This window comes from Vitis riparia, chromosome 14, assembly GCF_004353265.1.
Source record: "Vitis riparia cultivar Riparia Gloire de Montpellier isolate 1030 chromosome 14, EGFV_Vit.rip_1.0, whole genome shotgun sequence".
Taxonomy (NCBI): Eukaryota; Viridiplantae; Streptophyta; class Magnoliopsida; order Vitales; family Vitaceae; genus Vitis; species Vitis riparia.
In genome coordinates, this window is record NC_048444.1 from 12,433,686 (window position 1) to 12,505,774 (window position 72,089).

The 72,089-nt window shown below is 35.2% G+C and overlaps 1 protein-coding gene across 1 annotated transcript; it reads right to left on the reverse strand.

Moving 5' to 3' along the window:
* Window positions 1–25,016: 25,016 nt before the first annotated feature.
* LOC117930681 (probable fructokinase-6, chloroplastic) lies at window positions 25,017–54,740 on the reverse strand. Its single transcript, XM_034851318.1, has 7 exons — window positions 54,380–54,740; window positions 52,595–52,806; window positions 40,221–40,433; window positions 39,623–39,820; window positions 39,343–39,480; window positions 38,316–38,432; window positions 25,017–25,513 (listed from the first exon to the last, which is right to left on the reverse strand). Exons 1-7 carry the CDS (start codon window positions 54,519–54,521, stop codon window positions 25,379–25,381), a joined length of 1,155 nt encoding a protein of 384 aa, XP_034707209.1. The 5' UTR covers window positions 54,522–54,740; the 3' UTR covers window positions 25,017–25,378.
* Window positions 54,741–72,089: the final 17,349 nt, after the last annotated feature.

The window sequence follows — 72,089 nt, forward strand, 5'->3', positions numbered from 1 at the left end:
TCGGGGTCCCACCTTTGCATGGCTATGCATGACCATTTGGGTACACATCATCTTCTCCATATGCATGCAATCAACTAGGCATGAGCACCAGAATTAGAAAGGTGATGAAAGAGAAAGAAAAATAGAGAATTGGAAAAGGGATATGTTGGGACTTGAGGAAATGAAATGAGATTTGAATTGCATAGGAAAAGAGGGGAAGCTAGGTTTCCAAAGGGTTTCAGCATGGGGAAAAGATGGGATTTTGGGAAAAAACAATAGATGGGCTATTTTTAGAGAAGGAAGTATTCAGATTCAAGGAGGAGGGAGAGCGGCTATTTGGAGAAAAAAGGAAGATCTGGAAAATGGATATGTTGGGACTTGGGGAAATGAAATGAGATTTGAATTGCATAGGAAAAGAGGGGAAACTAGGTTTCCAAAGGGTTTCGGCATGGGGAAAAGATGAGATTTTGGGAAAAAAATAGTAGAGGGGCTATTTTTAGAGAATGGAGTATTCAAATTCAAGGAGAGGGGGAGGGGGCTGTTTGGAAATAAGAGAAAGATCTGCGGATATTCTGGAAGGGCAAGAAACGAGATGGGGAGGAACAAAGAAGAGGTGAACCAGAGCGAGTGGAGTTCCAAAGCTTTCCTTACTCGCTTCCGGGAGTAGAGATATCTAACTCAAAACCAAACAAACATTGGTTTGAAAGGGGAATCAAAACATAAGTGTGATCTCTACGTCTCTGTTTTCTTCATTACTTTACCTTGCTCTTCACTGGTTCCTTTGAGCTGGTTGATCTTTAAGATTATTGTAGGCTGCTTGTTATTATTTCATATATGTTATTCCTTTTGATTTTGCTAAAAGGTGATTTCACTCTGTTTTGTATTTACTGCTAAGTGCTCGAAAATCATGTTCTGTTCATATTCGATCTGGTCTCCCCCACTCAAGCAACCAACTCGTTGATAATCCATGTAGTGGAACTTCGATTGATGTCCTGTGTTATCTATTGTCATACTCTTTTTTTTTGAGACATTTCTTTGCCATGTTTTCCTCTGGTTCAGGTTTTTATCTAAATGTGTGATTCATAAGGAAAGAGATTGTGGGTATTGTTGAACCCATGCATCAGATAGTGGACCATTGTCAGTGAGAGTTCTTCTATAAGAAGCATCTAAAATCCGATTATGAAAAGATGATGATCATATAAAGGTTCCAGAGTCACTAGATCTTTGTTTCTCATAATGTACCCGGCGAAGTAGATTGATGAGGCTTAGATGAGATTCCCTGGAAGATGTTGGTCTAAGATTTTTCTTGAATCCTATTAAGATATTTGGTGGCAGCTTTGGAAGCACTAGCACTATAGATACATCAACAAGGTTCGCTTTTCTGGGACTCTTGCAAAGCAGAGATGGATCGATCAAGATTCCCTATTTCTATTAATTGCAATGAAGAAGTCCACCAAATTCCAATCATTGTGCATCTTGATTTCTGAATAACAGCTATTGTTATTCAAGTCCTATTCGAAAAGAGAGAAAGTTGGAAATACAAAGAAAGGGTGCGCTGATCACTTTACTGGGAAATGGTTAATTGTTGAACCATCAATGGTAGTTACAATGTAAGATCAAGATGAGCAATGAAGAAACTTGAGAAAAGATTTAACCTAGATTAGATAGAAGTTTTTCTAGGTGCCGAAGTGGACATGGAGGACAAAGTTGTCAGTTTGCAAGTTCCTACCCTTGGTAGGGTATTAGAGCCTCAATTGGGCACTTTGAATGTAATGGGAACTCTTCTTTTTGAAGAAAGAGAGATAAAAGGTTTGGGGATGAATGATAGTGATGAGTTCACCATCTCAAGGTCGTCGTGGACGCCGGAGAGGAAATATTTTGTATAAAACTTGATTCCGACTGATAAATCGCTTGTTTCTATGAGGTTCAGTCATCAGAGAGCCATCAAATCTGATCTTGAAGCTGGAAAGGTACCAGGAGTATCCAAGCCAAAGCAGCGTAACATGTTAGAAAGCATATGGGGAACTCGACTTGTTTTTGGAGCTTGTTGGTGCATTTCTAGGCAGAATCTACCCTCTTATGTCGGTCACCTTATGATGCAATTGAGAAATGCTCAATGGACCGACAAAATGCTTCACACTCCAACTATTAATCCTAGTGTCAACCTGCCTTTTAGCTATGACTGGTAAACAGGGTACATTTGGGCTCGTTCTTCCCAACAACTCCACCATTCACTCTCCATCAAACTTCTTCTCAATCATCCTAAGCATGCATGAACTATGCATGCATGTTCACCTCTCATACCCACCAATTCCTATTCTTCACATTCACCAAATTCAAACCATTTCCACCACTTACAGCTCCACTCATCATCTAACCTACCAAACCCACTTTTCTCACTACTTTTTCCACTCATTCCACCACTCAAACATCACCCGACTTTAGTCCCAAAGCTACCAATTTTCACCAACCAATCCCCATTTGCATCACCATCAATCCCTAATCATCCTATTACAACTCACACAACCCACACAACCCACACAACCACCACACAACCACATAACCCACACGATCATCACCCGCTCCCAAAAAAAAAAAACCATACCCACCTCTTTCAACTTATCTCCAACATCAGAACCCTCATTGTCGGCTTATCCCATGTCACAATGCCCACATAATCACCACATGCTCTTCCTGGAACTATAGTAGCGAAAGATTGGCAACGGGCTCAGTTGGTGTGACACTGGACATCTTTGATCCAATCGATCCAACATCTTCATCCTTTACTTACACCTCCAAATCTAGGGTGCAAGAGGATAGCATAGTGAAAGTGGCTTGAGTCCTTCCAAAATATGGCGTTGCAGTTGGGAACATTTGTGTTGATGGAACTTTGTCGTTGTGGAAGGAGATTGTAGAAGATGCACAACCCCTTCAATGGAAACTATGCAAAAGTTTTTGGTAGTAGTTCAAACAAAGTGCTAGATGTCTAATTTGGAGCCTCGTCAACAAGTTTGAAAATGGTTAATGCATATTCAGATGGCCACGTGAAAGTCTATGAGCTCCTAGATCCATTAGAACTGTTGAGTTGGCTTTGCATGGGGATAAAAGTGATCAGGTCTTCACCGATGCATGGCTACCTTCCAGTATAACTCCCCAAGCCACGTGCCATTCTCTTAATTCATCTTTTGATATTAAAAAAAATTCATCTTTTAAAAATTTAATTTTTAAGCAATCCCATTCTCAAATAATTCTTAAATAATTTTTAAAAATTCCATTCTCAAACAAATTTTCAAAATTCCAATTTTCAAAACTTCCATGTTCAAATAATTTTCCAAAATTCTCATTTTCAAAACTTTCATTCTCAAACAATTTTTTCAAAATTCCAATTTTCAAATAATTTTCCAAAATTGTAATTTTCAAATTTATTTTTTAAAAAATAATTCTCAAATAATTTTAAAAAATTTCATTCTCAAACAATTTTTCAAAATTCCAATTTTCCAAAATTCCCATTTTCAAGTTTAATTTTCAAAACTCTCATTCTCAAATTTAATTTTCAAAACTTCCATTCTCAAACAATTTTTTCAAAATTCCAATTTTCAAAATTCTCATTTTCAATTATTTTTTTAAATTCCATTTTTTAAATTTAATTTTTAAGATTTCAATTTTCAAATAATTTTGATTCCACTTTAGATTTCAAATATATATATATATATATATATATATATATATATATATATATATATATATATATATATATATATATATTAATTCTACCACTTTTCATCATTCATTAGGGTTTTGAGTCACTAAAAATCTCGTTTTTTTTAATAAACTTGTTATATTTCCTTTCAGGTAAACACTTTCACAAATTTTCTTTGATTTTAAAATAATTTTCTGCTTTCCTTAATTTTTAATAAGCATGAAGACAATTTTCATAATTCCAAAATATTGGAATTTGTGGGATTAATTCATACAAAATAAATTGGGCTTTGGTGGGGACCCTAAATATGAGTTTTCTTTTTTGATTGTCAACTGTTATGTTTAATGAATATTGCTTGATCTTTGTCTTGCTATTTGATATGCATGTGATAATTTTATACTTGAGCTAACTTTGTCTTCATGATAACGCACTATTACTCGATACTAAGGTATTCATTTTATTATTCGATCATTTCATTAGTATCCATCGATTTCCTTATTAATTGCTACACTTACTTCACCTTATTTAGTAGAGACTCATTTTTAAAGACTTAGAGGGGTGCTATGGTATTTATCGTACCTTCTCAATAAGTAACCTGACCCCCGAACCTAGGTTTGGTTTTTCACAGACCGTATTTTCCAAATAAGGAGTCACACTTAGGGTTTTCTTTCTTATTTTGTTTTCCCCTAAAAAATAAAACAAAAATAAGTGGCAACTCTAGGTTCTTTCTAAAAATCAATTTTTTTTTTTACCAAATAAATAAAAAGTGAGTCATGCCATCGAGTGGGAATGCATCGAGCGAAATACGGGGTCCACATATAGATTTGCATGGACCATACGTGATTCAAGGCATGAGGATGGAGTAATCCGAGATTCCCAACAATTGGTATCAGAGTCAAGTTAGGTTCTAGCATGCTAGATATGTTCTAGGGTGTGCTAACTTTGTTTTGCAAAGTTGTTTTATTCATTCCATGGCCCTAAGGGATGAATGAATGAAATATTTTTATTCATTCAATTAAATATATCAATATATTTGGATTGATTTATTATAATTATGAAATTATCTATGCCTTTTCATTCTCTAGATTGGGTTGTACACCCCATAAGGGGTATAAGATTTTTATTTGGTTGTAAAAGTCTTTTTGTTTTTTTAATAGGTGAGTTTTAAGCTCCATTATAGGAGCATAGGAATTTTTATTATTATAAAAATTTTAGTTTTTTGTATCCATCTATGGTGATCAAAGAGAAAAGAAAGAATCTTAATTTTTATTTTTATTTTTAGATTCAATAGTGGTTAAAAAATAAATAAGGATTCTTAGAAGTTCTTATTTTAAAATCCATGGTTACACAGTGATGTCAAATTAAAAACAAAATTGGGACTACCTCCCAATATTTTCTTGGGTTAAGCCATTTATGGTTTTGAAGTTTAGGAATTCAGGAATCCAATGCCTCAAACATATTGTAGTTTAGAGTTAAGCAAGGGAGATATGACCAATTGAAGCAAGGCTGCACAAAGTGCATGGCGACCATTGATGAAAATATTAGTAATCACATATATATATCGGTACTTCGATTTGATGGATATATTGAAGATATTTCAGTGGATATTTTGGAAAAAAAATTCAGTAGGTCAAAAATTGGTTAAAACTCATGAAAATGTAAGAAAAACCTCCTAGCAATGTAATTAGAAGTATAATAGATATTTTAAAGTTGTTTTGTTGAAGAATTTGATATATGTATGATATGATTTACGATATTAGATGTAATTATATCATGTTGGTTGATAAGAAATGTGAATTTTGTAATTGTACACTCATTATGAAGCTACATGAAAGACTTGATTTCATTAAACATTGATAATTTGTACATATTACATTGCAATGACCCTTTAGTACCAAAATAGAGACCGATGTGGTTCAATGGAATTGGTAGATAAAGGAACTCCGTCTTGCTGTTGGAGACAATATTGGTACCAACTCATTGAGCCTCGATAATATTGGTTAAAAATTCTAACATGCCATGCATATATCTCTTAAGTCCTGCCCATTGCCTTTACATGGATACGATACTCGAGGTTTACCCATGTGTTCACGTTAAATCCTCCTTACATCTGATATAGAACTTGGTATGACATTTGTGCAGTATGGGAGAAACTCGATATACCATACTCTTCATCAGTTGAACTTGAAAGTTGACCATAACTCATCACATAATGAGGGTAGACGTTAGCCTCATTCGAGGAGCCACTAAATTGAGTCCTTATACTCATAGATTCAAAACTTATTGAAAGTAACTCCTTATTATATAGATCCATCGTCCATTCTTTTCCTTTGTATGGCTTCCCAATAGCTCCTATGCCTCGACCAACTCTTCTATAGCCATGGTCTTCATTATGTATGCAGTGCATGAAATCATTTTCAAATGTAAATTGGCTCATTAGATATTAACTTTGTTTGTGTTCCCTAATATCTCCTCCCACATTATCACCTCCATCACCAGTTCCACTTCTTGAACCATCATAACCACAAGCAAAAGTACCAGTAGTGCTAGGTTTACTACTTTGGCCAACACTTGTTGAGTCAACCTCTTGGTAGGAATTTAATGCCCCTTGAAATGAATCATTAGTATCTTTGCTAAAACTTTCACTGTGAATTTCTTCAGACAACACACATTCAACATTAACTCCAAATTCTCGAGTAGAAGCGATAATTTGTGGATCAGGATTACCAATTTCATTATCTAAGTATATAGGCTTAACCCATTGGAACAACTAATTATCTTCTTTTTCACCTATCTCGGCTGAAATGTCAAGAAGATCAGGGTAATCCTTCTCAGCTACTCGATCATTTTCTGCCTCCATATTGCGTAACCTTAGCTTCATATTATAGTAACAAAAAACTAATTGCTCTAGTCGAGAGTAAGCCAAACGATTTCATTGCTTTGTGTGGATGAGAGTAAATGTACTTCAATTTCTCTCACAAGTCGAAAATGATGCAGTTTGTGAGAGAACTTTAATGGCTAACTTCCTCAATGTAGGTGTTTGATTCTTGTACATGGACCACCATTTAGCTGCAACCAAATTCATAATTATATAAATACTTATGTGATGAATTTACAGTAATGATAACCAATATTTTCTTTTTCTATTAAGAAAGAGAACTAACCGGGCACCATGGTTAACCTTGATGCAACCACTAATCGATCACCGAATCCTCTCTTTGCATCTCGAAAAAACATAAGTTATGTATTCAACATTTAATTTGTTAATATCATATTTGTTTGTAAATATTCAAATAAAATGATGAATGAAATTATTGTTTAATTAGATTGAGTAAAATAAGAGTTTCTTATTTACCTCATTTCCAAAATTGACCAATCGATTCAACATTTGGATCTAATTTAGCAAATACGGCATGAACTGCTTGAATTAAATTTGGATCACTACCAACTCCATGCTTATTTTGAAACCTTGGATTCAAGAAGTATGCTTCAATAAAATTATGTAGATGTAGTATTTGTAAGAGAAAATTAAATAAAATCAAAGTAAAAACTTTTGAAAATTAAGTACCTATTGCATGAAGTGGATGTCACAGTAGTATTTTCTCTCAATGATCTTTGATTATTTTGAAGATCTAATCTCCAACCTGTTGACAAGGATAAAAATATCGGTAATCACAGATACATCGGTACTTTGATGTTGTGGATATATTGGAAAAAAAAATTCGGTAGGCCTAAAATTGTTAAAAACTCATGGAAATGTAAGAAAAACCTCATAATAATATAATTAGAAGTAGAATAGAAATTTTAAAGTTGTTTTATTGAAGAATTTGATATATATATAAAATATAATTTACAATATTAGATGTAATTATATCATGTCGATATATAAGAAATGTTAATTTTGTAATTGTACACTCATTATGAAGTCACATAAAATACTTCATTTCATTAAATATTAAAAATTTGTACACATTACATTGCAATGTCCTTTTAGTACCAAAATGAGAATCGATGTGGTTCAATAGGATTGGTAGATGAAGGAACCTAGTCTTACTGTTGGAGACAATATTGGTACCAACTCAATGAGCCTCGATAATATTAGTTAAAAATTTTAACATGCCATGCATATATCTCTTGAGTCCTGCTGCGTTTACATGGATAGGATACTCAAAGTTCAACCATGTGTTAATGTCAAATTCTCCTTCCATCTGATATGGAACTTGGTATGACATTTGTGTGGAAGGGGAGCAACGGGACATACCATACTCTTCATTGGTTGAACTTTAAGGTTGACCATAACTCATCACATGAGGAGGGTAGACGTTAGCCTCATTCAAGGAGTCACTAAATTGAGTCCCTATACTCATAGATTCAAAACTTCCTGAAAGTAACTCCTTGTTATATGGTTCCATTGTTCGTTCTCTTCCTTTATAGGGCTTCCCAATAGCTCATATGCTTGGACTAATTCTTCTAGAGCCATGATCTTTATCCTGTGTGCAATGTGTGAAATCATTTTCACAGGTAAATTAGCTTATTGGATATTGACTTTGTTGATGTTCACAAATATCTCTTGATTTGGGTTCATCACCACCCTATCGATAGGTTCGACCCTAGGAATCAAGGGATATGAACTCTCCATTAGGATGAGACTAGACATGTCTGTAATGGGAGTAGCCATCCCACTTGTGGGGTTTGTTACTTGGTGACATTGATAGTTCAAGGATAATAGTTATACACTTATCATTGGTTATGAAATGGTCAAATCGTCCACCACAGTCCCACTTGCATAATCCATGAGCCAAATAAAAGGTATGTTGATCTTGCCTTTAGATACCTTCATGGCTAAGGCAGTGAGATCAATCTAAGGGGGTCTCTAACTAATAATAAGGTCATGACCTGCCCACCATAGGCTTGATTCTTATGATACTAGGATACCTTGCAAAAGGATATGTAGTTTGAAAGCATTACATTTTTGCTAAATTAACTACCAAATGCCTTGAACAGTTAATTATGTCATATGCTTAATTATATTCTTTTTTACAAATATCATGTTGATTTTATTATCACTCTCTTTCTTACAATAGACCAAGCCCAACTAATCAATTGGACTAATTTTATTATGGATATAGTAATTAATTGCATAGAAGCTAGTTTAGGAAGAAATTTTATTGCTTATAAACTAAACTAGCAAAAGAAAATAGTGGTATTTCAAGGTGGCATTAGATAGATCAGAAGACCAAGTGTCTAATACTTAGATCTTTGGATAAAGTGTTGCAATAGCAACACATGTCTATTACTAGAGAATTTGATATTCACTTTCTAGTTTGCATTTGTTATTTGGTGATAAAGATAGGTTGACTTTGACAAGCTACTTTTAAGATTATTATGAACACTAGTATTCATATAATCTCAGAGACCTTGTCATTTTCCTTCGAGTTGGCTAAGGGGATTCTCAAAGATTATAGGGTGTTCATATGGAAGTCAAAGGTTCTTTAGGTTCTTTTTACAAGAAGAAAAAGAAAAATGCTAAATAAGGAAAGTTCAAGAAAATGAATAAGAGAGCAAACTCAGAGGCAAATGATTCCTTTGTGATCTTTTCAAACACTAAGGAATGCCCAGTTTACCTAAAAGAAAAAGGTAAGTGTACAACATTTTCTCATTGTTTAATATTTAGTGGTGGATTTCACCATTTATGGTGGGTAGATTTAAAGCTCACTATCTATAAATCCTCATAGGATATTCAACAAGTAAGAAGGTTAAATGATGGGATTATACTTACCTTAGATTCAAATGCAAGGTTAGTTATGCAAGTTAGTGGGAGGTAATATCTTCTTATTTTATATGTATTCCATTATCACTTTGCCAAGTGATGAGAATAGACAAATCTCAAGATTGAACCTAGCACTAATTAAACATGTGGTATCTAAATCTAAGTCATATTAATCTAAAAAAGATTCAAAGACTGGTAAAGTTTAGACTCTTTGATTCCAAAAAATCTTCTAGTATATGAATCATGTATAGGTGGTAAAATGACTAAGAGGACTAGAGCCAAGGAATGTTTGGAGTTACTGCATACTAACATGTATGGAACTTTTAGTGTCCATGTATAGGGGGGGGGGGGGGGGTATAGGTATTTCATCACTTTTAGTGATGATTACTCTATGTTTGGATATGTACATAGAAAATCTGATGCCTTGGATACATTCTTTGAATTTAAGGGGGGATCTAATAACCTATTGGGTATACATACCAAGTCACTTTGATTAGATCAAGGTGATATGTCTAGTAAGCTTGATTGTTTTTATTGGAGCACATGATTATTTCCTAGTTATGAGCACCAAGGTCTCTATAACAAAATGGAGACGTGGAAAGAAGATATCAAACTTGGATAGACATAGTGATATCGTGGATATATTTCTCATCTTCTTACAAGTTCTTTGGAAGATATGCCTTATAGACTGTGTAATACCTCTCCTTCTTAAGAGATATATCAGTTTATAAGATATCCAAGAGTATTCTTGGGTTATCACCTTTATAGTCAGGATCATCAAAAGACATTTGTTGACACAAATGTCAATTTTTTTATGAAAGTTATATGATAAAGAATAAGGCAAAGAGTGATATAAATTGAATGATATATTAGAAGATAGTCCTACATTAGGATACTATGGATTAAGAGAGTTAAAGGCATACTAATCCTATGATTGCTAGTACACCAATGCCTTATTGTAGTAGGAGGATTATATCCTACAACTTATGATAAAGCAGTGAGTAGTGTTTGTGCTCACTTAAGGCAAGGAGCTATGAAGAGGTATTTAGAATCTTTCTATTCTAACATCGCTTAGACTCTTATAGAAGCACCTAAAGGGATAAGACTCGAAAGTGTAAGTTGGTTTACAAGAGGAACATAGGAGTAGATGGAAAGCTTGAGTTTTATGTAGCTAAGGCTATAACTAAAGGTTATAGTTTGAAACTTTGTTTCAACTATGGAAAACCTTTTCAACAATGGTCATACTCAAATTCATCAAATTACTCCTATCTATTGCTATGTGTCTCATTTATAAGATACAACAACCAAACATTTTCATTTCAAAGAGCCTTGTGTGTACAAGAAGCCACTGGGAAGCGTGGTTTCGCTCTAAGATATTGCAAGTAGTTGATAATTTACTCGTTGGATATGATGCAAGGATATTGTTATTAGTTAAGATCTGGTAGTCTACTCAGTTCTAGATGAAAATCTAAAGGAAGACACAATATATCCCTTGGGTTTAGGGTTATCTTTTTAAGGATCAATGTCCTTAGACATCTATGGAGAGAGATCACATTAAGCTGGTATACTATGACGCTACCATGGATAGTCTTAAGTATGCAATAGTATGAGCTAGACCGGATATTTGCTTTATTATAGGAATAATGAGTAGAAATTAGTTCATTTCCATATTAGAGCTTTGAGTAGATGTCAAGCATATACTCAAGTATCTTTGGAAAATGAGGAATTATATGTTTTTGAATCTTTGTGATGAGTTGGTACTATTTTTCGTACTAGGAATTGGACTTTCAGTCTAATGAGGACTCTCCCAAGTCTAGTGGTTTTTGTTGCTTCTATAGCAACAAAGGAAGCCTTTTTTCTTATGGGCAGTTTTCTCATCTAGATCGTCTAAGATACTATTATACGATAACAATGGGACGATGGCATATTCTAAAGAACTAAAGTACCACTAGAAGAGGAAACACATAAAGAGTAAGTGATACCTAATTGTGAGATAGTATAGAGAGTTGATATGACTGTGAAGTAGATTCTTTCTATGGTACTTAATCTACTTCTAGGGTTAGTGGGAGTTTGTTGGGATTAAGCCCTTAAAAGTAAGACATGATGTAACAAAGTTAGACTTAACTATCCCCTTGCTATCTCTTTGGTGTATTGACATTGATTAGAGCATTCAACCTATATCTCTTATATTGTACACGACTTGAATGCATTAGGAGTTGTGCAAAAGATACAAGTCATGGGTTCCTTGTAAGTAGATATATTGTCCACAATCGATCGATTCATGGATTTGGGAAATCCTGTAGAGATTATAGTGTACCACCTCCTAATAGGAGGAATGACTTCTCTTGGCTATCAGGATGAGTTTCCCATGGTGACTGCACTAGTGTATGTGATGCATATTAGATAGGATCTACGATGAATCATGATGCAAAGCTAGCAATTTTCATGATTCACGAAACTACTATACTACATGGACTCTTCACCTTGAGAGCATATTTAGCTTGTGCCAAAATCAACATGAGGCTTTGACCTGTTGGTGAAACCCTAAAGTAGTCATATATCCCTATGGATTGGGTCACTACTGATGGAGGTTGGTGGTAATAGGTATTCTCAATAGAGGCATCATGATATCTCATGGGATTGAGACAGTGTGTCCCCTTGGGTGATCCAAAGGACATTTGATCATGAAATCTGTGACCATAGTAATTTCTCTAGTGGAATTTGGCATATGCTCCTTAGAGTTAGAGTATGTCATTTGATCACATAATAAGGGGGATATGTTAATCAAGGATTTAAGAGGTAATCTTGGTAAGTTATAACATTACCTTATTAGATTACATACACTAGTTCATGGGAAGTCTGCGTGTAGTGGATAGTAGGTCACATACCCAAGCTTCGTCTTGTTGTTATCTACATAGGTTACTGGAGTACAATTGTTTCTCTTTAGTGGAATGTTGAATCAACTTCAGAATTGGATTTTGAGGAAGCCAATACTTCTATGGATCCTAGTAGTCCCCGCTCTAAGCTCATATACCATGATGACATGGTTTATGAGAAGTGGATTGGCTTTAGGTCCATTCTTGTGCATAAAGACATTTTGGTAATTACGCAATATTGCATGGGAGATAATGAACAAGGTCACTAGATTGAGCTAATTGATTAATTAAATGACCTTATGTGGTTAATTAATCAATTAAGACCTGTTTTAGGCTAGATTAGGTGACCCAAGGTTTGATAGGCTTAAGTCACTTAAGCCTAGTGTGCAACCCTATAAATACCCCTTAGGGTTTCCTAATGACTTTTGGTGAGAGTTGTCTTCCACCTCCAAAGAGAGAGAGAGACTCATAGTCTTCTTCCTCCCAAATCACACACTTTGGAGTGCCAAGATCATGGTTCGATCATTGGGTGGAATATCTTGGGTGTACGAGAGCTCCTTGGATGAAAGGCTACAACACTTGGATGTGCACAAGTTGCATGCATGAGAAGTGCACGAGACACCTACACAGAAATCGTATGGGACTCGCACATGGGCAGTTGCATGAGAAGAGACTCTAGTTTTTCCAAGCATGTTCTTCATCGAATGGATTTTGATCTGGGAATATCCAAATCACATGTATGAATTTCAAATCTCTAGATCTATAGTTATTACTAGTTTTTATTACCATTTTATTTTGTTGCATTAGATCTAGAGATCCCTAGGGATAGATGGATGCACCCTATGAGATTCAAGGTAAGGAAATGAAGTAATCCAAGGTTTCCTACATCAACCTCTTAAGATTACCTACTATCCTTGAATCTTAGATCATCTTATTTTGTAATCTACTGATTTACTTTAGTCCATAAAGGATATATGTTAAATTATATTTAAGGAATTATTGCAACCACGGTTTATATAATCACAAGTCCTTTAGATCACCTAAGACAACACATTATCTCAATTCTATGAGATATCATGGTACCTCTATTAAGAATATCTATTAGTATATGCCTTCATCAACAATTCCCAATCAATTGGGAATATATGACTACCTTGAGGTTTCGTCCATAAGTTAAACCCTTGAAGACCTTAACATTAGCTCAATATTTTCTTAAGATTGAGAGTCTATGCATCATAGTAGCTTGTAATATTATGAGTATCTAATAGCAATGTCATGATTTACCATAGATCCAGATTAATGTGTAACCAAACACACTAGTACATTCATCATGGAAAACTCATCCTAACAACTAAGATAAGTGTTAGACCAAGGTTTGGTTAATCTCGGTTTTGATGATAACAAAACAAGGTTTGGAACTAATGATTATATTTCAAGTGTGACTAGGCAAGATGATTTCCAAAGTGGCAATCACAAAGACAAAATCAAGTCAAAGGAAAATCATAAGAAGAAGAAGACCTAAAAGATAAGTGTTTTTCAAGACCTAAGCTTCATAGGATATCTTTAACGGTTGTTGGTGCACTAGGTTTTTCATGCATTGCATTCTTTACTTATGCACCAAAATCATCCAAGATTTATTTTGTTTTAAATATTTAAAAATTGGATGATTTCATATTTTCAACTAAACCTTGAAACCTTGTGTCAAATGTTTTTCCAAACTTATTTAAAGGGTTTTAAGTTGAAAAAGATGGTCGTTGAGCCAAAAGAAACTTAAATGGTTGAACTGAATAAGGAACCAATCGACTTGTTTAACTCAACCCGTCAAATGATGCAAAAATCTTCTCTCTATTCCAAAATGCTTGTTTGATCGATTGAGGTTATACCTCATCCGGTTGAGTACCAATCAAGGGATGGTCAAGGGGTAGCCGAGGTCCAATGATCACCTACCATGTATTAAATGTCAACAGCTAGTGAACCGGTCGAACCAGAGCTTGACCGAATGAACCCCCAACAACTAGTTTGGGTTTTCTCCTTTATAAAAAAGCATAAATCTTCATTGTTTCAAGAGTTTAACCTTCCAAAACCCTTCTTGAATATATTTGAGCATTGGGAGAGTGTTTTTTATGGCACCATTGTTCTAAAACTTGCATATCATTGGTGCACCATGCAATCCTAGTTTATCTTGTATCATTTGAGCTTAAGTTTTGTACTAGGATTTTTTGAGATTATTTCTTATCTTCATTTGTAAATCTTTGAGAAGAAAAGTCTAAGTGTGAGGTATCACTTAAGGATTCTCAAGTGTGGGGTATCAGTTGAGGGTTGGTCAAGAGTGAGGTATTTCTTAAGGATTGTAAAGGGTGTTTGGAGCCAAAAGTCCAAGAGGGTTGATTGGAACCATAATCCAATTGCATTGCTTGAAGGCTTAGGTTGGAAACCTCGAATTAGTGGAACCTCAAGCTTAGGATTGAAGTTAGAGGAGAGTGGACATAAGTCGGGTTGCACTAAACCACTATAAAAATCTTGTATTTGCATTCTTTCCTCCTTAATATTTTACTTTATATGCAATTGTTTTTATATTGTTTTCTTATATATTTGCATATAATTGTCTCTTGCATTCACATAATTGAAATTTGAAAAAAAAAAAAAAAAAAACCATCACCCATTTCACCCTCCTCCCTCTAAGGTGATTTTACCTAAGGTTGAATTAGACAATTTTTTCTAACAATAAGCTATTCCTCAAATTATGAGGTAATGCAGTATAGCCTTAGATGGATTGTCTAAGTCCATGCATCAATCATGAATAAGTTATCAACTTATAAGGAACCTTTAACTTGTATCTTTTGTGTAACTCCTAAAGCACTTAAGACATATACAATACAAGTGATGGATACCTAAATCCTCGAATAAATAATTAATGCAATTGAGGATGGAATGGTAGAAACTAAAAACATAATAGATCTATTAGTTAAATCTCATTTTGTTACATCATGTCATACTTAAAGGATTTTATCCTAACATCTTTCCTTTTTCTTATTTCCATGATATCAAAAGGAATTAAAATGAAAATAATAATAATAATAATAATAATAATAATAATAATAATAATAGTAACAACAAATAAACGATTGCATGTTATTAGAATAAGTGAAAAATATGAATATAGTACAAATAATATAAGCAAGTCTACACGTTTACATGTGGCAATCCTACGAAACTCACTAGTACTAACCCCATTAAATATGTTGTAGGGAGCCCGAGCATTAGCCTCACTACCCTCATTGTCAAGTTTACCCTACTCTTATTTAGGCTTTAATTCACCGATTGATTTTTTAGTGACATCTAATTTCAATGGGAGTCCTCATCCAAATTCCTTGCATTCTAGACCATTTTTTCTTGCATTTTTAGGAAAAATTCCATTTCAGTCGTTAAATAAGGATAGTTATCCCCATAAAAAAAATGATGGACTAGTAATGAAAGATCCCACATTCGATTGTGTTCCATACTAGATTAGCAGGATAGTTAATTTTTTATTTTATTTTTAAAGGCCTATTCCTATACCAATTAAAAAAAAAAAAAAACCTTTGTTCTAATAGGGTAACACCTAGAAGGGGGTGAATGGGTTTGTTTCAAATATTTTAATATAAGAATTGAAAATTTTAATCCAATTAAACCTTTAAGAATGCTTAATCTTTTTTAACACAATTAAACCTTGTAAGAAATTAGGAATGATCAATAACAATCCAACACTCAAGAGACAAGAGTTTTTTTTACATAGAAAACCCTCACACTAGTTATAGAGATAAAAAAACCACGGGGTTTAAGATCTCAAATCTAAAATCCACTATATTAAATTATTGTATATAGTTTTACCTAAATATTTACTCTAAGACATACTCCATAGTACCTATATCACGATTCACGTCCATAACCAACACCTTAAATGCTCTAATGGATTTGCCTTGGCCTCTAAGGGGATGCAAGTCTCTTTAACAACCCAAAGTTCATTCAAAGAACTTTTGGGGATGGTAGCACAAGTTAGGGTGTTTTTTGAATAAGGGCATCTGACCTTAAAACACATTTTGATAGGGTATATATAGGCCCACGAGCCTAGAGGGCCGGAAACAAAATTTTCTTAACAAATAAAATTTCAACTTTTCAAAAATTAATTAAGACATTTTAGCTCAATTTTAAAACTTCTGATCCAAGTTTACCTCATAAAAAAACTAACTAGTCTTCACTCAAACCTTTTCAAACTTACTTGTGATGGTCCGATTAATTAAACGACAATCTCACATCTTCAATAAAGAGTAAGTCCTTGTCTAAAAAGATCCTAAGCTAGAATGAAAAGGAACAAAATTACTAACAACAAAAGAAAAATACAATGTCCTAACAACATCAATTTGAGTTAAGTTAGATGATTTGAACTTGTTATATTGTATAAATCATAATTGTTGTGTGCAATTGGAGTGCATATTTAAGCTCTAATTAGTATGTACAAAACTGTGACCATGTATTAAGGTATAAAATGTGATCTAAGTATGAATAATATGATAAAGTTACAAAATATACAAAATATGACTAAAGTATTAATGTACAAAAAATATGATCAAGGTATTAATATATGAAAGATGTAGACTAAATACAAAGAATGTAATTAGGGTAGAAAACATATAACTAAGGTATTAAAGAAATAAATGACATTAGTATAAATAATGTGAACTAGGTATGAAAACTATTATTAAGGTATAGTACGAATAAAAAAGTGACTAAGGATGGAATGTGGGACTAAAGTACTAAGGTATAAAAATTATAACCTAAAGAGCACAACTAAAGTATTAAGGTAAGAAAAATATAACCCAAAAATAAAGAATGTGACTAGGATACATAGAATATGATAAAGGTAAAGAGAATGTGAGTAAGATATAAAAAAAATGCAACTAAATATTAAGCTACAAATAATATGACCAATATGTGCACAAAAAATATGTCTTACATGCAAAGCAATATATAATTGAAGTGTAAAAGATGTAACTAAGATACAAATAAGGTGACAATGTGTGAGGTATGAAATTAGTGATTTGAATACAAAAAGTGTAAATAGGGTTCAAAAAATATAATCGAAGTATAACAAATAAAATAATATGTATAAATTTAAAAAAGAATGTTATCATTCAATAAAATAATTTTCTTAACATATAAATATAGAATTTAAAAGAGAGAGAGAGAGAGAGAGAGAGAGAGAGAGAGAGAGAACATTATCTCAAAGCAATGAAACTTTCACCATGTTTATATTTTTTCTCTCATAAAAATGAAAATTCATTATTCTTCTTATTAAAATAATTCAACAATAGACATGAATTAATTATTTTTTTTATGTTTTCTAAAATCTATTAGATTTTGATAAATGTTGGATATAATATTTGTATTAATGCATTATTTTATTTATTAAAAAAATTCTCTTCAAAATAATAATCAATCAATTAAAAAGGAGTTGTAAATTTTTTATATTTCTGAAATGTTTTCTTCTAACTGTACTTATTTTTTTCATTGATTTTTCTTTTTTTAATCTATTGATATACATGTAATAACAAATCATTTGGCACAATCATGTTGTATGATGGTGCCAAGAAATATATTTGACCTCTCAACAACAACAATAACAAGTTTTATGGGCTATGAATAGCTATTTGAAATAATTGTTACAATGGGATATTTTGGCATGGCGTTTTAATTTGGATTATCATTTTTTTTTTCAATTGACGTGAAGATAAGTTTTTCTGGTTGTTAGGTTTTTTTGTTTTCTTCAAACATATGAATCTACTTTTGATTGAAACAAAAGAAATCAAATAGAACTGATATAAAATCAAATCAATATAATCGATTCTAATTTAATTTTGATTGGTTAAAAGTTGACCGAAATTAATGATATCCTTCTCCAACATTGTCCTAAATCACAAATGATTTTGTGAGATCATTTATTTGTAAATATTTGAGAGGAAGAATTTAAGTGTGAGGTATCACTTAGGGATTCTCAAGAGTGGGGTATCTCTTGAGAATTGTAAAGTGTGCTTGGAGCCAAAAGTCCAAGAGGGTGGATTGGAACCATAATCCAATTATACTGCTTGAAGGATTGGTTTGGAAGCCTTGAAATAGTGGAACCTCAAGCTTGGGATTGAAGCTAGAGGAGAGTGGACATAGGTCGGGTTGCACCGAACCACTATAAAAATCTTGTATTTGCATTTTCTCTTCTCTACTCTCTTAATTTATATGTAATTGTTTTTATGTTGTTTTATTATATATTTGCAAATAATTATCTCTTGCATTCACATAGTTTGAATTTGGAAAAAGAGACCATCACCCTATTCACCCCCCCCCCCCCCCCCCCCCCCCTCTCCTCCCCTCTAGGGTAATTACCATAGGTTGGATTAGCCCAATTTTTCTAACAATTATTATTACTTTCAAAGACCCTACAATACCATTACTCAAAGCCACCAACTACACCCATTATTATTATTATTATTATTATTATTATTATTATTATAATAGTAACACCTTTTTTTTTTTCTTCTTTTGTTTCTTCTTTCCTAGACATCCACACGCATCCTTGTTTTTTTTTTCACCCTCTACTACACGACACACATCTACATTATTATTATTATTATTATTTTTCTCTTCACTGTTCCAAAAAATCAGGCTACTCTTATTTTATTTATTTATTATTATTTTTCTAGATTTATTCATTTGAGTAATCAAAATTTGTCGATCTCCATTAATAAATCAAACTATGTTCATAAAGTTTTAATTTTTTTGACCTATAAATTAATTAAATGAACTCTAATCAAAATTGAGATATTCCAAAGAATATTCTAAAGTGTTCAAAACTAATTAATGAATATAAAATATTAATTTAAGGATTAAAAATCTTACTTGAAAAATTGATCTTCAAACCCTAAACCTCCAAATTGTCAGCCCTATGCTCTCTAATCTTTCTAATCTCTAAGTAAAAGGGTTTTCTGAATAGTGAAGGTAGGAAAAATCTAATTTATATCTAGAGGTTTTTAAATCGAAAAGAGCTTTTTACCCTTATTAAATTACTTTAATTAATTAATAATTTATATATTACGATTTTATCCCTAAATTGGGTTTGGGGCATTACATCCTCCCCTCCTTAACAGAAATTTAGTCATCTAAACTTGACATACATGAGTCTTGAAATAAATGAAAATGTTTTTCTCTTATCTTTTCATCTACTTCCTAAGTGACCTCTCGAATACTAAGATTGTTTCACTAGACCTTTATCAACCAGACAATAATAGAACATAGTATCTTTTCCATCTCGCACCATATAGGCATAAAACCCTTAACAACCTTTCCTAAGCAAGGAACTAGCCTCTAAAGCCAATATCTTACACAATGGTCTAACTACATGATTTCCCTTAAAAATAAAGTTATATTAGTCAAGAATATGGAAATCACCCTTTTACCAAAATAATTAATAAAGACATAGAAGGAAACTAACCAATCCATCTCCAAAATCACATCAAAATCCTAAAGGTCAAGAAGTACTAAGTCAACTAACATCTCCATATAACTAGTCATCATAAGACAACCTCCAAACATTATACTATCAACAATAGAATGTTCCATAGGAATAACAACAATCAAATCAAAGTTTAGGTTACCAACAAGCATACCCAACAAACTAACAAAATTTATTGAAACAAAGAGTGTGTTGAGTTTAGGTCAATCAAGGCTCTAGCAATAAAGTGTAAATTCGAATAGTACCTGTCGCCACATCAGAAGTGGCTTGAGCATTGTGATGAGTCATAGCAAACATCCGCCCTTGGATTTTAGGTTTCTGTTTATCCTCCTTATTTTCCTCTTTAGGCTTCCCAATTATAAACTTCTTATTCTCTGGACAATCCCGAATCATATGTCCATGCTTTCCACAACCAAAGCAAGCTCCAAACTCTTTATAGCAAGGTTTACCCCAATGTTTCTTACCACAAATAGAACAAGTCACATCTAAATTTTGCACTACTTCCCCTTTTATTTGTCTCTTAGTGGAAACAAACCTTTTTGGTGCTTGGTTATCATGGGCATTATCACTCTTACTCTTCTTCCTTTGTTGCTCTCTATACTATTGAAGCTCTTTATTATCCTTTTCCATTATTAGGGCTCTATCTACAACCTTTGAATAGACACTAAGCTTCAAAATAAATATTTTGTTCTTCAGATAAGGCTTCAATCCATCCTGAAACTTTAATGCCTTTTCTTTCTTTGTATCAATCAATTGTGGAGCAAAACGTCAACTCTATAAATTTAGTTTCATACTGGGCCACCGTTATATCCCCTTGTTCCAAACAAACAAACTCTCCTACTTTTTGTCATTTAACACTGTCGAGGAAGTATTTTTTGTAAAATGCCACCTTAAACTGTCTCCAAACTATAGGTCTCTGATCCTCTAAAAGCCTTTTGGTCATATGCCACCAATGATCAGCTTCTTTATCTAACATAAATATTGCATAAGAGGTTTTTTGCTCCTTAGAGCAATCTATAACATCAAAGAATTTCTCTATCTTAAGAATCCAAGCTTCTACTTCCGTTGGGTTTGAAGTACCAGAAAAAAGTAAGGATGACCTAACTTCTTAAAGTCATCAAATGAGCTACCCTTAAAAGATGAGGGTTGTCCAAGAGCTTGAGTCTCTATAGCTCTAGCCTGACGCTCAACCAAACCAGCTAAAGTCTCAAGATACCTATAAAGTCTTTCTGCATTCATGGGAGGCAAACCCTTAAGTGGAGGAGATACATCATTATTAGCCTTACTGTTTTTGGAAGATGTTGGTCTTCTTGGTGTCATGCTATCCTATGAAGCATTAGGTATAACTAAATTATTCACTAGAAAACCAATTAGACAAATTAGATTTATAAGGAAGAATAGAAATTTATAGAAGATGAAACTAAAACTTAAACTAATGCGTCACTCATTTATCCCCAAAGTAAACTAAAACAAGTTCCCAACAAGATCATAACCTAGTACATTGATACCACTCTATCACGCCCTAAAACCCACTTCAAGGGCATGACGGTTATTTTACACCTCAAGCCTAAAGGCTCAAAGTGGAAACGACACAAACATTCGTATTGTAACTGAAAATTTACCAATTACCAAATTCCTATTCAGAGTAGTAAGACAAAATTATAAAATCTCCAAGTATCAACTTTTTTTAAAAAAAAAACTAATACATCAACCAAAGTGTTATTGTCCAAATAACTCCAAACTCAAAATAATTCAAAGGAGAATTAAGTTTGAACATCTAAACAATGTCCAAAATAAAGAGAGTTTAAACAAATGTCATAATAAAGCCAAATTTCCCTCCTAATGGTCACTCACTCGAACTGAGGTTACCTGAAAGATTATCAACAAAGGGGGATGAGCTCAAAGCTCAATAAGGAACATTAATATAGTTTCATGGATTAAACATTTTCAATCATGCTTGCAAATAGGAGATATAATATATACTTATTTTCATAAAAACTTTTGAGTTCAAAATACTAATACATTCAAACTTTTCAACAAAACTTTCTCATACCCTTTTCAAAACAATTTCTCATCAAAACCAAATCGAATACATTCAAAATATCTTTACTCTGGTTATCATATGACAAATGGTGCCCAATTAGATGGGACTTCACAATTGAGTAACTAGTTTCAAATTTGTTCCATTTAAGGTGAACAAAACCAAATGTTAACAATTATAACCCGTTGACTAGGGTCATAAAGTCAACTATTATAACCCATTGACTAGGGTCATATAATATCAACTATTATAACCTATTGATTAGAGCCGAATATGTCAATAATTATAACCCGTTGACTAGGGCCATAAAAATGTCAACAATTCTAACCCATTAACTAGGGCCATAGGAACTAGAGTCAAACACTTTACTTCAATAATTCAAACTTGCAAAACAAAATATCATATCTTCAAAAATTTTCATTTTTCATAAATAAAGAAGATTCTCAAATATACTTTCCATACAAAAGATAAAAATAATATTTTTACACATTTCAAAATGCAATATAAAAAGGAAATTATTTTATTTTATAAAAATTTGCATTAATTTCCCTTACCTTGAAGAAGTGCTTAAAAAGTTGAAGTATTTAGCTTGACGAATTTGCTCATCACCTAACATAATATCATACACAATTATCTAAAGGTAAAAATTTGACAATCCTAAAAATATTTTATTTAGTATTAGGGATCCTAATTAACTTCTCATGCTAATATTATTACTACTCAATATTATTTTCAACTTACTAAACAATAATAAATTAATTTACTGAGTTTCCAAATTATTGTAAAATTCATTTTCTTTCCTAATCTTACCCTCACTATTTATTTCTTTATATACTTAAATTAAATTAAAACCCATACAAGAAACTATTATTATTATTATTATTATTATTATTCCCATAATCCAACTGTCACTTAACCATAACACCATTACTCCAAGCCATCAACTACACCCATTATTATTATAATAATAATAACAATTTTTTTTTTTCTTTTGTTTCTTCCTTCTTGGACATCCACACGCATCCTTGTTTTTTTTTTTCTTCTTCTTTTTTCTTTTAAACCCTTTGCTACACGACACACATCTACATTATTATTATTTTTTCTCTTCACCGTTCCAGAAAAATCACGCTACTCTTATTTTTTTTCTAGATTTATTCATTTGAGTAATCAAAATATGTCGATCTCTATTAATAAATCAAACTATGTTAATAAATTTTTAATCTTTTTGACTTATAAATTAATTAAATGAACTCTAATCAAAATTGGGATATTCCAAAGAATATCTAAAGTGTTCAAAAATAATTAACAAATATAAAATATTAATTTAAGGATTAAAAATCTTACTTAAAAAATTGATCTTCAAACCCTAAACTTCCAAATCGTCAGCCATATGCTCTCTGATCTTTCTGATCTTTGTGTAAAAGGGTTTTCTGAATAGAGAAGGTGGGAAAAAACTAATTTATATCTAGGAGTTTTTAATATGAAAAGACCTTTTTACCCCCATTAAATTACTTTAATTAATTAATAATTTCTAAATTATGATTTTACCCCTAAATTGGGTTTGGGGCATTACAAAAGTACTAAGGTATGAAAATTATAGCCTAAAGAGCACAACTAAAGTATTAAGGTATGAAAAATATAACCCAAAAAAAAGAGAATGTGACTAGGATACACAAAATATGATAAAGGTACAAAGAATGTGAGTAAGATATAAAAAAAATGTAACTAAATATTAAGCTACAAAAAATATGACCAATATGTGCACAAAAAATATGCCTTACATGCAAAACAATATATAATCAAAGTGTAAAAAATGTAACTAAGATACAAAGAAGGTAACAATGTGTGAGGTATGAAATTAGTCATTTGAATACAAAAAGGGTGATTAGGGTTCAAAAAATATAACCGAAGTATAACAAATAAAATAATATGTATAAATTTAAAAAAGAATGTTTTCACTCAATAAAATAATTTTCTTAACATTTAAATATAGATTTTTAAAAAAAAAAAACAAAAGAGAGAGAGAGAACATTATCTCAAAGCAATGAAACTTTCACCATGCTTCTATTTTTTCTCTCATAAAAATGAAAATTCATTATTCTTCTTATTAAAATAATTCAATAATAGACATAAATTAATTAGTTTTTTTTTTTTTTTTATGTTTTCTAAAATCTATTAGATTTTGATAAATGTTGGATATAATATTTGTATTAATGCATTATTTTATTGATTAAGCTATAAAATTATGTAAAAAAAATTCTCTTCAAAATAATAATCAATCAGTTAAAAAGGAATTGTAAATTTTTTATATTTCTGAAATGTTTCCTTGTGACTGTACTTATTTTTTTCATTGATTTTTCTTTTTTTAACCTATTGATATACATGTAATAACAAATCATTTGGCACAATCATGTTGTATGATGGTGCCAAGAACTATATTTGACCTCTCAACAACAACAATAACAAGTTTTATGGGCTATGAATATTGAAATAATTGTTACAATGGGATATTTTGGCATGGCGTTTTAATTTGGATTATCATTTTTTTGTCAATTGACGTGAAGATAAGTTTTTCTGGTTGCTAGGTTTTTTTTTTTCAAACATATGAATCTACTTTTGATTGAAACAAAAGAAATAAAATAGAACTGATATAAAATCAAATCAGTATAATCGATTCTAATTTAATTTTGATTGGTTAAATGCTGACCAAAATTAATGATATCCTTCTCCAACGTTGTCCTAAATCTATTTCCAAAATTGTTCATGTTCCAAAGAGGAAAACATTTTCTGACGATATTTTGTTGATAATTTCAATGATTTCGTATTTCCATATTATATGCTTTATCATATTATTAAAATTTTGGTCCAAGGTAAAAAAAAAAAAAAAAAAAAAAAACCATAGAAGTGATGAGGGTCGCCCCCCCAATTGGAGTGATTTTTGTTTGAAGCATTGAATGAGAAGGCATACAAATTGTATGGCATCATCCCCCATTAACAATTGGAACTATTTGACAGTAGTCTGAGGCTCGGTGGCTATGTAGAGGCCAGAATCGCAAAACCCAGACTCTTCATGGCGCACGCAAACTTTTGGCTTGGCCTACACTCACCAAAACAGAAAAGATATAGCTTCTCAAGCCTGCCTTATTATATAAAGTCCAAGCAGAGCAGCGAAGTGGGTAGAGAAAAGATGAAACTGCAAGGAACAAATTAAAGACAACAGATGTTACAACCCATATGCTGCTCTTTACAACTCAATGAATGTCTGCTATGCCTAAATTCGAGGCTCTGATATAAATGGTGGAACTGAAATAGTCTTGATAAATCGCATACAACATGGGTTAAATAAAACACATTCACATTATTGATGTAAACTTGTTCTCATGGAAGCATAAGCTGGCTTAGCATCCACCATTCCAAAGAATTGGAAGGGAATGTAGAGTTACTTGATATGATTGAGAACTGTGTTGACAATCTATGCCACCAACTTGAGCATGGCATTCAGAACTGCTTCTCTAGATGGCAAAGCTGGAATTGCACCTCTCTCCATGACAGTCAATGCACCACAAGCATTTGCAAACTTGAGAGCATCTCTTAGTCGGTCCTCTTCCTATAAAAGATAAAAGCGGATTCATAAGCACTCCAGCAAATATAAACACAATCCATAGCCACTTCATCAAAGTAACTAATGCAGAATAGTGCTGCTTAAAGTCATAAGAAGAAAATCAATAATAACAACAATTAAAACAACAATAGGAATAATAATAATAATAATAAGAAGAAGAAGAAGAAGAAGAAGAAGAAGAAGAATGATAAACAGCAATAACAACAATAACAATAAAAAGGATAGAAAGAAAATATAAATAAACTGATTAGCTAAGGGCACATTGGAATATCACAGGGAATTCAGACTGCTGCAACATTATATTTTGCATCTATGTTGCTTGGACACGGGTGCAGGTATCTATCTAGGAGTTCGTTTTTTTTAACAATCAAATTTTGGATTTGGGGAACCAGCTAAAAAAGATCCAAAACATAACCAAAAAAAAAAACAATTAGAAATGAATAAAAGTAAATTTAACTTTGATAGTAACTTAGATTCTTAGAAATGAATAAAACTTATAATTTTTCTTTTATTTTAATCATTTCTTCCTTATCTCTAAATATTCTTAAATTCTCACATCTGTTAAGGAAATTGAAAATTTTAAAAATAAAATAAAATCAATTAATCAAAACTAAAAAATTGGAAAGTTGTACTTTGGGCTTCCCATCCCAACATAATAGCATTTTCGAAACCCAACAATGGGAAATATGAGAATCAACTTTTAATATGAAAAGTTTTATCATTTTTGTGCATTCTGAGCCGGCTCCATCTTCTATGCCCAAATTGCCCTTCTGTTTCTCCAGCTCAGCATCTTCAACATCATCCCAACCTCTCTCATTTGGAAGCTTTCTCTCATCTTTCTTCACTCCCGAAAACCCAAAATCTCTCATTTCAATTCAGAAACCTAAATCCAAAACTCCAAGACGGTGTCAAAATGCGCCTTTCGGCTTGTCTAAGAGCCATGAGAGTCCAAGAGAATCTGGGAAAAACGAAATGGAGCTCGGGTGGAGAGAGTGGGTACCCAAAAACCGAAACTCCAACCTCCAAATGTGTCCTAGACTCACAAATCCGTGTCTAAGATAGCTCTATCAACAAGAAATAACACCAAACATCTCTCCTGGACCATTAAATCGGCGAAGCCCTTGAAGAACCAAAGGAAATGGTGCAGAAAATGAAGCATGGGAGACCCTCAAAGTATTGGGTCTTGACAAACCGGTCGACCGGTGACTATACCTTAGGTATGATAATCTACCTTAGGTACTACCTTAGTTAAACTTAGGTATTACTTGTGTGAAGCCTCAAAACTTTATTTGTGGATATTACTTACTTCATTTGTGACCTTTAGAGCATGTCATTTTGTGATTAATTAGTGTGATGTTCAACTTTGGTCTTTTGGTGACTGTACCTTAGGTACTACCTTAATAACCCTAAGGTACTACCTTAACCGATCTTAGGTACTACCTATGTAAAACTTGGGTACTACCTATCTGAAGTCTTGGAATTTCATTTGTGGATATTACTTACTTATTTGTGACCCTTGGAGCATGTCATTATGTGATTAATTAGTGTGGTCAATTGGTTCACCTTTGATATTTTGGTGACTGTACCTTAGGTATTACCTTAACCAACCTTAGGTACTATCTTAGTTAAGCTCATTCAATTGTCTAGGAGCAAGTAGGTGTCCTTTTCAGTTTTAGACATAAAACCGATTGACCAATTACTCCTTCCCGGTCGAGGTCCAGTTGAGAATGAAGTAAGTAATATCCGCAAATGAAATTCCGAGGCATTAGATAGGTAATACCCAAGTTTTAATTAATTAGTACCTAAGGTCAGTTAAGGTAGTACCTTAGGGCTATTAAGGTAATACCTAAGGTATAGTCACCAAAATACCTAGGGTGAACCAATTGATCACACTAATTAATTAATCACATAATGACGTGCTCTAAGGGTCACAAATGAAGTAAGTAATATCCACAAATGAAGTTCTAAGACTTCAGATAGGTAGTACCCAAGTTTTACTTAGGTAGTACCTAAGGTCGGTTAAGGTAGTACTTAAAGTAGATTAAGGTAGTACCTTAGGGCTATTAAGGTAGTACCTAAGGTGCAGTCACCAAAATACCAAAGTCGAACCAACTGATCACACTAATTAATCACAAAATGACATGCTCCAAAGGTCACAAATGAAGTAAGTAATATCCACAAATGAAGTTTTGAGGCTTCACACAAGTAATACCTAAGTTTAACTAAGGTAGTACCTAAGGTCAATTAAGGTAGTACCTAAGGTAAATTAAGGTCGTACCTAAGGGCTATTAAGGTAGTACCTAAGGTACAGTCACCGGTCAACCGGTTCGTCGGGACCTAATACTTTAAGGGTCTCCAGTGCTTCATTTTCTGCACCATTTCCTTTGGTTCTTCAAGGGCTTCGCTGATTTAATAGTCTAGGAGAGATGTTTGGTGTTATTTCTTGCTGATAGAGCTATCTTGGACACGGATTTGTGAGTCTAAGACACATTTGGAGGTTAGGGTTTCGGTTTTTGGGTACTCACTCTCTCCACCCAAGCTCCAGTTCGTTTTTCCCAGATTCTCTTGGACTCCCATGGCTCCTAGACGAGTGGAAAGGCGCATTTTGACACCGTCTTGGAGTTTTGGATTTACGTCTTACGATCTTGCTGGTGGCGTGATCTCCTCGACCGTGAATGATAGAGGACACGACCCTCTGGTGTTTTCAACGATGCGCTCGCTTGCGACTAAGGACAGAGAGCACGAGCTTCTGTTTCATGATGAGTTCGAGATGCGACAGTGTGGTGATGACGGCGGGTGAGATAGAGAAGAGGATGGTGACACTGAAGGAAGCTCGATGAGACAAAGGCAGTGGCGGGTTCCAACTTAAGAGAAAAAAAAAATGCAAACGAAAAAGTCTTTTGAAGATCGAATCAGGAGTAATGAAGTAGAGTCAATGGACAGTGAGAAAAAGGGAGGTGATCTCTGTGTTCAAACAAAAGAAACCCTTTGATCGAGAATGAAGCTCAATATTGGACGTTGAACTCGGCAATGAAGGCCGAAAGAAAGAAAAGAAATCTTCTTGATTCCCAGATTTACGAGCTTGGAAGCTTTGATACCATGTAGAATCTGAAGAATTGGAAGTTAAAGAATAAAGTTCTCCTTGAAATTTCAATCTATACATCTCCAATTATTTATACAAATATTCCTTAGAATAAAAAAATGAAAACTTTCTTAAACTAATTCTATCAAATCCCCTCCATAACGAGATTGTCCTAATTCTCTCCTTACATACAAAAATGCATAGCTATAATATTTTCTAGAACAATTGAACGTTTAACAGTTTTAGAAAAGAATTATGAATTCTACTAAATAATCATAAATATTAGGCTTCTTTTTCTATCGTTTAGTAAGTTTTTCTGGTTTTCTAAAGGGTATTCTTTTAAAACATAAATTTTTGTCCCTATTGCAATTTAAGTGGTGAGGGGGGCCGACATGGGTCTTTAAGGGGGTGATTGCGGGCTGCGAAGGGGGGGCCGACATGGGTCTTGAGCCTGAGTTGGGAGGGATAAGAGGATTTAGGGCTCCTCCTCGTGCCGAGGCTGGGGGATGGATCTTAGGGCTCCGATGGAAGCGTCGGGTGCCCAAGTTATGGTGGACGAGGGGATCGCGTGCTTCCTAGGAGGAGATTGGAGGGAGTCGGAGTCTCTAACGGAGAAGGCGAGAGCGCGGATGACTGAAGAAGCGCTGTCGGCTGAAGCATCCAGGTACGAGCCCGTTATCGATGTTCTTGGGGGGGATCGGGTTTTCTTCTCTTCTTCTTCTCTTTCTGGGTGCGATCGGGCTATGGTGGTGGGGGGAGTTAGGGGATCGGCAGTTATTGACGAAGGTGTTGGATTTCAAGCTCCATTGCGTGCCGTGTTGACTGATGGCAGTCCGTGGGAGTCGGATACAGAGGGGGGAAAGAACAGGGGTTTCGGAACAAAGGAGAGTGAGGATCTGGAAGAAGATGATGGCCAGGGTTGCGGATGGGACGACAGTAGCTTGGCTAAATTCAGTAAAACTTTGGGATTTTCGACAGTTGGCGTTGAAGGGGAAGTCCTTAAATTACTGTTAAGGCTGAAATCAAGGAGGGATCAAGGCAAGAAGAAAGGTATTGCGGGGATGACTAGGTTTGATAGGGAAGTGAAAAAATTGGAATGGTCGATTAATTATGAAGGAGAAAGCAGGAAGAAAGGCTTGGATAGAAGAAACGGGGATAGAGCTCTGTGTCTTAAATGAAAATTAAAATCCTATCTTGGAATGTCCGGGGGGTGAATGATAGGAATAAGAGAAGTACAATTAAGGCCTTAATCAGATCCCATAAAGTGGACTTAGTCTGCTTGCAGGAGACTAAAATGTCTTAGATGACTTTAGGGGTGGTGAGAAGTCTTGGTGTGGGGAGATTTTTAGATTGGGGAGTTCTGAATGCAAGGGGGGCAGCTGGAGGAGTGTTGGTTTTTTGGGACAAAAGAGTATTGGAGCTGGAAGAAATGGAGGTGGGGCTTTTTTCCGTCTCCTGTCGGTTCAAGAACTGCGAAGATGGATTTATTTGGGTTTTTTCAGGAGTGTATGGCCCTACTTTAAAGAGATATAGAGAGCTGTTTTGGGAAGAGCTTGGGACCATTCGTGGACTATGGAACGATCCTTGGTGTATTGGAGGTGACTTCAATTTAATCAGATTTCCGGATGAGAGTAGAAGAGGGGGAAGATTGTCTTCTTCAATGAGAAGATTTTCGGAAGTGATTGATGACTTGGATTTGAGGGATCTCCCTCTTCAGGGGGGTCCTTTCACCTGGAGTGGAGGACTGAATAATCAAGCTATGACCAGGATAGATCGATTTTTGGTGTTGGAGGATTGGGAAGGTCACTTTAAGGGGGCGGTGCAGTGTACCCTTCCTAGGCCTGTGTCCGACCATTTCCCTATTTTATTGGATGGGGGAGGGGTTAGAAGAGGTCCTACTCCTTTCCGTTTTGAAATCATGTGGCTTAAGGAGGAGGGATTTATGGACCTGTTGAAGGGGTGGTGGCAGAGTCTAAGCTTTAATGGCTCGTTTAGCTTCATCCTTGCTGAGAAGTTGAAGGCTTTGAAGGCTATTCTAAAGTCATGGAATAAGGAGGTTTTTGGGCAGGTGGGTGTCAATAAGAAAGTGGCCCTGGATAAGGTGAATTTCTGGGATGGTCAGGAGAAGCTTCGTCTCTTATCTTTGGAGGAAGTGGAAGCTAGAAAGATAGCAAAGGGGGATTTCGAGAAATGGGCTCTAATGGAGGAGATTTCTTGGAGACAAAAATCAAGAGAAGTTTGGCTTAGGGAGGGTGATAGAAACACAGGTTTTTTTCATAAAATGGCTAACTCCCACAGAAGGAGAAACTGCCTGTCCAAGATTAAAGTGGATGGTGTTTGGTTAACAGAGGAGCAGGAGATAAAGAGAGGGGTGGTTAGAGCTTTCAAGGATCAATTGACTGACCCGGGGGGCTGGCAGCCTTCTATGGAAGGTCAGGACTTTAATAAAATTGGAGTAGAGGATGCAGCTAGACTGGAGGAGGTTTTTTCTGAGGAAGAGGTCTTCAAGGCTCTTTCAGACCTGAACGGGGATAAGGCTCCGGGTCCAGACGGATTCCCCCTTAGGTTTTGGCAGTTTTGCTGGGATGTTGTCAAAGAAGAGATCATGGGTTTTTTGCTAGAATTTCATGAGCGCGGCAGATTCGTTAGGAGCCTAAATTCGACTTTTCTGGTCCTAATCCCAAAAAAAGCCGGCGCCGAGGACCTTAGAGACTTCAGACCAATCAGTTTGGTGGGCGGGTTGTATAAATTGTTGGCAAAAATGTTAGCCAATAGGCTTAAGAAGGTAGTGGGCAAAGTGGTGTCTTCAGCTCAAAACGCTTTTGTTGAAGGGAGACAGATTCTCGATGCTGCCCTTATTGCCAATGAGGCAATAGATTCTTTGTTGAAACGAGATGAGAGTGGGGTGTTATGTAAGTTGGACTTAGAGAAGGCATACGATCACATAAACTGGAACTTTTTGCTGTTTGTATTGAAAAGCATGGGATTTGGGGAGAAGTGGAATGGGTGGATCTCCTGGTGCATCTCTACAGCTACGTTTTCAGTATTGATCAATGGCACCCCGGAAGGCTACTTCAAAAGTTCAAGGGGGCTGCGTCAGGGGGACCCCCTATCCCCTTACCTTTTCATGATAGGAATGGAGGCCCTGAGTAGGCTGATCCATAGAGCAGTGGGGGGAGGGTTCCTATCAAGCTGTAGGGTTAATGGAAGAGGCGGGAATGGGGCTTTGGTCTCTCATTTGCTGTTTGCCGACGACACGTTAGTGTTTTGTGAAGCTTCTAAAGATCAGATGGTCCACCTAAGCTGGTTGTTGATGTGGTTTGAAGCCATATCAGGCTTGAGAATCAACTTGGACAAAAGCGAAATTTTGCCAGTTGGTAGAGTGGAAAATTTGGAGAATTTGGCTCTTGAGGCTGGCTGTAAAGTGGGCAGGCTGCCTTCTACCTATTTGGGGATTCCGTTGGGGGCGAATCACAAGTCTGTGGCTGTTTGGGATGGGGTGGAAGAGAGATTTAGGAAACGGCTGGCCTTGTGGAAGAGACAATTTATCTCCAAAGGAGGGAGGATTACTCTAATACGGAGTACATTGTCAAGTATGCCCATATACTTGATGTCTTTAATCCGAATGCCTAGAGTGGTTAGTCTAAGGTTGGAGAAAATTCAAAGGGATTTCTTGTGGGGAGGGGGTGCTTTGGAGAGGAAGCCTCACTTAGTTAATTGGGAAACTGTTTGCATGGATAAAAGGAAGGGGGGATTGGGTGTTAGACGCCTCTCCACCCTTAATAGGGCCCTTCTTTGCAAGTGGAATTGGCGTTATGCGATTGAAAGGGAGAACTTTTGGAGGCTCGTCATTAGGAGGAAGTTTGGGGAGGAAGAAGGGGGTTGGAGTTCTAGAGAAGTTAGGGAGAGCTATGGAGTTGGATTTTGGAAGGAAATAAGGAAGGAAGGCGCCCTTATGCAAAATAAAGTGGCTTTTGTAGTGGGGAATGGTAGAAGGGTAAAATTTTGGAAAGATATATGGTGGGGGAATCTCGCCTTATGCAATTCTTTTCCCTCCTTGTTTGCTTTTGCCTCCTCTAAAGAGGCTTGGGTTGAGGAGTTTTGGGACATTTCGGGAGGGGAAGGAGCTTGGAGTCCTAGATTTTCTAGGTCCTTCAATGATTGGGAGGTGGAGGAGGTGGAGAGGCTTCTTTTGGCAATCCGAGGTGCAAGGCTTAATCCTCTTATGGAAGATAGACTGATGTGGAAGGTGAATTCGAATGGGATTTTTTCAGTTAAATCGCTCTATAATGATCTTTCTTCAAGAAGAGCTGGTCTTTTCCCTCACGGTGTGATTTGGAACCCTAGTGTGCCTTCCAAAGTGAGCTTCTTTGCTTGGGAGGCCTCTTGGGGTAAGGTGCTCACTATGGATCAGCTTAAAAAGAGGGGGTGGGCTGTTGCTAACAGATGTTTTTTGTGCTGTGAGGAAGAGGAGTCAATTGATCACATCCTTATTCATTGCTCCAAGGCAAGAGCTTTATGGGATTTATTGTTTGCCCTTTTTGGAGTATGTTGGGTCCTCCCTTCTTCGGCTAGAGAGACCCTTATTGAATGGAGGGGCTTTATGTGGGGTAAGAAGCATAGAAAGGTATGGAAGGCAGCCCCGTTGTGCCTTTTTTGGACGATTTGGATGGAAAGAAACAGGATTGCTTTCGATAACGAGGACTTTTCGGTTCATAGGGTGAAAAATTCTTTTGTTTGTAATCTTTGGGTATGGACAAAATCAATTGTAAATGAAAGTTCTTTTACTTTACCTAGTTTTATTGATTGGCTAGGCGCTAGATGAGGGTCGGGTTTGTATTTTCTCTTCTTTTGTGTGTGCCTTAAGGGGCCTTTTGTATACTTCCTGTATGCTATTGGGTTTTCCTCTTGGTGCCCTTTTCTAATATATTGTTGCCTTTGCCTATCAAAAAAAAAAAAAAAGTGGTGAGACTATTGTTTTTCTTTTAAGTGAGACTACTAAAAAGCATAGTGAGTGTATGAGGTTTTTATCTTTTCTTTTCTTTTCCTTATTACCATAATTTTGTTCCTTGCTCATCTCCTTAAATCCTTGAAGATTGAAGCCTTAACCCACCTTCTTTAGTTGTAGACAATCACTCTAGGATTGTCCTACTTCAAACTTAATGTTAGAGAGATAAATATTTTCCTCCAATGGGTAGACTAAAAATGAGGGAGTAAATGGAAAAAGAAGCTCGAGCAGAAGGCTTGTGATAACTATATCTATAACATGTTAAACCACCACTTGCTTAAAATGTGCAAGCCATTAGGAAATGGGTCATCCATTTATATTAACAAAATGGTCTACTGGCTATACCACAGTCACAGTTGTTTGCAGGTTGGCATGGTCAACTCGTGTAGATGAGGAGAAAACCAGTATGAAGTATGGTGTTGCATATTGTGCTTTGTATTTATTTATTAGAAAAAAACACTTCATTGTTAAGAAATAATTATGTACAAGGAAGGACGGGTGAAAAATCCTTCCCTTATCACTAAATTACAAGTCCGTGATCAAAAAAACAAGAAAGGGGTTACAAGTTACAACTATAAATTCAATTCCTCATGGAGGCAGAAAATCTGCCACAAAGGAGTTCAAATGTTTTGCTCTCCTCTGCTAATGAATCCACTACTTCATTAGCTTTCCTAGGAATCCAACAAAAAGAGCATTCCAACTCAAAAGGCAATCAAAGATTTTTGGAGCCACCTATCTAACTTCCATGAACCTCTTTCTTTCTTATTCACCCAAGATATAACTAGTGCCAAATCTTCCTCTACTAAAATGTTTGAGAGACCTTCAGCTAGCTAGCTTCAAATCTTCCAGTACAACTAAAAAAAGTTTTGCCCCAATAGCTAGCCCTTCTCCAACATGTTTCAATAGTGCTCATACTGATATTTGAAGATGATTCATAAGCATTCCTCCAATTCCTAGTTGTCTTAGATGACCTAGAGAACATCCATCAATGTTTAACTTAACAACAACCACTAGAGAAGGAATCCAAATAGATGGTGTCTACTTAGAGGCTTCATAGATCTACATGCTAGGTTCCAATCTAGTAGCATAATACTTGAAGAAGTACCCTCAAATGTTGCATAAGGTGATGCAGAGATAAAGAAAAATATAATAAATCCCACAATGCCTTAAAAGTCCTCCATCGATCCTAAAAAATAGTCACATTCCTCTTTTGGTAAATTGCCCATAAAGAGTAAGACTATTAATGCGCCAAGAAGACTTGGTGCTAGGTAGGCTTCCAAAACCCTAGTAAGAAAACCTAGTGAACCCCCACAAGTCCAAACAACCTGTGCTACAATGCTAATGCCAGTAAGCAATGTAAAAAAAAAAAAAAAAAAAGAGATCTAATTCCCCACTCCCTTTACAAATGACACATCATTGTAGATCGAAGGCCTTATAAGGTCTCCTTTGTTATAGAGAATTGTTTTTATTAACCTTCTTATTTGCCACTAGCTAACCAAAGGTCTTGACTTCTAGGGGGTTCCTTATGAAATATACAGGTGGAAAGGGACTCGAGTTGACATAGATGGTAAGGGCTTTAAAAAATGAATTAACAAAAAATAAACCAAAGGATGTCAAAGACCAAACCCTCTCATCAGGACATTTGGGTAACAAATACACAATGCTTAAAGTCAACATGAGGCTATTTAGTTCTATTTCATGGTTCAAAAGGTTGCGACAAAAGTTAAGATTTCATGAAATAAAGGAGGTTAAACTTAGAATTGAAAAGGCACTGGAATCTCTTTCCTTCACTAGTCTATTGAGGTTTGGGAATTGAACATATAGAGGGAGATCACACTGGCAAGTACCTTTCTAGAATCAAATTTTTATATCATCACCAGCTAATTATTGCTTGAAATGAGTGAAATCACAAAATACCTGTGTAATGGCCTTTTAAGGGCACCATGTGATTGCCTAGCAACAATATTGGCATCCCAATACTTTGAGTGTAACCTATAAATACTTAAGATGATCTTATGCCACAAAGCATTGCTCTCACTAGGGTACCTTCATAACTGTTTCCCTAATAAGGCTCTATTCTTTAAACTTATCCTTTCAACACCCAAGGAGCCCCCTTCACTTTTGGCTTTCACCCTTGGCCCCAACTTGAAAGATGATTTCTCTTCCCTTCCCCCACACCAAACCATAAAAAAGTATTATATAACCTCTCAATCTTGTGAGCAACTTTGACCAATAGAAATTTCTACAACAAAAAGGAACTTTCAACTTATAAATCAAATGTCTAGTTTTCAACTCATTTTATTGGAGGTTAGTCATTAGTAGATGAAGCTATATGTCCACATGGAGTTTGCAGATAGTCTAAGTGAGTGATGATTTTTTTTTTTTATTCTCTTTAGGAAGAAGGTTCTTGTTAAGTTGCAATGATAACAAGATTTTTCCCCCTTGATCCTAATCCCATATCAATAATATTTTGTTTATTAAAGAACCAATCTAAACTTTTCTTTAAAGAACAAGTTGGTGGGAATGAAAAACAACCACAAGGAACAATGTTTTAGAAGCATTAAACCCACAAGAAACAAGATTTTTAGTGGATAAAGATAACGAAAACTTAAATATGTAGAGAGTGAGAGCAAGAGAGAGGCAGAGAGAGGGTTATTAGACAAAATATTTACAAGAGCGGTCAATTTGTTTTGTAAGAAAGGAAGGAAAGTGGAGGGATATTGAAGAAGAAATGGATTGGAGTAATAGATATCTATGATTAATCAAACGAGTACAATCTTCGTTTGATAACATATTCAACTCAACACAAGATGCATGTCAATATAGAAATTTCTAATTTTCTCCAAATTTAAGGGGGCTGAAATTAAATTTGTAAGAATTTGCATACTAGCTAAGTTGGTTAAACTTGGGAAAATGTAGCAAACTAGAGTTTAATTTTTGGAGTCCACACTCGCATTTCAACTTCTGTATCCATTAAATATACTAAATGTCAAATGAAGTACATAATAAAAGGAAAATAAATAACTACATAAGAAAGGGAAAATAAATAAAACAAGTTACATACTCTAACATAACCTCGTGATACTGTATCGACGACAAAAGAGAACTAATTCAAAAATAGTGATAACATGTTTTATAAACCATTTCTTAACTTCTAATCTGATAACATTGACTCTTAATTTGTAAAAATACAAGTTGATTCTTGAGTCATGGAAGTTTCTTGAGGAGAGCAATCTAAATGTTAGTCCACTATTATAAATGTGACATGTTTTGTTAGAATGCTTCAAAACTACATAGCCAAGAAAGACCTTTATGTAATTTCTAAGGTGTTTGTTATTTAGTTCTCCTGTGTAAATATCGTTTGCTATGAGGACCAATGACATCAAAACATGCCACTATCTCCTAGCTATATGTCCGAGTTTTTGAGATATTGTGCAAGTGTTGAGAGTGAGTATGTGGTTAGCTTTCTTTTATGCTCCTGTGCAGATATTGTTCACTTTAGGACCAAGGCCCTTATAGCTTTAAAATGTGTGCACACAGTTAAGAGAAAGAAGAGTTCATTACAAACCTAGTGTAGGGAACTTTGCAGGCACGACATCCTCATCATATCCCAGGGGGTTGCAAAGTCAGTTAGAGCACCCACTTAGACTCCGACATTGAGTTGGGGATTGGATTTGATACCTTTTGTAATAACCCATTTTGTCCTATGTAGATGTTATCTACCTTGGGTCCAAGGCCCTCATAATTTTAAAACATGTCTACAGTTCAGAGGAAAAGGAGTTCACAACATGTATAGAACTAAGAATTTTTCTCCTTAACCAATATGAGATCTCAAACTCCTACTTTTTCCTTTCTCCTCTAGACCCAAAACACACCACACCCTAATGAAAACACACATGCAACTGACCTTTTTCTTGTTATTCTCTCCTTTGTGTCATTGGTGGCGCCCTACTTACTAAGGAATAATTAAATGAGAATGTCATTGCAACAAAACTAACTGCTGTTAGACACATCCATCTTGATTAGATGGGGAAATTTTGCCAAAGAAGGCTCAAGTAGCAGGAGGGTGCATGGTACATCCAAATGATAATGTTATTTCTCACTGCACTATCTTACTATATCCAACATATAGTTGCATGGCTTTTCTGGAACATTATTAGGTTATGTTCCCGCGACAATCTTGACCCACATGCCAAATTATCTTTGATATTTTCATTCTTCTTTGATCCTTCTCATGTGTAAGGCATTAAAACATTTTACTTCTCCACCACATGTCATCCTATCTCAATAGGATCACTAATAGGTCAAAGGAGATAATATCCTCAAAGTAGTGTGTGCGAACATACACACATAATCCTAGCATTTTTAAGAAAGAAGTCTTTAGTAAATATTGTTCTACAAGAATTGAAACCATGAATAGTATTTTGCCCATTAAATAAAAGAACATCATAGTCATAGGTGTGTGACAGCACATTTAAATGTATAAAAGAATTTTCTGCAAAAGGTTTGACCCCAATGGTTGAGACAACAGCTTGGATGATAATGAGAATAGTGGCAGTTATGCAACACATAAGCATAAAAGATTCAAGAAAAATAAAATAAAATATTCATCAGCAAATACATTCAGCAGATTATTTAAAAACACGAGTACAGATATAAAATAAGTGCTTTTTAAGTGAGGCTCTGAAAAGCAGTACCTGAAGCAAGGAAAGATCAGCAGCTAGTTGTGATAATATTCCAGCAACAAAAGCATCCCCAGCGCCTGTGGTGTCCACTGCATCCACTTTTAAACCTTTAACTCTCCCACTGAAGTCCTGAACAAATAAAGCATCCCATGCAATTTCAGGTTCACAATCTCAGAAGACAGACTGCATCATTGTAATTGCTTGCAAAAAAGCAAGGGTCTAAAAATTCAAAGAATTTCAACTAAAATAATCACTAGGTAGATGATCATATATGACTTGTATCACATTTTCCCAATACATATGATCGATAGATAATGTCCCCATTGAATTTAAGATAACATGTAAATATTTTGTTAATGGAGAAGGATTTCTTCATAAATGCATCTGCTGGTGGTGTTGATGAGAGGATGGTTTATGATGTGTTTTCACTTGTCCAAGGAACCGGGCATGAACCATATTTGAAACAAATGCAGCATATGGACAGGCCATATCAAAATCATTTCTTGAGATATAGAAGCAGAAGGTTGATGCACAGCCTGATAGTGCCTCCTTGATCCAGAGTTATTAACTCCAAGAGAGTTAGATCTCAAGGTCTTGCATCCCATTTTTCTCCAACTTTCAAGCAAAGTAGAGCTAAAAGATAAAGGTTTCATTCCATTAACATTTTTTAAAACTAATCTTGCTTTCAAGAGAAAACTACCTTCATTTTTGCTCTCAAAAGCAAGAAAATTGCCCAAAATCTTAGCCAAATAGCACTTAATGATTTCCTGTTCTAGAATAAGCTTAAGTAACTTCGATTTCAATCACTTTAATAACAACAAAAAAAAAGGAAAAGGAAAAAACATGTCAAAGCAAGTGAATAGTAACATGAAAAATAATTTGATTTACTTGAGACACACAACAGAAGGAGAGGGTTGGGGTTGAAAACACAGAATATTAAGCCTGGCACTTCAGCATGGTTTAAACTTCAAATAGGAAAAGACAAATAAGGCATTTTTACCATATTAAGTTATTGATAAGATATAGATGGGAGACTTGCCTTTGTGTAATACCTGCAACCATCAGGACCCTCAGTGACAAGAAGCAATTTAAGATTTGGGTGGTAGAACTTACGAACAACAGCATCATCATATGGATCCTCTCCTTTTGTTAGAAAAGAGATCTCTTCTTCACTCATCTGATGATAAATTTAGTATGTAACCATCAGAAGGGGGCATTTCCATTTACATTTTTACATCACATTGTACCTGAGTCTTCTAGATAGAGTTGAGAAAAATGCATTGTGAGCCCACAATTGTGCATTTAAAAATGATGACTACCTTAATAATATCAGCAGTATTCCATATGCTCAGGATACCTTCCCTGGCACTGTCTGCAGATGGCCACAGAGGAAGCCTCAGATTGGGATCATAAGACACAATCACACCAGCATCCTTTGCAGCTTTTGCTGCAGCTAGGTGTGCTGACTTGCATGGTTCTGTAATAAGACTTATTGAACCATAATGGAAAATTTTTGCCTGCATTGGAAATACACAAGCAACATATAACTGAATTATAGATCAAACACCACATAGAAACTCAATATTTTCCTAAGAAAAACCAATGATCAGTGTAACAAGGACTTGGGCACATTTATTGCTGTTCAACATAGATTTGGTGTGTCAAACAGTGAAAAAAAGGCTAAAATTGGATTTTCTTGTTATATTCCTGACTAAAAAGAGTAAATATATTAAGTTAAACAAAGAGCAAAACTAAAACCATTAGAATGCTTGAATCAAATGAAATTCTATGTACAACTCTTCCTTCAGTTATTGTTTCGTTCCACAGATATTTGTTGATTTCTTCATCTCTTTGTTTTACTACAACACCATTTGCTTTTACTTGACTATTACTGATAGAAAAGAAATACTTGCATACCTTCCTAATTAAATCAAAATCAAGTTCATCTTCTTGAAGCAACATATCAGCACTAGGGTTACGGTAAAACATGAACTCACGCTCCCCATCCTTTCTCAAGGTAACAAATGCTAAAGCAGTTCGAGCACCAGGATCAAAGCGCATCCCTTCATTGTTTACATTATTCTCTTTTAAAATATCAGCAAGCATGTAACCAAATTCATCTTCACCAACCTGTGTATGTTGAATAAAAACATGAAAAAATCTGAGGGAAGTAACAAGGATACAGAATTTTGATTTTTACATAATAAGAAATTCCAAAGTGTTGATGAAGAGATGGAATGGCATGATACAAATTTCTGGATTATTGAATTTGAAACAGAGATGGAAATTTACTAGTTTGAAGAAAATAATTCCCATATACCAATTATTAACCAAGTGCTCAGTCAACAATTTACAGCTTGAAAGACACGTTACCCAATGAATTGGATTTAGTATATATTATGAGCAATAAGCTGCCAATTGTTCAGCATATAGTGGTTAATGGAGTCATTCCAATCATCATTAGCAATGGTGACTAACATGAGATGGTTTGAACTGGTGAATCTAAAGGCTCACACAATATTTTCATTATAACCTCTTGAAACTCCTGAAATCAGCTCTGCAGCTTCTATGGGATTAGAGGAAGTAAAAAGTAATTACAACAAATGTGCACTGCTGCAGACTACAGTAATTTGAACATTTCTAATGATAGAATCCAACCTAAAAATGACAGGGATGACAGTGAACTAATATTTTACTATGATGAGCCTACTCCATAATCAGTTGTACGCTGCCTGCTTCCCCTTGACCAACATAGAAGTTTATCTTTGCATTTTACAAAATAAAGCATCATCCACTGCAGGTCCCCACACCCAGGGTTCCAGGGGGTTGGATAATGGACTTAACTTCGAGTATTTTTTTTATGAAGTGGCCACACACAGACTTGAACTTACAATTTCAGGCTTGGTGCAATGGTCCTCTAGCATTTATTTTTTATTGCATAATAACTGGTGGATAATGGACCTACCTTCCAGCATTTTTGCATGAAGTGGCCACATGCAGATTTCAATGTACACGTTGAAGCTTGGATGATGATGACAACAATGACAATGACAAAACAAAAATTGTTGGTGGGAGCATTTTGTTGTTTTTGTTGTTCCTATCTCATATCATTATTTGCCCAATATCCAATAGGAACCTCAAATTACTCCGTTCCCTAGCCCTGGATCTCATAAGGTGCATGTCATCTATCCCTAGGGCCCTTCATATCTAACGCAACAAAAAAGAATGGTTTCAAAAACCAAAATACATATTAGATCCAGAGATAGAAACTCAAACCCGTGATCCGGATGTTCCCACATCAAATCCCATCCAATGAAGATGTCGAAACCGTGGTAGTTGTCATAGATTTAGTCTACCTACGAGTCTTTCACTTGATCTCTCTCCCTTCATTGTTTCTAGCACAAGAGAAGAGTGGGCTTCTCTCTTCCATCAGGGTGGCTAGGGTTTCTCTCTAGAGGATGACAGGAAAAAGTCTAAACCCTAAACCCCTAAGGGGGTTTCTATAAGGCCCCTTGTGGGCTTAAGTGACTTGAGCCCAAATTAGACTTAGGTCACCTAATTTAGTGCAGTTGGGTCCCAATTAATTAATTAGCCCTATTGAGCTCTAATTAATTAATTAGCCTGATTCAAAAAAACAATTCATAAGATCTAGTGCAACCTTGCGCTTGTACCAAAACGTCCATATGCACACTTATGAACTAGAAACTCAAATCCCTCGAATAAAATGTGCCACCATGAACTAGGGTAGTACTATCAACCCCATCAAGATTACCTCTTCAATCCTCAAGTTATAGATTTTCTTATTATGTGATCAACTGATATACTCTAATTCTAAAGAACGTATATCAAATTCCACTAAAGAAATTACTATAGCCATAGATTTTATGATCACGTGTCTTTTAGATCACCTAAAGGGACACACTATCTCCATCCCATGAAATATCATGTTGCCTCTATTAAAAATTCCTGTTGTCACCAACCTTCATCAATAGTGATCCAATCTATAGGGAATATATAATCACTTTAGAATCTCACGCATAGATCAAAGTCACTTGTTGATTTCAGCATAAGTTCAATATCCTTTTAAGGTTGAGAGTCCATGTGATATAGTAGCTTGGTGAATTATGATAACCTAATAGCCTTACATTATGATTCAATGTAGGTCTTGTCTAATGTGTAACCATACATACTAGTGCACTCACCATGGGAAACTCGTCCCAACGACCTAGACAAATCATCTCTCCAATTAGGAGGTAGTACACTACAGTCTATATTGGATTGCCCAAATCCATGAACTGATCGTGAGCAACTTATCATTTTGCAAGGAACCCATGACTTGTAACTTTTGTGCAACTCCTAATGCACCTAAGTCGTGTACAATGCAAGTGATATAGGTCTAAATGATCAATATCAATGCATACAATGGATAGAAAAGTGAAAACTTATGTTTAACTTTATTATATCATGTTTTGCTTTTAAGGGCTTTATCTCAACAATATCCACTAGTCCAACAACCACTGCCAAATCAAGAGGGTCTTGAAAAAACTAGTGCAAGATTGAATATTTACGCATTGAGTGCAGCTAGGAAGTTGATTTTGGAGCCTTGGTTTTCTCTTCACTCCATTATTTGTGCATATAGTGAGACCTTTTGAACCAATAAAGGCATAGTTCAACTTAATCTCGAAGTGGGATCCTTTGTTCACCTCATTCTATTCCATGTGGCACTAAAAACATATAAAATGTTGCCACCAGAATATGCATCCATTCTAGCTTGGTTGTGGTATCTTCATTATCATATCAAGTCAAGTTTCCCTTAAACAAATGATGCCCCTACCCTCATCAACCTAAGATTCATTCAAGTTTAGTCCCTTACTTGATCCTTATTGTAGGAAAATAAATGTCAAGGTCAACACATTTTCTACCATGTACCCATTTTTCAATCATTGAAACTAATTCATCCCTTCAAAGTATAAATTATATGCAAATTATTCTTACTTTGCAACATACATGAGATTCACCAAGTAAAATAGGAGAAATCCTATGTTGCATGGATTCGAGTATGAGTGTCAGATATGGGTATGTGTAGATGTTTGAACCTTCATAACTCAAATTTTAGGATATGGGGACTCGACTAAAAAGGATTCAAAAATATGGGCACAAGTACTGGGATATGATAGAATGCAAGAAAAGTTAAGTAAAAATAAATTGGAAGTAAAGATATCATTTTTAAAAGCTCCTATATTTTCCTTCTAATCCCTTTTTTTTTCCTTGTATCCCAAAATCTTCTCACAAAAATTCACATTTTAGCTAACTACCTTTTTTCTTCAATGTAATTATTACTAAGAAAGTTGAAAAAAAATAAAAGGGTATCAATAAAAAAAATCAAACAGCCACACCCAAAGTAAAATAGGAGTATCTGACAAAGATCCCATACCATGTCATGTCATGACAACACATGTATGTTAGTTGAAATTGAAGGATTTGGGTATCATAGGGGAAGTTTGCATTTTCCCCCAAAAGATCTTTGAAATGCCATTGCTTTTAGCTTTTGTTTGTCTCTAGACCATCAAATGAACTGTTGATATTCTACCCCTCCCTTAATTTCTTTGAAACAAGGGACTAAGGGAAGGGCGTCTTCTCTCTTAAAGAAGAAATCAAGAGTATTTTTGCGCTCTACAAATGTTTTATGCCTTTATATCACTTGAATGAAATGACTAAAATGACCTAAGAAGCATTGTAAAGAATGTAGGACAAATGATAGATTCAAAGATGATGAATTTATGATTAGTTCATGATAGTAACAATTAATTTCAAGATGACAAAGAGTCATATAAAATGGATTTTTACCAAAAGTTGTATAACGTTGTTCATGGTTTTTTACCAAAAGATGTTAAGCTTGTTTGATCATACGCAAAGGAACAAATACCTTGAGTAAAGAGAAATATAGTTTTCAAGCCTAAGGTAGTAAAAGGAAGACCAAAGCCCAAAAAAAGGATGTGGATTGAGAAACATGGTATGATTTAACAAAATGTATATCCTCTATAAAGTGGACTAGTATAAAATGATTTGCATGGTTAATCCTCGTAGTTGGGATGAGTAAGAGTTAAGTAACAAGAAACACCCTATGAACAACACATACACAATCAGGTTTATACAACACAACAAACTAGTTGAGGCTACCAATTACCACAATGTCAATGATCAAATCACAAAAGCAGACCCTTACATGCATAACTAATAATGAAATGGGATAAAGAACATTCATAAAAGACTTTGCAACTAAGAGAGTAATGACTTGCTTCCAACTATGTAGATATTGTTTATTTTGGGCCCAAAGGGCCCTCACGGCCATAAAATGTGTCTACAATGTTAAGAAGAGTCTATACATATACAGCGCAAAGAACTTTTTCCCCTATCCAATATGGGATATCACAAACCCTCCTACCCATGCAAACACAACATTCTCGTTGTGTTCCATAGGATTGTGGGGCCAAACAAACCCCCACACCGAGGTTGGAGATTAATTACGATACAATTTGTAATGATGACTCACTCCCAATTATGTAGATATTGTCCGTTTTGGGCCCAACGGGCCCTCACATCTTTAAAACATGTTTTCAAGGTTAAAAGCAGCTCATACATATATGGCGCTATGAACTTTTTCCTCTCTGATATGGGATATCAAAAAAATAAGGAAATTAAGCTCAATACTGTTGTAGTTCATGCTAATGACTTTTTTTTTTTTTTTTTGATTGGAAACGACGCAAAGATATATTGATAGCAAAAAGAAGTACAATAAGAAGGATGAGAAATCCTCCCACCAAAGGCAACTAAATTACAGGAAAATACACATAAACAAACGAACTCCCACTAAGGACCAATCCTTAAGGAGAACACGCCGCTATCCAATCTAGTTGAATCACATTAAGGGGAGTCCCCTTAAATGCCTTGGAACAGAAAGCCCAAAGGGAAGCAAGGAAAACAATAGTGTCCCAAAGGAACTCTGAATTCCTAACTTTATCCTCGAAAATCCTTGCGTTTCTTTCCCACCACACAACCCGCATTAGAGCGATGCTCGCAGCTTGCCACAAAACAATCCCTCTCTTAGAATTACCGAAGCCTTTAAATTTGATGAACATCATGTCATATATACTCCTTGGAGGAATCCAATCCATCTTAGCTAACTGAAATAACCTGTGCCACAACCCAATCGTCAAGGGACAATGAAGAAAAAGATGATCTGCTAATTCCCCATGCTTCATGCACAGAATGCAAATATCAGGACTAAGGGCTTTGTAGGGTCTTCTCACTTGTAACATGTCATTAGTATTCACCTTCTTGTGTGCCACTAACCAAACAAAGGACTTCACTTTGAAAGGAACTTGAGAATTCCAAACGAACTTTGAAGGAAAGACCTGAGGAGATCCAGAAGATTGAGATAATGCTAGAAAAAAGGATTTGACTGAAAAAATCCCTGAAGAGGATAATGGCCATCATCTGGCATCTGGGACCGAAGGAGAAAGATACAAATCATCAATGGACTGCATGAGGCCTCCTAAGTCCTCAATCTCTGAATCTGACAAGTTACGGCGGAAATTCAAATTCCAAGAGAAGGGACGAGATGGACCGAGAACTGAAGAAATAGAAACGTTTTTATCCACAAATACTCTAAATAGTCTTGGATATTGGATTCCCAAAGGTTGGTCCCCCCACCACAAATCTTCCCAGAACCGAATTCTTTCCCCGTTTCCTACCACATACCGAGTAAACAAGGAAAACCCCTGAAAGACTTGTGCTATAGCCTTCCATGGACAGCGATGCGACCATCTGACTAAAGTGTTAGCATCCCAACCATTAGAGTGAGAACCATAAATGCTTAAAATGACTTGATGCCAAAGAGCTGAACCCTCTCTAGGATACCTCCATAACCATTTCCCTAGAAGAGCTAAATTCCTCCAAGAAATATTCCTAAAACCCAAACCCCCTATTGTCTTTGGTTTGCACACAACATCCCACCTCACTAAGTGATCCCTTTTGCCTTCCCCAACCCCTGACCATAAAAAATCCCTTTGCAACCTCTCAATTTTTGCAGCCACTGAAGCAGGCATCTTAAATAAGGAGAGGAAGTAACATGGCAAATGGGTAAGGCAAGATTGGATAAGAGTTATCCTCCCCCCGAAGGATAAGTAGGCCTTTTGCCACCCATCTAACCTTCTTGAGATTCTCTCAATCACTGGATCCCAAAAGCTACACGCCTTAGGGTTCCCGCCTAAAGGGAGACCCAGATAGAGAATAGGCCATCCAGACGCCTTACAATCAAACATCACAGCCAATCTTGAAAGATGAGTCTGATCAAGATTGATGCCATAAATACTACTCTTGTCAAGATTGACCTTGAGCCCAGAAATGTGCCCAAACACTAACAAAAGACTCTTCAGAGTCTGCAGCTCTTCCTCCCTTGAGTTAGAAAAGAAAATGGTATCATCAGCAAATTGCAAATGGGACACCCTAGTTCTATTTCTACCCACCCTGAAACCCTCCATCATATTTCTTTCCTTTGCTCTCTTAAGCATCCTACTCAGTACATCTGCGACTAAAGTAAACAGAAAGGGGGATAAAGGGTCGCCTTGTCTTAATCCTCTTGATGCCTTAACCCACCCTTTAGCGCTACCATTCACCAAGATTGCATAAGATACCGAAGATAAACATCCACTCATCCATTTCCTCCATCTAGGACTGAACCCCTTCTTTTCCAACACATGATCCAAAAAATCCCACTTCACGTGATCGTAGGCCTTTTCAAAGTCAATTTTAAATACGATGCCTTCCTCCCCTGACCGTCTTCTCTCATCCACTATCTCATTCGCTATAAGAACCACGTCCAATATTTGTTTCCCTTGAACAAAAGCGCCTTGAGTATAGTGGATGGTCTCCTGTAAAACCCCTCTTAGGCGCCCTGAGAGCACTTTGGCTATTACCTTGTAGAGACTAGTGATCAAACTAATGGGTCTAAAGTCTGATATTCTCTTTGACAAACTCTTTTTGGGTAATAGAACAATGAAAGAGGCATTAGTGCTTTGATTGATAATGCCGCTCCTATGAAATTCCGCAAACACTCTCACCAACTCCTCCTTCATCACATCCCAACATTCTTGGAATACGGCGATAGTAAAGCCATCAGGCCCCGGAGCCTTGTCCCTATCCAATTGAAAAATGGCCTTATAAATCTCTTCTTCGGTGAAAGGGGAGTCTAATCTTAACGCACTCTCTTCCGAAATAGGGGACCAATCTAATCCTTCAACGCCCCAAGACTCTCCTGTAGGACTTGTGTAAAGCTTTTCAAAGTAATGTAAGATCTCCTCTGTGATACTCTCGGCATTCGTCAGCACTAAACCCCTCTCATTCTCCAACTCCTTGATATATTTCCTATTTCGTCTGCCATTAGCCACTTTATGATAAAACTTAGAGTTGCAATCCCCTTCCTTGACCCATTTCACCTTAGCTTTTTGTCTCCAATGAATTTCCTCCCTCAATATTAATTCCTCTAGCTCCCCTTTTCTTGAGGCTCTTTGGTTTAACAAATCAGAATTGAGACCCCCTTCCTGCTCAATGATGTCAAAGTTAGCTAAATCATTAAGAATACTTTTTTTCTTTTCTTTAAGCTCTCTAAAAGAAAACTTATTCCACTCCTTCAATTTGGCTTTAACATATTAAAGTCTTCTCATGAATTTATGACCTTCCCATCCGTTTTCTTGAAACCCACTCCACCAATCTCTAAAGATCTCCTTGAAATTAGGGTGTTTTAGCCACATATTCTCAAACCTAAAAGGTGTTGGCCCCCACATAAACGGGTTGGTATCCATAACAATTGGCCAGTGATCCGAGGTCCTTCTGATTAAGGCTTCTTGAAGGCCTTGGGGAAAGAGCATCCCCCACTCATTTGAGTAGAGAAAACGGTCCAGTCTCTTACACACGGGAGATTCTTGCATGTTTGACCAAGTGAATGAAGCATTCCGAAGAGGTGGGTCAAGCAATTCACATTCTCTAATAAAACTATCAAAGTCCCTCATGCTTGGTGTTAGACTAGAACCCCCCATTTTTTCTGATCTTCTCCTTATGACATTAAAATCGCCGCCCACACACCATAGCGGGTAAGTTAATCCATATATGTCAAAAAGTTCCACCCAAAAATCCTTCCTAAGTGTGGGACTGTTTGGACCATAAACAGCGGAAATCCAAAGAGGACCACATCCGTCCAAAGAGAACTTGACTGATACCGAGAAAGATCCTATTACCACCTCCTCTCTACGCAGATTTTTTGAATCCCAGATGATTAAAATCCCACCTGATGCCCCAGATGCCGGAAGAACAACCCAGTCTTTATTTCTGACTGTCCAGACACTACCCACAAACCTTCTATCACAATTCTCCTTTTTTGTTTCCTGAATCATCACAACATCCGGATTCTCTGACCTAAGAAAATCTTTAACCAACCTACGCTTATTCCTTGAACCCAAACCCCTAACGTTCCAGCTGATAATTTTCATGGGAAAACACAAAGACCCTAACCTTTCGATCCAAAACCAACAAGTCTCAATAACCTGTAGGGCCTCTGTTCTTCCTCCTGGAATACACCTTAATGTCAAGAGAGCTTAAAACCTCTCACACTTTGGCCATTTTCCCGGGAGACAGACCATCAATAAGGAAATCGCCTGAATCCTCCTCATGCGACCTACCAATAGGTTCCTTAGGGGTACCGCTCTCGGTCAACTGGTTATATAAAGCACCCCGGTTCTCCTCCTCAACTCGGTCAGGGATGTCACCATATTTTAAGTAGTCGACACCACCTTTTTCATAAAAAAATTTTGAAAAAACTTGATTTTCCGTAGGAGAGTGAGGAAGAGGGACTGAATTGGGGAGAAGTGGACCAGAGGGACTCATCAAAGGAGAATCCGGACTATAGGAAGGAAAAGAAGGAGACTCTGGTGGCTGAGAAGAAGAGGGCTGACATACCTCCAAGTTTTTGGCTCCCGGAATTTCGCAAATCCCCTCAAAGATGAGTCCTTTACCTCTGATTATTGAATTAGAAAGTGGATCCATGTCTGACGAGCTACGCGGATCACACCCCACTCGTCCCGTTAGCCCTCCTTTGCCTTCATCATGGCTCGCCAAGGTGTTCTCCTTCGAGAGATTACCAGACAGAGGACATCTGGAGAAGGGATTCCCTCTGGTTCCTCGCTCCATCAGAAATCCCATCCCGAACTCCTCTTTCATATTGCGGTCTTCACTTGACGACGACGAACCCCGTGTGAAGATAGGTTCACTGCTACACCGATGACCCTGTCGTCGACCAGTGCTTGGAGGGAAGAGGGTAGACCACGTCTTCCTTGAAATTGTCGTCTCTTCCTCATGCGTAGCATCTCTCGCGTGAACCGCTGGGGCTTTCCCCTTCCTCGCTTTGATTTCTTCCTTTCGCGACCAGACATCCATACCAGAGGGCTTCAATCCTCCTAAGTTTTGGCCCAACCCCAACGGGCCTTTAATCTTGCAGCCCACGGTGGTGTCTGACGATGGACTAGGGTTGGAACGGGGCTGGGCCTTTAACTCAACGGCCCGACCTTCTTCTCCAAAGAAAGCCGCGGCGCCGGCCCTTGCACCGTCTGGACATAGCATCGTGGTCGCCTTTGCAGAGGAAACATCTCGCTGTAGAGTAGGGGACGAAGCCGATGCAGACTGGTGGGCCTTAAATGCAAGGGGGCAGCTTGTGGGGATTTTTCAATTTCCTAGAAGTCCAAAATTTGTGAATATGGTTTTAGATGGTTTTCTATTGAAGTGTATGGCCCTGTTGTAGGTTCCAAAAAGCTCAGATCTTTGGCAGGAATTAGCTGCAACTAAAGGATGTTAGGAGAAGCCTTGGTGCTTCTGAGGGAATCAAGAGATTTTAAAGTGGTTCATTTCTCATTTCAAAGGAGTAAGAGAGGTCAGATAAATTTGGTGATAAGAGATCTTTCTGATTTTATTGAGAAGTGAAATTTAGTAGACATTCTGTTAGCAGGTGGTCGCTTTACATGCAACAGGGTGGGGGTAGCCATTCCCAGTCTCAGCTGGATTGATTTCTCTCGACCGGGACTGAGGACTGGAAGCTCACTTTCCTGTCTCAAAACAATCCACCTAGGCTGACTTCAGAATTGCTACCCTATTTTGCACGATAGTAGAGGATCAAGAGTATGAAATGCCATTTCAGGTTTCCAGCAAGAAAAATGAAAGAAATTGACAAGGTAAAACATTGATGTAAGAATTATAGTTGTGGTAAATCCCTGCTATATAAACAAAATGTTGAAATAGGAACTCATCATAGTTGAAACTTGAAAATTCAAAATGCTCCAAAGTGTAATACCTTTAAGGGACCAGTGGAGTGGTTTTCTCAGAATATGAATGGCCTCAATCAAGATATCTGAAATAGCTCTGAAATTCTCTGAGGAAATGAAATTGTTCACCTATCCTCCATATTAATTTGGACATATTGAGTGGTTGAGAAGACTGCTTCTCTCCCTGAATTAATTAATTATTATTAACATTTATAAGGGATATCCAGTTACTTTTTCAAACCCCTAAATTGGGGTGTTGGTTGTGCAGGGGCAGCCAGTAATTTATATACAGAAAAACCACAAGAGAGATCAGTGATATTGCAGAAAGCTCAAGGGCCCTTGTCTATTAGCACTAATTATAACATATAACTAAGAAGACATATAAAGCATTACAAAGAATAAAAAGAACTCCATTATACATAGTGGAAGAAGCCAGTAGTCAAAACTTTGAACATCCCAACATCAGATAGAAGATTTTTAGTACCAGATTCTAGCATCCAAGTAATAGCATCTCAAGAACCTGAAGAATACACAAGCTCAAAATGAAGTTTCATTAGACATATAAGTAGCCCATGTTTGGTTCTTGGGCAATTTTAGGGAAAGAAAGAAGAAGGCATATAAGTAGCCCATGTTTGGTTCTTGTGCAATTTTAGGGAAAGAAAGAAAAAGGTAAGGAAAAATTATAAAATTTTTCTTTTGTTTAGTTTCCATGGAAAAGTTGAGGGAAAAAAAATATACATTTATGAGGAACGCACTTTCCCAAACTTTGCCCACCTTTTTTCTTAAATGAAAATAACGAAAAAAAAAACACTTTTGGGACATATTTGGAAACTGTTGAAAATTGTTCTTGGACATGTCCTTGAAAACAGTTTTTGGTTCTTTAGAATAGAAATAGTTTTCTAACTTATAAAATATGTTTGACAAATTTTTTGAAAATTTGTTATGGAAATAGGTTGTTTTTAAGAACAAATTTAAGATATTAATTTTTTTAGAGGATTCCACAAATAATTGAAAATATGGAGAATACTTTGAAAATTTTTCATTCTATGTGAGTGTTTAGTACTTCACAGAGAATAAACTAAGAAAACTATTTTCTACAGTTGAGTTCCCAAATAAAATTTTGTTTCTAAAAACAATTGAGAATTGTTTTATGAGACTATTTTCGGAAACTTTGCCAATCATGCCCTTAGCATTTTCTTCATACTTCTTCTTTATCATTTTTCTTCCTTTCCTTAGCATTTTCTTAGAACCAAACATAACCTTACATTTTGAACCAGTGTTTTTTAGTTGGTAATCTACCAAATAAAGTGAAATTGATAGAGCATGTGATCATGCTAGGAGCTTTTTTGTACATGCCAATAGAGACTGTAGGATGTAGCATTATGAACATTTCAGATATGCAAGTGCAAATCCAGTGCTAAGTGTGGCACAAATGTCAAGCATAGCAGTTCAATATGGATGGCTATGAAATCTAGAAAGAACCATACACAATAAAGTTAGGTGATGGAATTCCCTCTTGGACCCACTTTCGGTGAATGAGATACTCTAATGTTCAGTTCGCTAAGTACTAGCAGCACAAAGGATGGAATTAATGAGGTTGTTGGGAATCTCCAAAAATGACAAATTACAACATTGGAATAATCATGAGCAGTCATGAACGAAATGGCAGTTACAAAAGTGCCAGCTTAAGATGAAGTCATCAAGCTTAAGTCTTAAAAAGAATACCAAAAGGTAATTGAAACAGATAAAAAATGGAAAAACAAAGGAAGAAACAATCTGTGGGGAAAACAAAACAAAACTCAACATGTTTGAAATGAACAATTAATATGTATCTCTTGAAAGTGAAACAAAATATGTTGCTTCCTTGTGTTATTGTACATATCGAACAACAAGCAAATCAAATGACTATATTTGAAATGATACCTTTCCAATAAAAGCTGAAGAGCCACCAAGACGAGCAATGCCAACAGCGACATTTGCAGGTGCACCTCCTGGAGCCTTTTTAAATGCAGGTGCTTCAGCCAATGAAAGCCCATTACTAGTTGGGACAAAATCAATTAGCATTTCCCCAAAGCAAACCACAAGTGAGTTTTCCTTGGTTTCAGGTGACCCATTGTCACCTGGAATGGCTTTTCCTAGAGCAAATAAAAATTGAAAAAGGTAAAGATCAATTGTAGAAAGAGAAAGAAAATTTGATAGACCTAAAAAGATCATGAAAAAAATAAATTATAAAAATAGCTATGCCTTATGCTTATGCAAAGTAAATGCATTGAATTTATGTACTTCGAAGAAATATATACCAGACAAGCAACTAATTCAAATATTATGGTTGAGCAAGTGGACAAAGACAATGATGAAAAAACTAATAAACTGAAACAGTATTATGAAAATACACAAGGCAACAATGTAATGAGTGAAATGTTGCAGTTTTCTACTTGTTCTATAATAAATAGGGTACAAAATAAAAATAAATAAAAATAAAACAAGATCACGCAAAGCTAATTTGAAAATTTGAAAATTTCAGCAGTAACCTTGAACACTTCAACCAATACTCTTTGAAATTTGCCTCTTTACGTTTACATGTCATAGATGGCTTGCCACAACCATGCCTTTGGAGAATTATGCTTCAACGTGACATAAGGCCAACATATGAATGATCCGTAAAATCTTTCTTTATCATTTTCTTTCATGGACCTAGACATACAATTTAATTTTTTGTTAGTTACCACATAATTGCAATATTATAACATTATAAAATTTTAATTTTATATAAAATTTTAATTTTAAAAAAAGGAGTTGTACTTTTGTTTGATACCTAAGGATTACACATTGATTGAATGAAGCATACAGTGTTCTTGAAATATATTACCACATCATAAGACAGACTATTCACATGACTGCCACTATGCACATTTCTTTTGATTCAATCCATAACTTTGGGAACTTAAGGTAGAATTTCTTGGCTAACTAGAGAAGCATTCACTGATCAGGATGTTAGAGATTTTCACATACCTTGTGTAGGTTGTTCTTATACTGTTAGGTGTGATCTTAGCCACTAATCTACTAAATTAGGCTGTTTTGTAGCTTATCTTTGTATCTAGATAAATTCTATTTTTATACTTCCAGCTTACAGAAACTCACTCCCAAAACAAAATTTTTCAACATTGTCCATAAAATCAATGAAGCAAAAATGAAACCCTTTGAAAGTCATTTTGTGAAGTTTCTTTTGATTAGGAATTACCAGAGTTTAAGCTATTTCAATCATCCAATGGTCCAAACAGAAATTCAAAATGATCAAATGACCCCCCAAAATTAGAAATCCAGATAACATTTTCACTTCTCATTTCCTATCCTCAATTGCATTTTGCATAGTACACGCATTAGATTCCCCAAAATACTTGCCATTACCTATTCAAAATCTTCTCACATCTTGTTTTTAAGCCAATGGTACACAAAAGGGGACATTCTAAACACACTGGAAATACCCTCAAATGCACCTCACTGCTTGAACTTGTCCCCATTAATTTCATTGTAATAAAAAATTAACCCACAATCAAGAGTCACCCAAGAAGAATCCTCTTTCATTTTTATGGGACAAGTTACATTTCACGAATACCTCATCCTCATTTCAGCTCCAATTAAAGAATTCCAAATTTCAGCAATCACAGTAACATACCGAACAAAGAAATTTTCAATAAAATTTCTTACTCTGCAGACTCAACCGAGGAAGCGAGGGAGAAGAAAACGGCGAACAGGATGCTTTCACAGTTCCAGGACCATGAGAAACGGAAGGTGGATGGTTGAAGGCCACAGCTGTGAAGCAGAAACCATTGGAATGAAGAAGAGCCATGAATCAAAAACACCCGACTCGTCTCTGTCGCACAATAATCAACGCTGGTGTAGTGAAATCTGCATTTGGAATGGTGGTTAAATGATAGGGAAGGGGCCCTGATCCTTTGATTATTGTTTGATTGATAAGTCTTATGTGAGTGCAGCGGACAAAGCGAGAGAGCGAGGGGGGAGGGTGGGGGGTCTGACTTGTGTGTTGTGTTACACTCGATTTTCAGCTGGACTGGAAGCAATCATTAAATTCACTATTGGGTGGTTTTGTTCAGCATCCTTTTATTATCTTTTTGGATGATTCTTAAGCTTATTTTTCTGTCCCTTTACATACAGCCGTACAAGTGTTACATCCTCAATCGCTAAAATCAATATTTTACTTATTTTAGTTTCAAAACTAAAAATATTTATATTCCTTTTTTTTTCTATTATTAAATTGGTGTATCCTAAAACAAAAATCTTTACAATACGAAACAATTTTCAAAATATTTGGTAACGTTTTCTTAAATTTAATAGCAAAGATTAAAAAATAAAAAATAAAGATATGATTTTTTTTTTGATTCCCAAATTTTTTAAATAAATTTTAAAAGGAAAATTGACGCTCCCAATTTCTTAATATTTCTTTTTCGTTACCAGACAAATGATTTCATTTGAATTATGGACATTGAGAAATGATTGAATCATTGAAAAAACAATAAAAAATTCTACTTATTATAAATCACTAAATATATTTTTAAAATTAAAAATATAATTAGAATTTTTTTAAAAATATTTATAAAAATTAAATACGTAATTAAAAATTATTTATATTTTATATTTTTGTAAATAGTAAAAATAAGAATACGTCCAAATGATACCTAACAATAAGAAATAATAAATTATTTTTTTAGGGCTAGGCTTAAAATTTGATTAGGAATACGTCCACATGACACCTAACACATGTAAGGTTAGGCAATAGAGTTAATTTTAAGTGATTTTTTTTTTAAGGACTAACAAAAGTGTTTATATATAGATGTAAGAGGATCTATTTGGGAAACTTCGCTAGTCGTGAGGAAGTGTACCAGCATTTGTCGTTTACGGTACATAAAATATTCAGCCAAAGCTGCTCCTGTATAAGGGGCTTATTTTTTAATTTAATGATATAAATTTTAATCATAAAGATAAATAAATAAATCATGTCAAAGTATCAAATTAGTACATTTTTAAAACCATAAATAATTACAAATATTAAATAATAATGAAATAAAAAGCATTAATTTTAAAAGGAAATAAAATATTTTAAAAAGGAAAGAAAATATATTAAAAGATAGTCTTAAATGGTAACATAGGGTTGCATTGATCATATATTTTATGAGATAATTCATGATTGTTTTAGCTTCCTGCAACAATTATGTTAGATCACAATTCTATAAAAATCACAATTCCTAATAGCTCTATTAGATATAAAAATAAAATAAAAAAATCTATGGTTATGATCTAAGGATTATTATCATGGTTTAAGTCAATGGAATTGGTACTTAAGAATATTATTGGCAACTCTATAATAGACGATAAAGACAAAAACAATTACAATAATATTATTAAAGGCAATATGTTCTTCAATTGCTCGATCACATTGATTTCTTTGATGAATATTGTTATTGTAATAGATAATTAATAATAATATTTAGGGAAAATCACATAATCATACAATGTGGGGAAAAATAGATTTTTTTGAAAACCTAAACTTTTGAGTTTTGGAACAAATACAGGTTAGGAAAAATAATGTCATCCACATACACTCAAATAATAATATTAATGCAATTTCAAAACTACTCTCCTTTTAATGGTTGCTACACTAAGAAACCATGCAACATGATTTTTTTTTTTTCTTTTTCAAAATTTGATATGACAAGCTTGTCAATATTTTTTAATATATATATTGACAGGTGGTGAAACCATATACGCAACATGTTTTTTCTTTTTTATATATTTTTTTAAACTTTGACATGACAAGTTAAGCATATTCATCATGCTTGTAAACTTTTTACTTTTTTCTTCTTTCATAATACTTATCATGACTTGTACACCTAAGATATTTTACCCAATGACTCAACCACGATCTTGGCACTCCAAAATGTGGGCTTTGGAAAGGATGAAGTGTTAAGAACCCTGGATTCCTCTATTCCCTTACCATGGATCATATAGGTACATCCAATACTACTTTAGGCCTTTAGATCCTATGCAATAGAAGCAAAAATCAAATTTTTAACATTTGAGAATCAAAAAGAAAATCATTAGAGAACTTTACATTTAATTTGGATGTTTACAAATCAATTATGCTCAATGAAAATGAAGAACAATGAATCTGAAAGTATCATACCCCAAGATCTTATGCCTGATGATTTGAACAACGATCATGGCTTTTCAAAGTGTGGGCTTTGGAATGAAAGATCTCTTCGCTCTCACTTTATCACTTATCAAGTTTACCTCTCCGATCCTTGCGTTACAAATCTCACTTATTATGTGATCAATTAACATACTTTAACTCTAAGGAGCATATGTCAAATTTTCACTAAAAGAAAGGCTATGGTCATTAGATCACATGTCCTTTGGATCACCCAATGGAACACACTGTCTCACTTCATGAAATATCATGGTGTCTCTATTGAGAATACATGTTACCACCAGCCTTCATCAGTAGTGACCCAATCCATAGGGATGTATCCTCTTAAGATTAAGAGTCATGCAGTATAGTAGCTTGGTGAATCATGAAAATTGATAATCTTATGTCATGATTCACCGTAAGTCCTGTCCAATGTGTATTGCATGCATTAGTACACTCACCATGAGAAAACCATCTTGATGGTTAAGACAAATTATCCCTTCAATTATGAGGTAGTGCACTATAGTATTAGATGTATTGCCCAAATCAATGAACCAACTATGAACAACTCATCATTTTGCAAGGAACACATAACTTAGATCTTTTATGCAACTCCTAATACACCTAAGTCGTATACAACACAAGCGATGTGGGACGTGTATGTTCAAATACCCAATTAATACTAATAGGATAATTAAGGAAAACCAAGAAACATAAATAAATAAAGTTATAAATGAATCTCAATCTATTACATTATGTCATGCTTTCCAAGGCTCAATCCTAAAAACTCCCACTAACCCTAAAACATGATAGGAACACATCTGATATTTAAGTCATCCCTATGATGATCAAAGACTCTAGTAGACAAAGTCTTCATAAAGGGATCCACCAGGTTCTCCACAACCACATCTCCTCTCATTACTATCTCACGTATCAAGTGATACTTCCTCTCAATGTGCTTACCTTTATGGTGGCTTTTTGGTTCTTTAGACTATGCCACCGTTCCATTGTTATCACAAAACAATACTAGGGCAATACATCCAATGGCACTACCCCAAGTCCCAATAGGAATTTCTAAAGTCAAATAGCTTCTATTGCTGCTTCAAAAGCAATAACATGCTCGACTTCCATAATGGAGACAACATACAAGATTGTTTCACACTTCTACAACTAATAGCCCCGCCATATAAAGTGGACACAAAATCAAAGGTAGACTTCTGAGAGTCTCTATCAAACTAAAAGTCCAAATTCGTATATTCAAGGGGTAACAACTCATCCCAATGACACACCAACATATAATCTCGTTCTCTGAAAATACTTGAGTATATGCTTGACTGTTGTCCAATGCCTCATGCCTAGATTAGATTGATATCTAATTACCATTCCTACAACAAAGCAAATATCTAATCTAATTTCCTCCACAAAAGCATTGGGTACTGATTTCATGCGATCTTTCTCCTTAGTCATCTTAGGACACTAATCCTAAGAAAGAAACACTCTATGCCTACAGGGTAGCAAACCCTTCTTAGAGTCCTGCATCATATACTTAACCAAAAGTTTATCTTTCTATTCTTTCAATCTCGAAGGACCTTAATCCTAAGAATATATTATGCCTCATCCAAATCTTTCATGTAGAACTGAGTAGATAACCAGATCTTCATTGATGACAATAATCCTACATCATTCCCAATGAGTAGAATGCCATTAATGTACAAGACTAAAAAGACCACCATGTTTCCCTGCATTTTCTTGTACACACAAGGTTCATCCTCATTCTGATCAAAATCAAGAGTCTTGATTACCTTATCAAAATGCCTATTCTATGAGTAGGATGTTTGCTTTAATCCAGAATTGAATTTATGCAACTTGCACATAAGGTGTTCTTGGCCATTTGGTATGAATTAGTTGGTTGCACCATATAGATGTTCTCTTTAAGAACACTATCTTGACATCCATTTATCATATCTCACAATCGAGATGCACCACAATAGACAAGAGTATTTTGATGGACTTGAACATGGCTACTAGTGCGAAGGCCTCTTCATACTTGAAACTAGGTTTCTGACTATAACTCTTTGCTACCAGTCTAGCCTTATATGTTTTAACCTTTCCATCTACCCTTCTTTTCTACTTGTAGACTGACTTACATCCTATGGGTTTTATCCCTTCAGGTGTTTCTACAAGATCCTAAACTCTATTAGAATACATAAATTCTAACTTTGCCTCCATAGCTCATCATCAAATAATAACATCATCATTGCTCAATACTTCATCGTAATATGTGGAATCGGTCACATGTTACTTTGGAATTGCCTTAAAAAACTCTCCCAAATACATGAACCTATCTGGTTGCATAACAACCCTTTCATTACAACGAGGTGCTTGTATATTAGAACAGACTGGAATGGTAGGTGTAGGAACCTATGGACCCATACTCCATTGTGCTAATGTGGGAGTGTCTTTAAGTGTTTTCCAAACTATATTATGTTTTGCCTTATTACCCATCATATAATCCTCTTCTAGAAATTTGACATTTGTACTAACAAATACCTTTTGGTCAACCTAACTATAAAAGTAGTGTCCTCTCATTCCTTTTGGATAATCTACAAACTGACATACCTCAAACCTTACTTCTAACTTGTCTATTTTTTGTTCCAACACATGTACTAGACATCCCCAAATGTGAAGGAGTTGCAAACTAGGTTTGCGATTTTTCCACATTTCTCTAAGAGTTAAAAGTACATACTTGGAAGGCACTAGGTTGAGAATGTACTTCGTATTTTCAAAGGCATATCCTTTAAAGGATATAGAACGTGATGAGAAACTCATCATAGATCTCACCATGTCTATCAAAAGTTCGATTTCTTCTTTTCGCTACTCTATTTTATTGTAGATTTCCAAGTGCACTCAACTGGGATATAATCTCGTGCTCTTTGAGGAAAGAATTGAATTGAGTAGACATGTAATCTCCACCTTGATCAAATCGAAGTGCTTAGATACATTTACCCAATTGGTTTTCCAATTCCGCCTAAAATTCAATGAATTTGTCCAAGGCATCAAACTTCCTATGCATTAGGTAAACATATCCAAACCTGGAGTAATCATCTGTGAATGTGATGAAGTACTCATACCCTTTCCATGCATGGACATTAAAGGCTCACACACATCAGTACGTATTAACTCCAAACACTCCTTGGCTCTATATCATTTAGTATTGAAGGACTTCTTGGTCATTTTACCTTCTATATAGGATTCATAGACTAGAAGATCCTTTGGAATTAAAAACAATAAAATTCTAGACTTAATCAGTCTTTGGATTCTGTTTAGATTAATATGACCTAGGCATAAGTGTCAAAGCTGGTGTTTGATTAGTGTTAAGTTCCTTCATTTTTGTGAGACATGATAATTCTCAGTACTTAGCAAAAGAGATAATGGAGAAACACGATAAAGACTATCTATCAATGATCCTAAGCATATAAATGAATTATTCAACTTAATAAAAACTTGTTTATTATTAAAAAGAAATGAATAATTCAACTTACATAGATTAGAAACTGAAATCAAATTCTTCCTAAACTTAGGAAAATACAATCTTTTAATACTATAAGATTATTATAACAAAAAATAAAGGTAACATCTCTCACTGTCTGAACATCAACTCTTGTTTCAAAAGCTCATGTCAAGTACATTGACCAAACTTCTCTATTGTACCAAAATACTTAACATTTTTACATAGTAACTCTAGTAAAGAAAAACTAGAGAAAGAGTCACTACTACTTTTATAGTACTCCGAGTATCGTCCTCAAGGACTGACTTATGGAAATTGTCAATACTAGAATAAATGAATTGCTTTTGTTTAAATCCTAAAGTGAAAAACAGTATGTGAATAATGTGAAACTAAGTAAAATAAATTAAATTAATAACAAAATGAATATTGATTTTAAATTCGATTGATTCAAGTTTGGGGATTTCCATAATCCAACCTAGGGTATAGAAATTAGAGAAAACAAGGGTATTTTAAGTAATATCATCTTAGGGTTTTGGGATCATTGGCTGTTTGCGATCAAGTTGAGTTCTATAACTCAAAATTGCATTCGATACCTAATTTTTCCCTTTTAAAACAGATTCTTAAAACCATCAAATGAATGAGATTGATTAGCAGTTTAAGATTTAGCTTTTTAACATTTCCTACTCTTTATAACTTTGTTTTGGGGCAAATAACAATAGGGAAGACGAAGATAATTAACGATCAAGAATTACCAAGAATCACTAGTATCCGGTAATAACCTACCATATCATTCCCTAAACTAACTCACAAGGATAGGATAAAAAAATTGATAAATTGACACCTAACCAATAAATAATCTCATTGTTATAATAATTTACCCATTGTTCCTATAGGTTTCCTAACCCTTAGGTTTTCATGCTTCAAGTCCCAAGTTATCTTCTTAACCTCTCATGGGGGTGATGTCACATTCACATTCCATAATAGGGTAAAAATCCATAATTTGAATCAAAAGAAACCGAAAACAATATATTTAATAAAGAAGAAAAGAAAACAAACCAAAGTTATCTTTTTTTTCCATCTTCAATGTCAAACTCTTCGGAAAAATATCCAAGATATCTAAAACTTAGAACTAAGAGGGTTTATATAATATCATCAATTATCTAACATGTGACACACTCTTATTGGCCACTTATTACAAAAATAACTATCTACAAATGATTAAAAAAATAATAAAATGTTGATTTCTAGTCGTGTGGGGACCACTTAGGGTGGATAGAATGCCTTAGATGCAATTCCCAAGGTAGAGAAGGTGAAACATCAAAGTGGCAGTGGGTGAATTCGAAATTGGGGTCATTTCAAATTGTATTTCAAATTCATAAGTTGAATTTGAAATCATTTCAAAATGGCCCTTTAGCTTTGTACAACTGTTTTCAAATGGTCATAACTTTTTCATTTCAGCTTCGATTTGTACACCTTTTGAAACATTGGACTCTTGACTTCCTGAGCTTCAAAATGATTTATAGTATGCCTAAAACAAACTTTGAAAGGTACTCCAAATTTTTCCTCAAATTCAAAGTACATGTTATCACCAGATTTTGAATTCTAAATTTCCATGCAGCTAAATCTTGCTTCATGCCTCATTTTCTATGTTTTCTTGGCTTCTTTATTACTCCATAATGGTCATTTATCATATCTCAAACTAATGATATCCTATTCTTACCTTTCCTCATGGTCCATGAGTCTTAACTCACTTATTTTCTCATTTAACCCTTTTTTTTATCTTTCAAAATCTAAAGTGATTCAATTTGCATCATTTTCTTCTCTTGGGCCTGAGATAAATCTCCAAAATACAAGTTAAACTCATGGCTAGGGCCTCAACATCTATTTAAGTCAATTTAGGTGATTTAAGTGTCATTGGTGCACAAATCATATTGAATATGTGTCATTAGAACACATATTTTGGCTCCAATCATCTCCCTCAACCTAAACTTTGCTAGTCCCTAGCAAATGAAAAGAGTAAAAAAAGAAAGAAAGAAAGAAAGAAAGAAAGAAAGAAAGAAAATATGTAATGAGATTGATGAAACCATATTGACTCAACATAGCATGTTTCACACACAAGATACCAAAGTAGTGAAATTTCCTAGCATTGAGCAAGATGTCACAAGATATGTAATTTCTTAGTTTTCTCACCTTATCTTCGTATACATAAATATGCATCCATGTTTAGCATTCCCTTGGTATCTCTTGATTTTCCCTTAATTGGTTCTTTCCACCTAAACCTCATGTGCTTAATTTTGGTGTTCCCTCATAGTATTTTTCTTAAGACTTTTCTTAAACTCAAATTTCATCATTCTTTAAGTTAAGGATGGAAGAAAATTTATTTTGATTTTTCTTTCTTAGTTTAGGAAATCTCCTTCTATATGGATCAATAGGGATCCACCAGCAACTCCCAAGTTTTCGCCCAAGGTACTAGGTATTGAGGACCTTTATAGGCCACTTACCCCTGAGGTATCACCCTAGCTCAAGGTAGAACAAGGTCGAATTTCCCAAACATTTATTATATATATATGTTTTTCCAAAACTGAGTTTAGCTTGTGTAATGAGCAAGATGTCGATGACTCCTAACCAGTTGGTTTTGGGCACCAAGGTTTGAAGATACAAGACCATTACCCTCTCGGATAATTTCTCAAGCTTAAATAAATCATTTTCAATTTTTTTTTCATCAATTTGTTTTTTTTTTTTCCCCTCTTCTTGCTGCTTAAGAACAACTCCTTTCAAGCTAAAGAAATTATCTTAATTAAGATACTATAAGGGTACACATGCTTTGAGTCTTAAATAGAAAATAACCATCAAAGGGAAATTGAAGGTATTCTAAGGATTCAACCTAACTATTTTTGCACTTAAAGGTATAAGAAGATAAGATAAGTGAACTAACACTCTTACTCTAACTGTATTTCTTCTCAAATTCTAAAGAAATAATACTACTTAAAGCATTCTCATGCAAAATAAACCATGAGTTACCAAGGCAAATCAAGAATCTTATTAACTAACCAAAGATAGCATGCAAACTTTTGAAAAAAAATTAGGGTTAATAGACCTTCCCCCCTCAACCTAAATTACACATTATCCCTAATGTATAGGATAATGGGTCAAAATAAAGAAAAATGAAAAATGTTACCTCAAGATCATCAAGTAAGAAGTTTGTCATGATGACTTCATATAAACCAGCCTTGCACAAAAGAAACAAAGAAAACTATAAAAGGTGAGATTCGAAAAGAGAGTATAAGAGTATAAGTATGCCTCAAAAGTGTATACAACCATATTGAAGAATTTAGTATAAAAATGAAAATCAAGCACCAATGATAGGATCAAAAAATCCATCTATCTCCTCCAACATAAGGGTGGCTACCTGGTCAATGTCCTCCAACATAGATGTAGTAGCCTGATCAATGATCTCCAAGATAGGTGCAACAACCTCGCCACCATCCTGTATCATAGGAGGGTCATCGGTAATGATGATGTCCACACCAGTGTTAATAGCTCGAATGAAAATCTCACCATCGACCTGTCCTACAAAATCTAAAATATCAATAGTCGAGGTAAAAATCTTAACTACAACATCACCTGATGTTTGTAAAATAGGCATGGTCTCATGGGCTACTGTCAGTGCTTTAGTGTCAGAGCCTGAACCAATCACTTTTGTGCTACCATCAACCTCTAAGTTGGTATCAACTGGCCTAAAAAACTCCCCTCTGTCTAGGTGGAATAGCCATGGAAGTGAGTTGTTGCATAGAAAAAGTGAGGTCATCCATTTGAGTCTCCATCTTACTTAAGTGAGCATCAATGTGGGAGTCCATGGACACAAATAACTCTTGAAGTGTGTCTAGACGAGCCATGATCGATAAGGTACTTGGGTAGCATCGATGGCCTGTGGCTGCAAAGGTTTAGGGATATCAGAGACTGGTATTGCTGGTGTAGAAATAGGAACAACAAGCTCTGGGGCACTCAAAAGAGGTGGTGGAAGAGGAATAGAAAGCACTAGTAAGCTCGTGTGAAAAGTAAAAGTAGGCGAAAACGGGCTCTCTATAGTCGATGGAATGCGGGAGTCTATGGACACAAATAACTCTTGAAGTATGTCTAGACGAGCCATGATCCATAAGGTACTTAGGATAGCATCGGTGACCTAAGGCTGCGAAGGTTTAGGGATATTGGAGACTAGTACTGCTGGTGTAGAAATATGAACAACAGGCTCTAGGGCACTCGAAAGAGGTGGTGGAAAAGGAATAGGAATCACTGGTAAGCTCGTGTGAAAAGTAAGAGTAGACGAAAACAGGCTCTCTATAGTCGATGGAAGTGGAACAACATGTAAAACTCTCTTTCGCCTAGTGCCATGGGTAGTCAACTATGACCTTGAATGAATCACTCGAGCCCATTGATTGATAACATAAGTATGAGAAGCCATGCGGCGATCAAACTTAGGTAACTAGTGTCTACGATGGAGAAAATAGTATGAGAACAACCAAGACAAAGGAATGGGATAGCTTTAAGCTAAAGTATACTGTTTCTTTTTCACCTTTTGAAAAAAAAAATGATGGTATCCATGATGAATTGAGTTGGACTCCACTACTCGCTTATGTACATGTGATATAACTCGACTAAACTAGAGTGCTTCATAGAGTGTCCAAATGGAAAAATGTTACTCTTAATGACCTAATCCACAAACCGTAAGATTTGTGGCATCTCAAAACGAGTAATGGTCAAACAACAATGAGTACCCTAAGGTACTAGTATACATGCAATCCTTGAAAAAGTTGGTCATGATTGAGGTGCAAATCAGGCTTCAGGAGAAGCAGATGATGGTAAACCAAATGCTACAACAATGGTCTCAGTGGAAAAAATATCAGCTCGTCCTCTGATAGAAAAATGTAGCTCTTGATACCCCTGTTTCCAATTCTCGAGAGTAGAGAAGAACTCTTGTACACTAGAGACATAAAAATATGGGGGAAGATCCATCAATGTGATAAAATAATATCAGTTGAAGAGATGCATGGACTCTACAATGGGCTCATAAGTATTAAATGTCCTTATGTCATAAGAGAACTCCTGACTAAACTCTCGTCTAGATAGGTCCACCCCAAGGTCATCATCACAAACTCCTAAATATGGAGAACATGTTGGGCTTAGAGTAGAGGGATCTACCCATGGGTGTGGCGGAGTGGTAGTAGGCCTGGTGGTCTTAAGTGTGGTTAAGTTATCAAAACGGACCTTCGTCCTAGCCTCTACATACATGGCTTCAATCCTCTTAGTGGTTGGGTGATCAAAATGAGCCTTTTTCCTAGCCTCTACATGCTTGGCTTGACGGGTGACATGCCTTTCGGTAGGCTCACTAATCACTACACCACTTTGACTTTGGGCAGGAGGTTGGACACATTTTTTCCTCAAGGAATGCCTTGTCGCATTGTCATTTTGAATAAAAGTTTTCCTTTTATCCCTTTCAAATTTGAAATGGACCAACCAATCTCTCTTTCATTCTTTATAAGCACTTTCAAAAGTTTGATCTCTTGCTCTTCGGTTAATGTAGCAAAAATGACCATAGGTTTTTTTTTCTTCATTTTCCTCTAAATAAACATACTTTAAACCATGTGGTAGGGGCTTTAGCTTTGGTTTGCTAATCTCAACCTCCCTCCTTTTTCTTTCTTCATCATTCTCAACACTATTCAAAGTATGACTGTTACATTTTTCTTTCCACTCTATAGCAATTTCAACACAGTTTTCCTTAGCGATTATAGAGAACAATTCATCTATATTTTCCTCCATTAACTTTTCTGTATTCTTGCACCAAGGCCTCTATAAGGCATGCTTCCTCATCTTACACATCATCATGGTCCATCAGTTGCTTGCATAAATTGAATACATTCATTTCCATTGTCATGTTCCCAAAAGATAACTTCGTCAATACATTTCGACAATTAATGAGAGCATTGGCTATAGCAAGGAAAGGTCTCCTAACAATAATTAGAACAAAATTCACACTATTTTTGAATGGTTCTGTATCTAACACCATAAAGTCCATTAGGTAGTAGAACTTTTCAACTTGCACCAAGACATCTTTGACTACTCCTCTAGGTACTTGAATCGAACGGTTTGCTAAGGAGAGTATAACGGTAGTAGCCTTAAGCGCTCCCAATCCCAATTGCTTATAGATTGAATATGGAAGCAAATTTACATTATCTCCCAAATCTAACAAAGCCCTTTCCACGAATGAGTCTCCAATCTAGATTGAGATGGTAGGACAACCTGGATCATTGTACTTCACCATTGCCTTATCCTTAATGATGGCACTAACTTGCTCAACAAGGAATGCTTTCTTACTTAATTTAATCCTTCTTTTCACAAAGCATAAGTCATTGAGGAACTTTACATAAGTAAGCACTTGCTTGATCATATCAAAGAGTGGAATGTTGATCTTCACTTGCTTCAAAACTTCCAAAATCTCTAAAGTTTTATCCTCCATTTTGTGTCTCTGCATAGCCGAAGTGAAAGGCAAATGTTTGGAACACTCCTTTTATCTTTGCTCATGATGACTTCCTCATATTTTTCAAACTCTTTCTCATTTCTAGAATTTTTTTTCTCCACAATTAGTTCATTTCTAACATGAATATCTTCACTTACTAGTAACTTGGGCCCTTCATATTCTTTCCCATTTTAAAGTGTGATAATTGCATTGTAATCTTCCTTTTGCACTTTAGAAACTTCATTTACTCATTTCGGATTTTTTTATGGTTGAGCTATGAACTTTCCTTTATCTTGAGATAAGCATGCAACAAGTTGGCTCAAAGTGGTTCGAATATCTACTAGTTCTTAAGATGTTTGAGCATTTATCCTATTTTGATCCTCACTACACTTGTCTTGCTTATGTATAAACTCTCTCCTCATATCTTCCAAGCTTGAGTTAGACGATGAGGTCTAAGGTTGCTATTGAAAATTTTGAGATGGCATACCTTATAGTTGAACAACTTGCTGCCCATTAGTCTGGTTACCCTGAAATCAATTTCCTTGTTGCTGAAACTGGCCATTGTTACTTCCTCTTCATGACAGATTTGGATGATTCCTCCAACCCGGATTGTAAGTGTTGGGATATGGAGAATTGGTAGAATATTGCTTGTATTTCTCTAAGGCATTGACTTGCTCCGAAAACATATCTTGCATTGCATGTAGAGTGGGACAAGATTGCACACCATGTTTAATGGACTTACATATCAAGCACGGTCGAGCACCTCATTGGCTATTTGTACCTCTTGAACTCTCTTGGCTTCCAAATCATTCAACCTTCTCATAATGGTCGCAAAATTTGCTTGGACATCTAAACCATTTGGTAAGGTATACACTCCACTAGCTCTTTCACTGTTCATTGTTCTATCTCTAGGTGGTTCCTTGACGATTGGTTTTTCCTAACTTCTAGATACCTTGGCAACATAATCAAGGAATTGAAATGCTTCATCAAGGTTTTTATTAATGAAATCTCCTTTATACATAGCCTCGAGAAGTTGTTTCATTGGTGGTGACATGCCTTCATAGAAATATGATACTAGAATCCAGTTCTCAAATCCATGATGGGGGCATGTTGCGACTATCTCCCTTAATCTTTCCCAACATGCAAAAAAATTCTCATCCTCCATAGCATGGAAATTTGAGATCTCATTTTTCAATGCACTAGTCCTATGTGTTGGGAAGAAGTTTTTTAGAAACACTGATTCTAGATCACCCCAATTTCTGATACTATAGGGTCTAGGACTGTTTAACCAAGTCTTAGTTTTATCCTTCAATGACAAGGGGAATAACTTCATGTGAAAGATCTCTAAGTGAATGTTGGCTTCTCGAAAAATTGAAACGATGTCCTCAAATTCCTTGATGTGAGAGTATGAGTTTTCATTTTCTATCTTCCTAAAAATAGGTAGTTGAGATACCACTTGAGTCCGAATGGTAACATGATTATGATTTGAAGGTAGTATAAAACACGATGGTGTGCTCGACCTGGGAGGATTTAGAAACTTTCTCATAGTTCTTTGGTCTTACATAGGTGGTCGTGTCCTGTTGTTGTTGCTATTGGACTCTTTACTGTCCTCCATATTTGGTTGAGATTCCTCAGTTTTTCTTTGAATTCTACCTGAAAAATCTCTTTCCCAATTAACCAAGCATAAAATAGAAGAAAAAAAATATATATGTAAAGAAAAACAAAATTAAAAGAACTAAAACAAAGCAATGCACTATATCCTAGTTATGACGGTTGCCAATCCCTGACAACAATTGCAATTTTTTAACCGAACTTCTCTATTGTACCAAAATACTTAGTCTTTTTACATAGTAACTCTGGTTAAGAAAAAGTAGAGAAAGAGTCACTACGACTTTTATAGTACTTCGGGTATCGTCTTCAAGGACTGGCTTATGAAAATTGTCAATACTAGAACAAATGAATTGCTTTTGTTTAAATCCTTAAGTGAAAAATGGTATGCTAATAATGTGAAACTAAGTAAAATAAATTAAATTAATAAAAAATAAATATTGATTTTAAATTCGATTGATTCAAGTTTGGGGCTTTCCACAATCCAACCTAGGGTATAGAAATTAGAGAAAAACAAGGGTATTTTAAGTAATATCATTTTAGGGTTTAGGGATCCTTGACCGCTCATGATCAAGTTGAGTTCTATAACTCAAAATTCCATCCGAAACCTATTTTTTCCTTTTTAAAATAGATTCCTAAAACTATCAAATGAATCAGATTGATTACTAATTTAAGATTTAGTTTTTTAACATTTCTTACTTTTTATAGCTTTGTTTTGGGGCAAATAACAATAGGGAAGACGAGGATAATTAATGATCAAGAATTACCAAGAATCACTAGTATCCGGTAATAACCTATCATATCATTCCCTCAACTAACTCACAAGGATAGGATATAAAAAAAATTGATAAATTGTCATCCAACCAATAATTAATCTTATTGTTATAATAATTTACCCATTGTCCTTATAGGTTTCATAGCCCTTAGGTTTTCATGCTTCAAGCCCCAAGTTGTCTTCTTAGCCTTTCATGGGGGTGATGTCATATTCACAGTCCATAATAGGGTAAAAATCCATAATTTGAATCAAAAGAAACTAAAAACAATATATTTAATAAAGAAAAAAAAGAAAACAAACCAAAGTTCTCATTTTCTTCCACCTTCAATGTCAAACTCTGGAAAAAAAAATCCAAGATATCTAAAACTTAGAACTAAGAGGGTTTATATAATATCATCAATTACCTAACATGTGTCACACTCTCATTGGCCACTTATTACAAAATTAATTATCTAAAAATGATTTAAAAAAATAATAAAATAGGGATTTCTAGTTGTGTGGGACCCACTTAGGGCAGATGGAGTGCCCTAGATTCAATCCCCGAGGTAGAGAAGGTGAAACATCAAAGTGGCAGTGGGTGAATTCGAAATTGGGGTCATTTCAAATTAGATTTCGAATTCATAAGTTGAATTTCGAAATCATTTTGAAATGGCCCTTCAGCTTTGCATAATTGTATTCAAATGGCTATAACTTTTTCATTTCAGCTCCAATTTGTACACCGTTGAAAGTGTTGGACTTCTAACTTCCTGAGCTTCAAAACGATATATAGTATTCCTAAAATAAAATTCAAAAATTGCTCTAAATTTTTCCTCAAAGTCAGAGTACATGTTACCACCAAATTTTGAATTCTAAATTTCCATGTAGTTGAATCTTGCTTCATGTCTCATTTCTTATGTTTTCTTGCCTTCTTTCTTACTCCATAATGGTCATTTCTCATCTCCCAAACTCATGATATCCTCGTATTTCCTTGCCTCATGGTCCATGAATCTTGACTCACTTATTTTCTCATTTAACCCGTTCTTGATATTTCAAAATCTAAAGTGATTCAATTTTCATCATTTTCTTCTCTTGAGCCTGAGATAAATCTCTAAAATACAATTTAAACTCATGACTAGGGCCTTAGCATTGATTTAGGTCAAGTTGGGTGATTTGAGTATCCTTTGGTGCACAAATCATATTGAATATGTGTCATTAGAGCACATATTTTGGCTCCAATCATACATATCCTCATCTGCAACCTTCTCGTTACTTAAAACCTCTATAATGAATTATAGACATGATCAGTGGCTCTGGAATCTATCCACCAAGAATTAGTGGAATCCAACACTAAACACGATTCAACTAGGAGAGAATGATTTATACCTTATTGTCTCTTTAGGAACTTAGGGCATTTCTTTTTCTAATGGTTTTTTTTTACAACAAATGAAATACTTTCCCTTCTTATTCTTTTCTTTACCCGTGAACTTTCCTTTCATCTTGATGGACTCCCTAGTGTTCTTCTTTGGCTAGAAGAACTTGAAGAACTCTTCACTACCATATAAATACCATTTTGATCCTAAGAATCCTTTTAACTATCTGGAGTTCCCTTATCAATTCAAGCAAGCTCATCACCATGTTATTTATATTATAGTTGAGCTTGAACTGCTTGAAAGAATTTGATAAGGTCTCTAGAACCATGTCAACCTGGTTTCCCTATCGATTTCAGCTCCAAAGATCTCCTTCTCATTAAAGAATCCAATTATATGAATAATATGATCTTTAATGAGAGTTCCTTATTACATCTTAGCATCCATAATGACCTTAAGAGCAACTTGTCTAGCTAGTCCGACCCTTGCTACCAAACATCTCATGGGGACTGACGAGAATATCATAAGTTGTTGGCATAGACACATGCTGATGTTACAACATGTTATCTAAAAACCTAAATATGATACAGTTGGGTCTTCTGATCCGCTCTCTACCAACTATGATAATTGTCCTTCTCTTCCTAAGTTGAATGTTCATTAGGGGTAGAAGGAGCAATTTCTTGAGTTACCCACTTTAGCTCCTCTAAAGTGAGTACTATGTTTAGATTCCTTTTCTAATCCACATAGTTTGGTATGGTCAACTTATTAGTAGTGAGAATGAGATTAATTGGATTATAAGACATAATATATGTACCAAAAATAAAACCATGCATAATTAATTGAGCATACACAACAAATTGGTAATTAATTTAGCAAAAAGTAGTGCTCTCAAACTAATATCCTTTTGCAAGTACCAGGAAAGTCAAGCATAAAATGGGCATGTCATGATCTTATTACTAGTTAAAGACCCTCTCAGATTGATCTTCCTACCTTAACTATAAAGATATCTAAAGACAAGATTAGCATACCTTTTAATTTGGCTCATAGACTATGCAAATAGAACCATAGTAGACAATTCGACCACTACATATCACATGTTAAGTGTATATGTCCTTGAACTATTAATATCACCAGATAAGGAACCCCACAACCGATGGAGTGGTTGCCCCCACTATAGACATGTTTAGTCTTGTCTTAAAGGAAAATCCATATCCCTCGATTCTTAGGGCCCAACCCACTGATGGGGTGATGATGATCCCAAATCAAGATAGGCTTGACAGTGGAGGCTATAGGCTTTGCTAAGGCCCTTTCTCACATAATCTTTTGTAAATGGAGACTTTTAGTAATTTTGGTAACCATTCCTAAAATAAATTCTCTATCATAAGATTTTCCAAATTTGTTATTTACTTCTTAAATTAGAACTCCTATTTTAAAATAATTGTTCTCTTATTCCTTATCATTG

What these genes read in the sequence shown, in the direction of transcription:
- LOC117930681 (XM_034851318.1), bottom strand. Translation starts at nt 54,521, where the DNA reads ATGGCTCTTCTTCATTCCAATGGTTTCTGCTTCACAGCTGTGGCCTTC. An exon ending in ATTTTGATTTAATTAGGAAG is followed by an intron (nt 39,821 to 40,220) that starts GTATGCAAGTAT and finishes TTTCCAATGCAG; the next exon opens with GCAAAAATTTTCCATTATGG. An exon ending in GTTGCAGGTATTACACAAAG is followed by an intron (nt 38,433 to 39,342) that starts GCAAGTCTCCCA and finishes TTATTTGTTCAG; the next exon opens with GACTTCAGTGGGAGAGTTAA.